Consider the following 72089-nt stretch of genomic DNA (forward strand, 5'->3'; position numbering starts at 1 on the left):
CAAGACAGCGCTGAGGAAGGCAATCCGGGACTCGGCGGGGACGGTTGGAGTTGCCAGTACGGAGCAGATACGCTCGATCGAGTAGGCCCGCGCTATCCGAGGTCGGTGAGGACGGTCGGATGGCCGGAGGCGGTCTTTCCCGTGCGAGGCCCTCAGCGCGCAACGCGGACCATAGGTACCCTTCCCGCATATCACATGAGCGCAAGGATGGACAGATGCCACAGCCCTACTGCTCGTTCTGTACGTGAATTTCCTGCAAGACAGGAAGTGTCAGTGGGTTCTGCCCCATCGCCAGCAAAGAGGCCCCCAAGATCTAATCCCATTGAGCACGTCGTGGGACTATAGTGTGGATTGGAGGTGTGAGGCCTAGGGCCATTCCCCCCAGAATGTCCGGGAACTTGGCGGTGCCTGGGTGAAGAGTGAGGTAACATCTCACAGCAAGAACTGGCAAATCCTGGGTGCAGTCCTATGAGGAGGGGAGATGCAACTGCAGTACTTAATGCAGCTGGTGGCCACACCAGATACTGGACTGTTAACTTTGAGTATTATTGAACCACCTTCGATTGTCAGAGACACCTTATTCGCCATTTCAGTTAGTTCAAATGTCTGTGGAACTTGTTCAGTTTATGTCTCAGTTGTTGAATCTTGTTATGTTCATACAAATATTTACACATGTTAAGTTTGCTGAAAATAAACGCAGTGAGGACGTTTCTTTTTTTGCTGAGTTTATATTGTGTATTTTTTTCTTTTTTTAAATAGACAAACAAACATTATGAAATGTATCTTATTAAATATCAAATGAACAGATCCATATAATCCAAAAACAATCAAACAAATTCCAGGAAGCTTATTTACAGAATTCATAATGTGAAATGATTATTTGTCACGTTACTATGCACAATCCACCTTGAATGCGCCTTGGAGGAGACTAAAATAAAATTCAAAACATGACTCGGTGATAGTGGTTCGTCCTTTTCCTTGTGTTGATAATGTAGTACTGTAGGAGCCTGAGGGGATTTAACTGGGGATGACACCTGTAGCAAACAGGATGATGAGGATGAGAATGATCAGAACTATCACGCCAATGATGATCATCATCTTGACGTTCTTCCACCAGTACTTCCGGGCTACCCGCGTGGATGTCCTCTGAAAGGAGTCTGCCTGAAAATGGTAGGAAATTATGGAAGGTTAACTCAAATATAATTGTGTTTCAAGTAAGCTAAAGGAGAAACAGACAGGAAAGAAAATGTAGTTTGGCTGTTTAAAGCCATTCTCCAGACTACAGGAACCGCACTTCCTTATCACCTTGCCAGGATAAGAAAGAAACAAAAACACAATTGTCTTTTTTATAATACTTACGGTTGCTTGTAGGTCATGTGTCTTGTCAACCAAGTCATCTAACCTCTCTCCCCTCTCCAGCACTTTGTTAATGTTGTCTTTGAGTATAACTTTGACTTCGTTGACTTGGCCCTGCACCGAGTCCAGCTTAGAGGAGGCTGGCTGTTGAGAACTGTAGTCAGCCTACAGAGAGGAGGAGGAAGGGGAGAGAATCTTCTCTGAATAACATCAACATATTAGGTATAGCATACTGTGTAAACATTGTCGTCAGAATAACATGACACGTATCATTACTATAGGAGAACCATTTTTATGACCAATTTCACCACAGATCATCACATAGAAGGGAATGGAAAACCTGCATTTGTTCACAGTGTGGAAATTTGCATCTAACTTAGCAATGATAACAGTAGCAACATTAAGAGGACTCGTCAATATCAATTAACTTAAACAAAATGTGCAAAATATAGGAGCCAATACATGATGGGGCAGAATGCAATTCCATACAATTCCAGGACATATCATATGAACATAGTGTATCTGAAAGCAGGGCCAAGTGAATATTGCTTTTAGCGCTCAGCCTCAACCATTCCTTTATTGACACTCTCCTGACAAGAAAATCCTCCTCACAGCTAGGTCACCGATTTGTTTAGTCCAAAAGCTTCTTGCAATGTTACGAGATCACTGGACTCTCAGACATTTACTTACACATGCAAGTCACATGTAAATAATTGTATTCAGAGTCTGTTGTTCCTAGTCTCTGAGGCTTTAACCACTAATGCGCTGCTCACCCTAGTGCTAACAGTTCAGATCATTAGTGTGCCCTCAAGGCATAGAACTGCCTCACAACCTCCACTTGATAAAAGTCAAAATACTTACCATGTCAGAATAGTACAACAAAATGAATATACATCCACAACCACTTCAGTGGGTAAAGGTTTCACAAAGACGTTTTATCCAGACTGACTACAAGCATAGTAAATAAAGTCGAGACAGGTAAAGTCTGTTTCAAGCAGCTGTAGGTTGAGACACAGGTTTCACACAGCGCCTCCCCTCCCTGTAGTTACACATTAACTACTGCTGCTGCACTGGAGCGCTACCATTGGCCCAACGTTAGTCACTCATCTCTTTACATAGAACTAGGATTAGTAGAAAAGACATTGCTCTTAAACCCACCCCATGAAGATCTTCATAACGTTCTATATTTCTATGGCACACCCAATATTGCACGTAGAGCACTTCAGATAGAAACAGGAAATCTGACAGAGATGATGTGATAATAAGAATGTATGTAATGTTGTTCTGATTAAGAATTCTCATTCTACTAATTCTATGTGTCTTTAGGACATACCATCAGCTGTCCAAGCACCTGATGCAGGTCAGAGCTGAATTCATACGGCTGGGCAAAGGCCGCTTTCTTTATCAGGGGGCTGTTAGCAAAGAAACTGCAGACCTGGAAGGCAATAAGAAGTGAAGTCGCTTACTACATAAGCTACACCTGATTTCCATGGCTGGTCACGTTCAGAGCTTTCTGTTCAAACCATGAGGCCAGGAAGAGCAGGGCATACACTATATTTATGGAAATAAGCTCTGCTCTTGTCATTTTAAAGAGACAGATTTGATCTAATTGTTTTGACATGCTTAAGTGTTACTGTTTAGGTATCACAGGATGGTTTAGAATGAATTGTATAACTTGGTGACTTCTGTAAAGAGGGTATAACTTGAAGAAAATAAAGAAACAATTTATTTTGCCATCAAACAGTACCAGTACCCTATGTCTTGTGGTGGAATCTGCCATTGTAACTCGTTATGTAAGCCACTACAGTATAAGATTGTACATGTAAACAGACCTGGTTAAGGAATTCATGGGCCCTCCTGGACTCATAGCTGAGCTCTGTGACACAGACGTAGGACACTCCATCCTCTGACAGGATGTGGTATCTGAACCTGATTGTTAAAACAAACATATTATGGCCAGCACATGGAATTACATTTGCAATGATGTAGTTTAGTAATAGTTATCTCACCCATCCAATTGTATGGACCTTCGATACAGAGCTCCAAACGGAAGAGGTCTCAGAAAATTCAATGCTGCCTCCTACAACCCAGAAATGCATCTACAGTTGTGTTAGGAATAATCCCCCTCCCTCTTACACACACACACACTGACACACACTAGCCTACCTGAAACCTTCCACCTCTGAGAGCAAGATCAGCAAGGATGATGTTGCTTCTTTCTACACAGCAATACACTATTGGCATGGTCTTTGGTTGGTTACAAAAAGTCAAAATACTCATCTGTGCCGCAGTGTTCTTGTAGGCAAATCTGTCATTTGAGGAGAGTAATTATTGCTTGGTTAATCACCAATGAATTTATGATACGCTAAACTCACAAGTTGCATAGGTTTGCAGCAATTTCACTTTGTTGCTACGGTTATCTTTGTCCATCTGATGACCCTACCTTGTAGCCTGTGTGCTTGTCACTTACTTTGTAACACATTATTTAATATAATCTAGCTAGGTCTATGTTGGATTCAAAAGCATATGTAAAAGCATAACGTTAGCTAGTTTAAAACAGAAATAGTAACAAACATTTTGTTAGCTAGCAAAATGGCTAGACCGTTCCGTTTCCAGGGGACGTTAGAATGTCACGAGACATTTTACTCAAGATTCGAAGACACGTCCATCATCAAGTTGAGCAACAGCTGGATGCATGCACATCATATCATGGCCAGTAGTCGGCGCTATTTTTATTTAGTATATATATAATTGTTTTAATCTTTATTTAGCTAGGCAAGTCAGTTAAGAACAAATTCTTATTTACAATGACGGCCTACAAAAAGGCAAAAGGCCTCCTGCGGGGACGGGGGCCTGGGATGAAAAATAAATAAATAAATATAATATAAATATGGGACAAAACACACATCACAACAAGAGAGACAACACTACATAAAGAGAGACCTAAGACAACAACATAGCAAGGCAGCTACACATGACAACACAGCATGGGAGCAACACAACATAACAACAACATGGTAGCAGCACAAAACATGGTACAAACATTATTGGGCACAGACAACAGCACAAAGGGCAAGAAGGTAGAGACAACAATACATCACATGAAGCAGTAAGAGTGTCCATGATTGAGTCTTTGAATGAAGAGATTGAGATAAAACTGTCCAGTTTGAGTGTTTATTGCAGCTCGTTCCAGTCGCTAGCTGCAGCGAACTGAAAAGAGAAGCGACCCAGTGATGTATGTGGAGGATGAGGGCTGCAGTAGATATCTCAGATATGGGGGAGTGAGGCCTAAGAGGGTTTTATAAATAAGCATCAACCAGTGGGTCTTGCGACGGGTATACAGAGATGATCAGTTTACAGAGTAGGATAGAGTGCAGTGATGTGTCCTATATGCAGTGAACTTGAAACTGTCGCCTACTGTAGATGTATAAATGTAATAATCAATCATCAATAGTATGTATGGCATCTGTTTTCTTTCTAACCTCAAATCCAACTCAAGCTTTTGATTGAAGCACTTCTTTAACCGGACCAACTGAAGATGAATCCCAGCTGCAACAGGTCCAGTGTGAAACCACCTCAACATTACTGAACTCTTTGTGCACTATAAACTGTTATGAAGACAGGTATGGTTATGCTGTGAGGAGAGGTCACCTCCAAGGCTATAGTGGCTCTCGTGGAGGTGGTCAGGAACACCGTTAAGAAGATCGGTTATGTTCATTCCTCCAAAGGTACAGTTATTCACAGAGCAGAGTTAGCCTTAGCCAGGGTACCAGACTGTTTATGCATTTATCAATGGGTCATATTTGCAAGACAACATCGGTCCACAATTTAATTTGAAAATAGAGCAAATTGGTTTCTAGTGATAGCCTACATCACGAGGTCAATGCGTACGTGAAAGTGACAGTAATGTAAGGCGGCTGTGTCTTCCACGGTTGGACTGTAAGAGGTGGAACTGTTTCCTCTGGGGTTTGACTCTATGAGGAAACTGTGTCACTGTCTTTCTCTATTTGACTACTATTTCCTATACTACATGGTTTGACTTATACCATGGTTTGACCTCAGTGGCGATTTTAGCATGTAAATCTTGGTGGGGCAAAAAAATACTAAACTGGGATGCATGCCAGCAAAGCCACTACACAACACAACACTAAACAATACATGAATTACACTATAACGGTGACAAACGGTGCCCACAAACTGTTAGGGCCTACATAAAGCTGTCTGGCAGCGAAACAGATCATTCAGCCTCATGTACTGCCCTTCAAAAATACATAGCTGATATGGCTGACTTGCTTAAACAAATGTGGCTTCTAATGACAATTGAGATGTACAAACTATGGTATAAGGGGACAACAAGTGGATAAGAGGCAATCCATAATTTCGACTAAGACGTTAATGAGCGAGCTAGGACAGACGTAGTCAATATAACTATTTGTTTAGCACTTTTGATGTACAGTGATAGTACAATGTACAGTGATAGAATTCAGAACATGGGCCATTCTTACAGTGTTCCCTGTACACCAAGTCAGAACCATAGGATAAATAAAGGGGGCACATAAGCAGACAATGAAAGCTCTTACAATATTCGATGATTACATTTCTCTAAAACAGGTTATAGGCTACATGTGCACCACCAAGTCAGAACAGTAGGCGAAATTAAGAGGGGTAAGTAGACCAAATTATTAGGGTGAGGCACATGGGCTACTAACATCTTACTACACAACATACACTTAATATTACTTTCTTAGGTACAGTATACATATCTCCCTGGCATATTACATCATTTATGCAGCAGTATACAATACATTTTTGGACACACCATGTTGTACTGTGCTCACTTGAACAGGAAGGTGGCGTGGCGGTCCTTCGTGGGCAAATTTTGTCATCAAAGTCTGGCATTCTCTGGATTGATGGTGCATTCAAAACTACTGGGAACTCGGAAAAAACAAGGTTGAATCATGATGACGTCATTGATCTTCAGGTCGTAGCTCTAGAAAGAGGCCGGATTTACAATTCAGAGTTGGATGACTGTTCAAAACGTATTTTCCCAGTCGGAGCTAATTTATTCCCAACTTCCCAGTTGTCTTGAACTCACTGAAGTCTAGTTTTCGCAGTTCCGAGTTAACAGTTGTTTTGAGCACGGCACAAATCATGCTTCATTGACAGCATGGCCAATGTTGAATCTTTATCATTTTAAACTTGGAAAAGAGACACTTAATCCCAGATTTGGGACCACACAGCCACATAACAGGCTAGTTAGTGCTTTGCAATGCTTGCAGTTAGCCACTGTCACTGATTCCTTCCAAACCACTCATTGTTGAATTTGCGATTTCCAACTTGTTGTGTAATGTTTATGTCCAATGGCCGAAGAGCACCGATACATTTTTATCTACAATTTCTCTTCATTATTTCTCTTCATATGACAAGGATTATAAAGGATTTGCCAGTAGATTGTCGACTTGATTCATGATGATGACTGCTAGCTAGGATTTTGAAAGTATGATGTTGACATGAGTCCAATCAAAGCTACTGTTGATATTTTTTTTTATTTCACCTTTATTTAACCAGGTAGGCCAGTTGAGAACAAGTTCTCATTTACAACTGCGACCTGGCCAAGATAAAGCAAAGCAGTGCAACAAAAACAACAACACAGAGTTACACATAAACAAACGTACAGTCAATAACACAATAGAAAAATCAATGTACAGTGTGTGCAAATGTAGAAGATATAACGTGATTTGACGACATTTTATCTGTGGCCAATGACCTTGAGCCTTCTTGGATGGGCACTTCTAATGTAACTCTATGGCAGCACCCAAGGGGCTAGAATTTTCGAGGTCTACCCTTAGGCTTGGCGGTGACGTAGTTTTATATTTTTATTTGTAATTTCTTTACTAAAAATGTGGGGCTCAAAACAGGTGGGGCTCAGCCCTGAATGACGGGTCGCCACTGTTTGACCTATACTACATGGTTTGACCTAAAAGTCGTGTATTGTCTCTCTTCAGGGTTCGACTACAAGACGTGTAACTACCACCTACAGGGTTGTAACTGTCTGCCTCTATTTGACTACTGTCTTCTACACTACAGAGTCTGTCTGCCTCTCCAGGGGTTGACTATAAGACGTGTTGTGGATTGTCAGTCTCTTACAGGTTTTGACTATAAGATGTCTAACTTACTGTTTCTGACTATGAGACGTGCACTGTCTCCTACAGGGTTTGACTATAAGATGTACACTCTCAGAAAAAAGGGTTCCAGAAAAGGGTTCTACATGGAACCATAAAGGTTTCGCCAAAGGGTTCTCCTATGGGGACAACCGAATAACCCATTTAGGATCTAGATAGCCCCTTTTCTCTCCATGGTTTGGCTGTAAGATGTGTAACTGTGTCATTCCACCCATTAGGTGCCTTTTGAGTAGTGTAATATTTTTATATTCTGTCATAAAGAGCACATGTTCAACTTAATAAAAAAATTGTTTCCCCCATCTCAAGAGGTTAAATAAAAAAAATACTTTAGTAAGTGCCTATTAAGTGCCAATGAAAGTAACAGGTTTAAGGACTTAATCTTGAATCAGCCATAAATCCCTTTGCGACAGGGAGAATGGAAGATTGTTGTGTGTAACAGGGAAGGGCAATTAAATGCAAGCTTCGCTAAAACATTGAAATTGTTAAAAGATTTCTAGCCTGTCTATCGACAGTATGGCTAATAGGATTGACATGCTATGGTCAAGCCACTTAGTTTTCCACCACAACATTTCCAAAAAGAGTAGAACCAGCTCACCTATTTTACACTTTGATTAGACTGTTATATGTTCAATGTTTCTTTTGAAAAAACGATTTTAAAAGGAATAGTTTCACCCAGTGGCAGAGCCCCACCTGTTTTGAGCCCCACCTGTTTTTAATTTAGCTTATTTTTCCTTTTTGTTTTTACATGTTATTTACATATCTGTTTGCAATTTTTTTTTTTTTACATAGAAATTGAGTTAATAAAGCCGCATACAAACAGGGTCTCTTTTTTGCTTTCTTGAGTAAGGCAGCTCCAAAATACATGTGTTTCAGCCTAGCTCAGTGCTTTCTGTGGTGGAGGGCAGCCAGTGGAAAATACGGAGCGTAGGGGTTGGTAATGTTCTCTAGTTGCCCCATGATTGGCTGAGTGTTCTGCCACTCATGGGGATACAATACGTCACCGCAAAATCTACAGGGAGAGCTCGAAAATTCAAGCCCTTTGGGTGCTGCCATAAAGTTATATTAGAAGTGCCAATCCAAGAAGGCTCAAGATCATTGATCACAGATAAAATGAAGTCAAATCTTGTTATGTCTCCCGTAGCTTTGATTGGACTGATCATGTCAGCATCATACAGGCAGTTAGATTCGGGTATAAAAAAGGGGCGGATCCTTAATTAAGCAATATTGTCGATGTTTTTTTAAAAGACAGTAAATGAGGCTGAAGTAACTATTTCGCTGCCAGACAAGGCTCCGCTGATAGCCAGGTGTAGCAATGGTAAGGTTTTGGGACTGCTGTTGGGACAGCTTTATGTAGGCCCTAACAGTTTGTGTGCACCGTTTGTCACCGTTATAGTGCAATTAATGTATTGTTTAGTGTTGTGTTGTGTTGTGTAGTGGCTTTACTGGCATGCATCTAAAAAAATGTTTTTTGCCCCACCAAGATTTGCATGCTAAAATCGCCACTGATAATATTTAATAACCGCGGCTTATGAGTCAACCTGCGCAGTAGCAACCAATGCTTGGGTTATTCATATCACTACACTGTATTTGTTTTATTATTTTGTTGAAGGTTTTTCAGGTTATGAAATGTTTTGAATGCAATGCACTAAATATTGTATCTCTAAATGCCAGTGGTTTATGAAATATAACTAAAGGAAAAGCACTTTTTTATTTTGTAAACAGTAATGCAGATTTCATTCTACTCCAGGAGACTCACTCCTACATTCAGATTCTAGTTTTGTCACACCCTGATCTGTTTCACCTGTCTTTGTGATTGTCTCCACCCACCTCCAGGTGTCTCCTGTTTTCCCCATTAGTCGCCGTTGTATTTTTTTAAATTTATTTTATTTATTTTAAATCTTTATTTTAACAGGGAAAACAGACTGAGACCTGGATCTCTTTTACGGCTGTGCCCTGTGTAAACATGTTGACATGTACAGTTTTAGACATACAGACAAGAACATTTCAAAACATACACAATTCAACAGAAACAGAAACAGAAATTTATACCTGTGTTTCCTGTCTCTCTGTACCAGTTCGTCTTGTATTGCCAAGTCAACCAGTGTTTCTCCCAGCTCCCATCTTTCCCAGTCTCTGTTTTTTCCTAGCCCTCCTGTTTTTAAAAAATGTTATAGTATTTTTATTTTTAGGCCTCCTGGTTTTGACCCTTGCCTGTCCTATCCCCTTGTACTGTTTGGATTCGGACCTGTTCACTAAACCCTTGCCTGTCCTGACCTCGAGCCTGCCTATCGTCTGGTATTGTTTGGACTCTAACCTGGTTTATGAACTCTCGCCTGTCCCCGGCCTGCCTTTTGCCTACCCCTTTTGGTACAATAAATATCGTAGCTCAACCATCTGCTTCCTGTGTCTGCATTTGGGTCTCGCCTTTTGCCCTTATAAGTTTTTGGAAATCACAATGGGGAAATACTGTTTATTATAGTCACAGGGCTAGCCACTCAGCTGGTAATATATTGCTTCATAAGTTAAGAGGTGACATTTCAGAGTCTTGTGTGTCCAAAGATGGGAGATGGGTTATATTGATCTCCAAACTAGATAATGTTTTTTTTTTATACGCAATGTGTATGGGTACAATTCTCACACCTCAAATAATACTTTATTTTTGGATCTTGCTGATAAGCTTACTGAGCTGCAAAACAAGTATACAAATGCATGGCTTATAACAGCCAGGGTGTTTCTTTAATACAAACTTGAACGATTATAGGTCAATGACGGTCAGATCTAGAATGGATTTGTTTCTCATTTCTCATTACAGTATGTACAAGAAGTAAACAAGCTCCTTTGATTGATCATAAAATTATATTTTTGAAGTTGGAATGTTCTGAAAAATCCAGTGGCATTCGAGGATACCGGAAACGTAATAATTCACTCCTAAATGATCCAGTCTTTAACAAGAGCATAAAGAACTTGACCATAGACTCATTTAATTCAGATGATTTAGAACCAAAGCATGGAAGTAACTGGGAAATATTTAAGGTAAGATCTATCGCCATTACACTCAGTAAGGAACTATAGAAGCAAAAATGTTTGAAAGACGATGAGCTTATGAATAAATGGAATGTTCTTTTAGAAAAGGCTACCCTTTCAAATGAGGAAGAAACAGATTTGAATACATCTCGAATAGAACTAGATCAAATGTACATTCATTTAGCTAAAGGGGCCTTTATTAGATCTAGAGCAAAATGGGTTGAGGAGGGTGAGAAACACAAGCTGTTTTTTTGCTCTTGAAAAAAGAAACTATAAGACCAAATCTCTTAGTGCCTTAAATATTGACAACACCTTGTATAAAGACCCTATGGGCATCACTAGCTTTGTGTAATCTTTCTATGACAATCTGAATACATTTAATGGGATTGAATATACATTTAATGGGATTGAATGGGAACATTTTATGAAACATGCCCATGGTCATGTACCAATGATTTCTGATGAGTTCAAGTCCATATGGGAAGATGAGTTTTCTATAGAACAGATTAGAGATGCGCTTCAATCTATGAAGAAGGACAAAGCACCTGGAACAGATGGTCTTTCTGCAGAATGTTATTTACACGTTTGGGAACATTTAGAGGGACCAGTATTCAACATGTTCCAAGAATGCCTAGCTAAGGGTGAAATTATCACTACAAGAGGTTATTTCCTTGATACCGAAACTTGATAAAGATCCCCTTTTCATAGATAATTGGATACCTATTACATTATTAAATACAGATGATAAATTGATTACTTTAGCATATGCCAATAGACTTACAATGGACTTACTAAACCATCTTATTCATGAAAGGTCTCATGAAAGGTTTCATGAAAGGTCGCCACATCAGCTGTAACATTGGGTTCGTTTTAGACTTGATTGATTATGCAGATTCAATTGACTCAGAGGCTATTGTTTTATTCCTCGACTTTTGTAAAGCATTTGATACAACTGAACACAAATTCCTAATACAGTCGTTGTACACTTTTGGTTTCGGGACTAGCTTTGTGTCTGTTATCAATATGCTTTACAATGATATTAATAGTTATATTATGATTAATCTTAACACATCTAAAATATTTAATATTCACCGTAGTGTACGCCAGGGTTGCCCTATTTCAACTTTCTTATTCCTTTTAGTTGTAGAATGACTATATATTAGGATTTTAAACAACCCTGAATTTAAAGGTATTTCAATATTTGGAAAATATATACAAATATCTCAATTAGCAGACGACACAGCTCTGTTTCTGAAAGACAAGGGTCAAGTTGCTATTGCACTTTAAATTATCTAATCATTCTCTTCAGCTTCTGGTCTGTAACTTTACTTAAATAAATGTGAAATATTCACCATACATAACTCAAATTACCAATCTGTTGAGAATATTCTAGTGAAAGATCATGTGAAATATTTAGCGGTGCACATGGTGAAAAACCATATTGTCCATCAACATCTCAATTTCTCTGAGATTAAAGAAAACAAAATCCATCTCTAATAACTGGCTCCAGCCTGACCTCTATTATTGGAAGGGTTGTATTGTCCAAAGCAGAGGGTCTGTCACGTTTTGTCTACCCTGCTCTATCCCTATCTGTAGCTGATCAAACCAGCAAGGAAATCAACAAGACTTCCCTAGACTTTCTATGGAAAAATAAACAACACAAACTTAAGAAGTCTGTAATATCAAACCAAAGAGCTGATGGTGGGCTTGAAGTACTAGACTTCATTGATATCAACAATACCTTTCAAATATGTATGCTTAGCTCTGTATCTATATGGTACTTCATTCCCTGTCATATTTTTATGAGACTGTTCTCCTGCCAAATTACCCATCAAACTGTTCAAAGCAAGCTTTTTTAGCCTGGAAACACTGTTATGTCCGCAACTTCTCCCCACACAAGGCACTTCTGTGGAACAACAAAGATATCGTTGTTAAAAACAAGTATTTGTTCTTCACTAAGTGGTTTGAAAGAAATATTATATTTGTGCTTGATTTATTTGATAAAGAAGGAAATATACTCTCTTATAGAAAGTTCTTAGACACATCTAACTTCCCAATACATGAAAAATGATTTAATTCTATACGCAAAGCAATACCTTCAGGACATACTCAATTAATGAAATCTCATCTGTGTTTTGGAGAACATAGATGCACAAATTACGATAGATGCACAATTTATGTAAGAAGGTTGCCCTCTGCTGGATAAGAAATGTAATAATACATTCTTAAGAGCTTTGTAACTCCAAAAACAAGATCTCTCCTAGAGGGAAATTCTTCTGGAATGCATATATTACTGAAATTGAATGAAAGAAAGCTTGGTTGCTCCCTCACAAATGTTGTATATCAAATAAAGTAAAATAAATTAACTTTAAAATCGTGCACAACATATACCCTTGCAATAACTTGTCTAAATTCATGGACTTAGAGGACATATGCCTTTTCTGTGGTAAAGAAGGGGAAACTATTATACACATTTTTTGTGAGTGTGACTCTGTGAAGTTATTTTGGAGCGAGTTAAGTATCTACATTTTTTATTTCATTAATGAGACCCATGTATTTACAATGAAAGATAATATGTATTATTCATGTAACGGCTGTCGTCGGTGGAAGAAGGTGAGGACCAAGGTGCAGCGTAGTAAGTGTTCATGATATTTAATAATAATCAAAACTGAACACTGAATAACAAAACAACAAAGAAACAACCGAAAACAGTTCTGTCTGGTGCAGACACACAAAGACTGAAAATAACCACCCACAAAACCCAACAGAAAACAGGCTATCTAAATATGGTTCCCAATCAGAGACAATGACTAACACCTGCCTCTGATTGAGAACCATATCAGGCCAAACGACAAAACCAAAAGAGAAACACAAAACATAGATAAACCACCCAACTCACGCCCTGACCACACTAAAACAAAGAAAATACAAAAGAACTATGGTCAGAACGTGACAATTCAAATGAAAACAAAACTACGGAATTTGTCGTTCATTTCTTCATTCTCTCTGGTAAATGTTATATAAACAAATATTAGAAATCTGTCCCCAAATGCAATATATTTTTATTTGAAATCCAATATTTAATTAAAAACAAATAACAAAAAGCCACTGTATTCCCCAGGTGGTAAAGGTAGGCAATAACACGTCTGCAACGCTGATCCTCAACACTGGGGCCCCTCAGGGGTCCGTGCTTAGTCCCCTCCTGTACTCCCTGTTCACCCACGACTGTGTGGCCAACCACGACTCCAACGCCATCATTAAGTTTGCTGACTACACAACAGTGGTAGGCCTCATTATCGACAACGATGAGACAGTCTATAGGGAGGAGGTCAGAGATCTGGCAGTGTGATGCCAGGTAAACAATCTCTCCCTCAATATGAGCAAGACAAAGGAGCTGATCGTGGACAACAGGAAAAGGCGGAAGAGGACCGAACAGGCCCCCATTAACATCGACGGGCTTAGTGGAGCGGGTCGAGAGTTTAAAGTTCCTTGGTGTCCACATCACCACTAAACACCAGTGTCCAAAACACATCAAGACAGTTGTGAAGAGGGCACAACAACACCTTTCCCCCTCAGGAGACTGGAAAAGATTTGGCATGAGTCCCCAGATCCTCAAAAAGTATTACAGCTACACAATAGAGAGCATCCTGACTGCCGCTGCATATCGCCTGGTATGGCAACTGCTCGGCATCTGACCGTAAGGAGATACAGAGGGTAGTGTATACAGCCCAGTACATCACTGGGCCACGCTTCCTGCCATCCAGGACCTATATTTATTTATTTGTATTTAACCTTTATTTAACTAGCAAGTCAGTAAGAACAAATTCTTATTTACAATGACGCCTACCCTGGCCAAACCCGACACGCTGGGCCAGTTGCGTCGCATGCCGTATGGACTCCCATCACGCGGATGTCATACAGCCGACCGTGATGATATATACTAGCAGGTGTAGAGGAAAAAAATTGACGTCTACCGGGGGCGCAGAGTCTAGGATCAGAGAAGCGTCGCTGTAGACAGCGCTTGCGAATCGCCCCAAAGGCCGAAGAACACGGAGTAGCTGAACAGATCCTAATCGAAATGGCCACCGGACAAGTTTACTATTGACCCCCCCATTTTTCACACTGGCTCTAGCACTGTATCTATGCCATCAAGCTGGCACTTTACGACTACCTACATGAACAAGATGTACCGTCTGAACTAACTGCTACCCGCCGCACATTGACTGGGACGGGGTACCTGTACCCCCTGTATATAGCGCTGTTATTGTTATGTTTGGGGTCAAATCAAATCAATTGTATTTATAAAAGCCCTCCTACATCAGCTGATATATCAAAGCTGCTGTACCGAAACCCAGCCTAAAACCCCAAACAGCAAGCAATGCAGGTGTAGAGCACGGGGGCTAGGAAAAACTCCCATGAAAGGCCAAAACTAGGAAAAACCTAGAGAGAACCAGGCAATGGGGGGTGGCCGGTCCTCTTCTGGCTGTGGCCGCGGTGGAGGATATCAACAGAACATGGCCAAGATGTTCAAATGTTCATAAATGACAGCATGGTCAAAGAATAATAATCACAGTAGTTGTCGGAGGGTGCAACAGGTCAGGCACTCAGGAAGAATGCAGTTGGCTTTTCATAGCCGATCATTGAGAGTATCTCTACCGCTCCTGCTGTCCTCTAGAGAGTTGAAAACAGCAGGTCTGGCACTAGGCACGTCCAGTGAACAGTCAGGGTTCCAAAACGCATCAGAACAGTTGAAACTGGAGCAGCAGCACGGCCAGGTGGACTGGGGACAGCAAGGAGTCATCATGCCAGGTAGTCCTGAGGCATGGTTCTAGGGCTCAGGTCCTCCGAGAGAGAGAAAGAAAGAAAGAGAGAATTAGAGAGAGCATACTTAAATTCACACAGGACACCGGATAAGACAGGAGAAATACTCCAGATATAACAGACTGGGGGTGACTTTTAATTATGTTTCACTTTACTTTATTTGGTAAAAATTTTCTTAACTCTTTCTTGAACTGCATTGTTGGTTAAGGGCTTGTAAGTAAGCATTTCACGGTAAGGTCTACTACACCTGTTGTATTCGGCACATGTGACAAATAAAGTTTGATTTGATTTGAACTCTCATAGGTTTGTACATTTGTAACCCCTGACCTTACTTTATTTATTTTATTGTAGGTGCTTTAACTTTTGAAACTCAAATCATGTGTAGTAATTTTATTATTTTACTTTAATGTTATTTTATGTTTCTTCAGAGAAAATATACGTGTAGTGATGTCCTATATATTTTTTTCCGTTATTGTATTATAATTTGAAATGTAATAAAAATAAATAAAAATACAGAGTTTCTAAACCCCTCCAAAATTATAAAAAATGAATGATAATGGCTTGGGTCATTTTTGCTTGTTTTTGCATTACTCAAAATAGCATTTTAGAGTTTTTAAATTGTAGACTATAGAAATGCAGCAGTCGAAATGACCTTAAACGTTAAAAAATATATAGGATGGGAAGACCTAGTCCGGACCTCACTAAAACCCAGACCCTAGCYATGGCCCTGCCAGCAGAGGTTATTGTTACACACTTATTTATGACTTATGCCTCGAGAAAAGTGAAAGTCATAATATTCACCATCACCSCACACTGATTCTGTACTGGTCTCTGTCTCATACGTCGTTGATGTTGTCACTGCTGCTGCAGAATATAATGCTTTTATTAAGAACAATGGCAACGTTAGTGAATTTACACCAATAATTTTCGGTGCGGCACAGCTCTATGCTACAGAGATTTCAATTGGTTGAAACCTCGTGCAAGAAGAAGACCCTTTTAGCGTCTCGGGAACAGACCGGACAATTTTCACATTTGAGGGACTGAAGTGGAGATTTGGTGACTTTGGAGTGGACAAATAGGAGTAGGACCCCCACCAGACCAACGTTTAATCGACCGCAAAACAACAAAGCAGATAGCCAAGGGCGTTTGGACCAGCAGAAAGTACGCGAACTTTTCTGTTCACATTTGGAATGTCGGCTGCTTCATGTGTGTTTTGCGTTTAATGTTCTTCAAGTTACGCGGGTAAACTGTGGAGGAAAACTTAAACTTGATTGATTTTAATTTATTTTGAAAAGTCAAAGTCACCATGTTGGGGGATGAGGGTATCTATGCGGCGAAGAAGAGGAAGAAACCCGTCCAGAAAAGGTAAGCATAATATACTTATAAATGTACAATGTATTCACTGCTTTCTGCTTCTGGTCATGCACGTCTCTTAGATTAGGTTCAAAGTCATTAGTGTCCCATGTCGGTCCCGGACCGTGGTAAAGTTGGTTTGAGTTTCGATATATCTCTAGGAAGAGTATTGGTGGTTCTAAACTTCTTTAAATTAAGAATGATGGAGGCCACTGTGTTCTTGGGGACCTTCAATGCTGCAGAAATGTGCCTCAACATAATCTTGTCTCGGAGCTCTACAGACCATTTATTCGAACTCATGGCCTGGTTTTTGCTCTGACATGTACTGTCAACTGTGGGACCTTATATAGACAGGTGTGTGCCTTTCCAAATCATGTCCAATCAATTGAAYTTACCACAGGTGGACTCCAATTAAGTTGTAGAAACATTTCAAGGATGATCAATGGAAACAGGATGCACCTGAGCTTAATTTAGAGTTTCATAGCAAAGGGCCTGAATAATTATGTAAATAAGGTATTTCTGTTTTTATTTTTAATACATTTGCAAAAATATCTAAAAACATGTTTTTGCTTTGTCATTATGGGGTATTGTGTGTAAATTGATGAGGATAAAGGGTCTGAATACTTTCCAAAATGCACTGTATGTCCCTCTCCTGTGAACATTCCAACTTTGGTTTGAGGTGTCTAGGTCACATGGTCAATTAGCTATTGAATTTTAAGTGACTTTGTATAAATATAGATATAAAAAAACAAGTGGAAAGATTTTGTGCAACATAGCTCTCTATGTAAGGAACGAATGAGAGTTGAAATTAGGTTGCTAAGTCATGTGGTTGAGAGCTATTGAAATGATATACTTTCAAATATTTCTATAAAATCGTGTAAGTGGTATTTGGGAGAACCAAAGGCTGTGCAATGTGTTTCCCTCCCCTTTGAACAATACAAAGTTGCTTTGAAGTGCCTAGGTCATGTGATCAAGGAGCAATTGAAGTTTTAAGTCACACATTTAACTAATAAATTGAAGGGAAAATATATATACATATTTTTTTCAAATAACCAAAGCCTGTGCTATGTATGTCCCAACCCTGTGAACATTGCAACGTTGGTTTGAGGTGTCTAGGTCACATGGTCAATTAGATATTTCATTTTAAGGGACTTTGTATAAATATAGATATTAAAAAAGGCATGCGCTATTTCTTGCTGAAGTGCTAAAATATAATTCACAAGTGATAGACTAATATTGTCACCCATCAGACTATTCTTAATTTAATATTGTCTTTACATTTAATAAATAATATATGTGTGAAATGTGTTATGATTTAGAATGGACCATTATCATGCACCTGTCTCAAACCGGGTAAGGGAAAACAATACATGTCATCTTTGCACTTAAATAGCGAATGGAGAACATTTTTCCCGTGGTTCATTTTCATGCCAGCCAGGTAGACTATACTCCTGTTAAAGAGAAGCAATGTGCTTAATATTAGTAAAGTCGAGAAATAAATATAGTAGGCCTAGCCTATATAAAGCTGATGTGATCCTCCTCTTTTTAATCAAGGCCATCACTCTGTTTTCTCACGCAATTGCATAGCCTTTAGAAATGTTGYGCAACATGAGCTCATGGGCCCTCATGAAGTGTTTGATTAGATTTTGTAGGCCTACCAGAGTGGCCTACCATCAAAAACAATGGAGAAAATGTGTCGCATAACATTTTAACATGCAGGGCTTGACGTTAACCTGTTTATCCACTTGTCATTCAGACAAGGAGGTGACTGAAAATGTTGTTGTTTTGTTTGATGCAAACCACTTTACAAAATATAATGCATTATTATGCTACCCTCTGCCTATTGGCTACTTAGCTTATTCAAGCCTGTATCAAAATACAACACTGCCACTTTAAGACAAAAAAAAGCTCTTTGTCGGACCCGCTTTTCAAAGATGTACACGTTTTGTGCTCTTGTAGGAAGCAATCACTCCACCATTGCTGACTACAAATGATCTATGACTGGCTAATAACTCACTAACTAGCAAATAACTCACTAACTAGCAAAGGATATGAACAAATGTGCACATGTGGCTACAAGCAGCTCTCGCTTTGATCTCAAAACAAGTGCATCTACTCACGACCGCTCATGCTGTAAACACAGTCCAGTTCAAAGTGACTGGCACAGATCCATATATAGCAATGGTCTATTTGCATATAGGCCTACTGCAGCTCTGATTGGTTATGCTGCAGTACGGGCTGAGTGTCAATGCAATATAATCCTACTCTGATGCATTCTGCCTACAACAAAATCACTTGCATAGTTTTACATACTAAGTCTCGCATAGTTCGTTTTGTTTAGGTTTGTTGCATTGAAAGTGGCTAATATTGCGTTGATTCAATCACAATTCCCACAGTAATGGGAAACATAGTTAACACTATCAAAGGGGGAAAACTCTAGAAAGTTGAGTAAAATTCAGTCTCGTGCTTCTCTGCGCGGGCCGATATTTCATCATCCCATTGGGATCCGTCAAGACTGTGCACAGCAGAAATACCACTGAAATATTGTAGTTCCTACACCTCGCCTTCTATATTCAAAGAAAATAGGCCTTTTATAGGCTAAGTCATTTTCTGAGCTAAACTGACCAAGACTCACCTCCGACAACACATAAAACAGGGACGTAAAATATTTATCTTGTCCATTCCCAGCGTGCCTCTCCCAGGTGCTGTTGGAGAAATGCAGCTCTCCACCAGCGTCATGTCCAAAAAATTATCTAACAAATCCTTTAGCAGAAAGAGTATGTGGCCTTTTCTGTAGCCTACAGGCTGGAGATAAAATGTATGACAATGTAATGAGACTGGAACTTTTTACATCATGCAGGTTTCTCCAATCAAATAGCCTAACATAAATGGTGCCCAATCAAATAAAGAATGCGTTGACATGTTAACAAACATCATAGCCTATCCTATCCTAAAAACAAGACAGGTCAAATTAAAATCCTCCAGGCCGGCTCGGTCCTCCCCTCCTGCTCCGTGGCTCGACGACTCATTGCGAGCTCACAGAACAGGGCTCCGGGCAGCCGAGCGGAAATGGAGGAAAACTCGCCTRCCTGCGGACCTGGCATCCTTTCACTCCCTCCTCTCTACATTCTCCTCTTCTGTCTCTGCTGCTAAAGCCACTTTCTACCACTCTAAATTCCAAGCATCTGCCTCTAACCCTAGGAAGCTCTTTGCCACCTTCTCCTCCCTCCTGAATGCCTTCCCCCCCCCCGCCCCCGCCCCCCCCCACCCCCCCCTCCTCCCTCTCTGCGGATGACTTCGTCAACCATTTGAAAAGAAGGTCGACGACATCCGATCCTCGTTTGCTAAGTCAAACGACACCGCTGGTTTCTCTCACACTGCCCTACCCTGTGCTTTGACCTCTTTCTCCCCTCTCTCTCCAGATGAATCTCGCGTCTTGTGACGGCCGGCCGCCCAACAACCTGCCGCTTGACCCTATCCCCTCCTCTCTTCTCCAGACCATTTCCGGAGACCTTCCCTTACCTCACCTCGCTCATCAACTCATCCTTGACCGCTGGCTACGTCCCTTCCGTCTTCAAGAGAGCGAGAGTTGCACCCCTTCTGAAAAAACCTACACTCGATCCCTCCGATGTCAACAACTACAGACAAGTATCCCTTCTTTCTTTTCTCTCCAAAACTCTTGAACGTGCCGTCCTTGGCCAGCTCTCCTGCTATCTCTCTCAGAATGACCTTCTTGATCCAAATCAGTCAGGTTTCAAGACTAGTCATTCAACTGAGACTGCTCTTCTCGTTCACGGAGGCGCTCCGCACTGCTAAGCTAACCTCTCTCCCTCTGCTCTCATCCTTCTAGACCTATCGCGGCCTTTGATACTGTGAACCATCAGATCCTCCTCTCCACCCTCTCCGAGTTGGGCATCTCCGGCGCGGCCCGTGCTCCACCACTGGTGTCCCCCAGGGCTCTTTTCTAGCCCTCTCCATTCTCGCTATACACCAAGTCACTTGGCTCTGTCATATCCTCACATGGTTCTCCTATCATTGCTATGCAGACGACACACAATTAATCTTTCCTTTCCCCCTTCTGATAACCAGGTGGCGAATCGCATCTCTGCATTCTGGCAGACAGTGTGGATGACGGATCACCACCTCAAGCTGAACCTCGGCAAGACGGAGCTGCTCTTCCTCCCGGGGAAGGACTGCCCGTTCCATGATCTTCCATCACGGTTGACAACTCCATTGTGTCCTCCTCCCAGATGCTAAGAACCTTGGCGTGATCCTGGACAACACCCTGTCTTCTCAACTAACATCAAGGCGGTGACCCGTTCCTGTAGGTTCATGCTCTACAACATTCGCAGAGTACGACCCTGCCTCACACAGGAAGCGGCGCAGGTCCTAATCATGGCACTTGTCATCTCCCGCTGGATTACTGCAACTCGCTGTTGGCTGGGCTCCCTGCCTGTGCCATTAAACCCCTACAACTCATCCAGAACGCCGCAGCCCGTCTGGTGTTCAACCTTCCCAAGTTCTCTCACGTCACCCCGCTCCTCCGCTCTCTCCACTGGCTTCCAGTTGAAGCTCGCATCCGCTACAAGACCATGGTGCTTGCCTACGGAGCTGTGAGGGAACGGCACCTCCGTACCTTCAGGCTCTGATCAGGCCCTACACCCAAACAAAGGCACTGCGTTCATCCACCTCTGGCCTGCTCGCCTCCCTACCTCTGAGGAAGTACAGTTCCCGCTCAGCCCAGTCAAAACTGTTCGCTGCTCTGGCACCCCAATGGTGGAACAAACTCCCTCACGACGCCAGGTCAGCGGAGTCAATCACCACCTTCCGGAGACACCTGAAACCCACCTCTTTAAGGAATACCTAGGATAGAGATAAAGTAATCCTTCTAACCCCCCCCCCCCCTAAAAGAGTTAGATGCACTATTGTAAAGTGGTTGTTCCACTTGGATATCATAAGGTGAATGCACCAATTTGTAAGTCGCTCTGGATAAGAGCGTCTGCTAAATGACTTAAATGTAAATGTAAAATGGACAATATGGAATGTACAATCAGGCTACTCCCGTTGGCTCAATTGTCATGATCATTGGTTTCAATTTTTGACGAGCTGATGATAGTGAAAAAGAGAATACTTCTGCATTTCCTGTGTAAACACATAAATAGGCTCAGGATAACTCCTCCTGATAAAGTTGGGTAGCTGATATTCAGAGCTTAAATAGCCAAATTGATTAGTCTGAGGAATCAGGTCTAAAAAAGCCAATGCAATGGCCTGTTTTACAAACAGTGGGCCTACCACATGGATGGCATTCATAAAATTCCATTGGGGGCAGACATGGTAGGCTATACCTCAGTAAGCAGGGGCCGACGCCTTTTGGACATATTGTTTTGGTGCATGCCTTGTTTTCCACGTCCACAGACGTTGGTTTTTGGTCATATCCGAACCATATCTGAACCAATCATAGATGTCTATGTTTGGTTCCGATTTGGTCCGGTCTGGATCAGCCTTGGTTTGGCCCAAACATAGACGTCTATAAATGATGTCTTTCCATCTTTCATTCAGAATTTAAATTGAACCTAACTTCAACATCTGGAAAATAGGCAATTTTTTGGTCTCGCCTAGGGTGGCAGAATGGCCCGGACTGGCCCTGCTTCCTAGTATGACTCTGCAATAATAAGGTTGACTCCAAAAATCCCTCAGTCGTGCAACACTAGTGAGAAGTGTATCAGAAATTCTCTAGGAAGAAAGAAACTGCATATTCTTTTAAACAACACTTTATTATAAGATTTGCAGAAATGGAGAATCAATAATCCACTCAACAGTGCATAGTTGAAAGCTCAACGAAAAGTTCTCAACTTTTATAGAGAAGCACATCCTTTTTGTATACGTGGCAGTCAGCAGATAGTGTGTAAAAGGCAATTAGTTGTCTGTGCAGATTTAAGATAGGACGAGGTTGTTAGCCTGAGGGCTCAACCGTCTAACTGCATTCACAACAGAAAACACTATAATGTGCTCCTTTCTGCAAGTTTCCATACATGTGACTTTCTGTAGATAGTAAACCCACAGGATGTCACATGCTGTGGTCGCTCCCAAATGGACCTTAGCTATACGCCCACTCTTATGACTTAGTCCCACAAAGACTAGTTTGTATCAGGTTAGAAAAACACTAGCATATAAAAATAGACTATTCTTTAAGCAGTAAAACACAGGATAGCATGACTAATTATTTAATTTTCCATAACATTTTGTCCCTTTTGAGACTAAGTCTCAACCTTATAGAAAATAACTTACAAGCATTTTCATTAAACAAGCATTAACATGAGGGAAAAGGAAAGACTTTCTTACACTTAGTACATTACAATTGTAAATGACTTCCGTTGTCATTGAGTTTCAACCCTTCACATAGTGCAATTCACTCTCAGAAGGGGGAAAAAGTATGCAAGAAAAGGCAGTTGATAGCTTCGACTGGATGTTGTGCACAGGTTGCTGGCTCGGACTCAGGTCTCATGGTAGGAGTGTTGAAGGACAAGGCCGTAGTGAACTCCATTTCTTCAGCCGGTTAGGGGTGTTGAGGTTCACACTGTTCTTGACTATCAATCTATCCCTTCCATGCATCTAGACACCATCTGTGGTCACCTTCTCCATAACTTCGAAAGAGGACCGACCAAAACAACAGTTTAAGGCATTTTTGATACATTAAAACGATTTACCGTATGACAAATTATTACCTTCCCAATTTTCTTAATACAACATTCCCAAAACAAATGTCAAAGAGCATAACAACACACTTGTTGAAACCATTTTTCAAATTCGCTTATACTCCCTTATCATACTGACGACCTCCCCGCAGAGTTATCCCTTAGGGAGAAATTCCGACTGTACAGCAGACCCAATCTGGTGAGGTCTGCTGTACAGTCGGAACAAGACAAAACAAACAAACAACACAACAACAGCAATACACTTCTTCATATATACTAGAGGTGGGAAAAACGTATATTTACCAAAGGCCCCAGGGGACCAGTAATTAAAAACAACAACACTGCCTGTTAAATCAAAAATAACCAAATTAGAATAACAAATCAAATTAGAATTACAACTCTTGATAACTTGTCGTGGAAAATTGTAAGATTATGTTATATTGTTTGTATTACATTTATAATAGTTGTTACATTCGACAGAATAGAGTATTGTGTGTGTGTTCCACTGAGGATGGGCCTCTATGAGATAGCACTGACAGAGGAGATTTACGATGTTTTTGGGTAATAAAGCCTAAAGAGCATTCCAGATAACATGAGCTAATGGTTCTGTTCTATGCCTTATCAGGGAGAGACGGTTCCCTTTTGGAGTGAGGGGGCCAGACACTGGTCTTTACAATGAGAACTGTTGACACAGCAGTAACTCTCTGCTATGTTTTATAGATATTTTTCATACAAATCTTAACCTTTGTGAACTGTTCCTAAGATCTGTGATTCGTCATGTAAGTTGAGAGGGGTGTATCTTGGCTATAAAAGATCTTTGTACTTTTCTGTTGGTACTTTTCAATGGATCATTAGAGATAGCGCATCATTGAAAGTCAAAAAAGGCTATTGCAAAGCTCTTATTATTATTAAAGATGTAATTTAAGTATAATTCTGACTGGTGTGTAGTTTGTAACTCTCCTCATTTGGTAAAGCAGAAAAATGCCACCACAAACTCCGTAAAGAAATAATTGTATCCCATAAGGTAATGGTAAAATAGACTAGAGACAGGTGTCCCTCAATCAATGCAGTGCTCTCTCTCTCTCTCATTCTCGTGTTCCGAATCACACACAGGACTATTGCTAAATGTATACTTCTTCCTAATTATTAGTGTTTACATAGCCCATTTTACCTCACTAGTGTATGTGGGACGGTAGCGTCCCACCTCGTCAACAGCCAGTGAAACTGCAGGGCGCCAAATTCAAAACAACAGAAATCCCATAATTAAAATTCCTCAAACATACAAGTATTTTACACCATTTTAAAGATACACTTGTTGTAAATCTAGCCACAGTGTCCGATTTCAAAAAGGCTTTACGACGAAAGCACACCAAACAATTATGTTAGGTCAGAGCCAAGTCACAGAAAAACACAGCCATTTTTCCAGCCAAAGAGAGGAGTCACAAAAAGCAGAAATAGAGATAAAATTAATCACTAACCTTTGATGATCTTCATCAGATGACACTCATAGGACTTCATGTTACACAATACATGTATGTTTTGTTCAGTAAAGTTTATATTTATATCCAAAAATCTGAGTTTACATTGGCGCGTTATGTTCAGTAGTTCCAAAATATCCTGTGATTTTGCAGAGAGCCACATCAATTTACAGAAATACTCATAATAAACATTGCTAAAAGATACAACTGTTATGCATGGAATTTTAGATCCACTTCTCCTTAATGCAACCGCTGTATCAGATTTCAAAAAAACTTTATGGAAAAAGCAAACCATGCAATAATCTGAGTACGGCGCTCAGACGACAAATCAAGCCAAACAGATATACGCCATGTTGGAGTCAACAGAAGTCAGAAATAGCATTATAAATATTCACTTACCTTTGATGATCTTCATCAGAATGCACTCCCAGGAATCCCAGTTCCACAATAAATGTTTGTTTTGTTCGATAATGTCCATCATTTATGTCCAAATACCTCCTTGTTGTTTGCGTGTCCAGTACACAATCCAAACTCTCGACGCGCGTGCAAGTCCAGCGGATAGTACGGACGAAAAGTCAAAAAAGTTATATTACAGTCCGTAGAAACATGTCAAACGAAGTATAGAATCAATCTTTAGGATGTTTTTAACATAAATCTTCAATAATGTTCCAACCGGAGAATTCCTTTGTCTGTAGAATTGCAATGGAACAGAGCTCGCTCTCACGTGAACGCGCGAGACTGAGTTCGTGGCTCTCTGGCAGACCTCTGACTCATTCCCCTCTCATTTGCCTCCACCTCACAGTAGAAGCATCAAACAAGGTTCTAAAGACTGTTGACATCTAGTGGAAGCCTTAGGAAGTACAATATGACCCCATAGACACTGTGTATTCGATAAGCCAAGAGTTGAAAAACTACAAACCTCAGATTTCCCACTTCCTGGTTGGATTTTTTCTCTGGTTTTTGCCTGCCATATGAGTTATTTTATACTCACAGACATCATTCAAACAGTTTTAGAAACTTTAGAGTGTTTTCTATCCAAATCTACTAATTATATGCATATTCTAGCTTTTATGGCTGAGTAGCAGGCAGTTTAATTTGGGCACGCTTTTCATCCAAAATTCCCAATGCTGCCCCCTACCGTAGTGAAGTTAAATCTCACCCAATGTCTTCAGTCTTTCTAGTGAGGGTGATCAGGCCTCACCAGGAAGTCAGAACAGAGGTCATAGGTCAGTCAGCCCTATTAAGTATTTTCTTTCCCTTTTCTTTCCCTGTTCTTCCAAACCCATTTAAAACATTTCAAATCATTCCATAATTCCCCACACAATAAATCAAACATGGTATTAACACCACTTAACAAATATTCATAACAGGTGAGTTGTGTGTGCGTGCTGGTATGTGTGGTAAAACGTAGGGAAAAAACAAAGAAACCAATGGCCAGGCCTTACTTATTTGGGAGCTCCCTTTACGGCCAAATCCGAATACCTTTATACTTATAAAACTGCAGAATTTGTTCTGTTCTCCCAAGGCAACATTTCAAAGAGAGAGATTGGGACACCCATCCTCTCCTAATAGAGAAAATAAACATTTAGTTTGTTTACACTTTGCTAAATCTTAAACCAATTTACATCTTTGTTTCCTTTAACTCAGAAGCCTTCTCAATCATTCTCTCGATTCTGCCTGTGTCCCCACTAAATATAATACTTTTCCTGTTGTAAATGTAGCCAATATTGCCCCTACACTTTTTGAATGACCAACGGCCCCACACACTACGTTCGGGAGTTTTCCGCTACCCCTGCAATATCCATGTTAATAACAGGTTTCAAACCTGCAATCAAAACAGATGTATACATTTTATCAATATACTCATGAACCCAAGCTGTGTTTGAATACCCATACTAATATACTATATACTACATGCTTAGTGAGTATATACCTCATACTATATGCTATTAGTTCGTTTTAGTATACAGTAAACAAATGGTAACCTTTCAGTTGAGCTTCGCATGTCTACCGGAAGTTGATGCTGTTGCTATGCAGCCTCTTGCTAGCTTGTTAGCATAACACATGACTAGTTAGACATTTTACGACTTTGGGTGTTTTGGAAATTCAGACTGTTCAGCGCACACACTGCCCGCTCTGGCCAAGGAGCAGGGTTGATCCAAGCTCTCTGGATCAAAGGCAGTCAAGCACCCAAGCTAACACGCTAAAGTTGGCTAGCTTGCTAGCTACTTCCAGACACAAATAAGAGAACACATCCTCACTCTTACCATTCTACTCACCCTAGCAGAGCTGGTAAGGCTTTTTCCATGTTATCCAAAACGTTCGTGACTAACTGTGCTGCTGGCAAGAATTGAATTACGTTATTTTCCTCCAACATTTACTGACACTGGCCATATTCAACGGGTGTTGAGAGTTTGTAAATTCATCAGTTATTCTGCGCTCTGGTACATTCAGACAAGAGTGTTCTGAAATCCGAGCAGATAGCCAGAGTGAATTTACGAAGCACTCGTTTTAACAATGTCCATTGACATTGCCGTACGCTGAAAATACTGCATCCAAAATACCACAGTCGATTGCAGTTCCTTCACTTTTACTGCAGTTTCAAAACTGCAATCTTTTTTTGTTATGGTGAAAATTCTATATGTTGTTCTTGACCCGTGTCACTGGTTATTTTGACACCGTGATTCTGGAGCTCTTATCCCTGGCCTAAGGTGCAGCGTGAACACGCCTTTTGTTGTTTAGTCAAGGAACTGGTGTAGAGAAATTGCCCTGAAACAGTAGCTCAGCCTTCTGTTGACTACAGAGACAGGATATTTCAGGACAGATTACATAAACATAAGTTTGACTGACCAGGTATCAAATCTATTATACTTCTCCTCCTCTCCTGAACGGCCCCAATAGCTGATGGGCATCACCTCAAGGTATCCAGATCATGTCAATAATGACTGACTGACTAGTTTTGAACCTGGGTCATCTGTACACCACAAGACTGTGTTAGCTCACCGAGCTAAAGCCTCTGACAATCACATGCATTACTCCACAGTCTATGTTCAGTAGATTCCTAACCGCCCCTCATCCTCTCTTATCTGGACTCAGTCTGTTAGCCCTCTGAGCTAAAGCCTCTGAAAATCAGCTGCAGTATTTCAGCTCTGTTCAGTAAATTCCTAAATCCCCCCTACCCTCCCCTCCCCTCTCCTGCCTGTCCTCAGTCTGACGCCTGCTCCAGGGGACGGTGTGGTGATGACCAACACGTCTAAATGTCACCGGGACCGTCTGAACGGGGAGCTGGACCGGCTGACTGGCCTTCTGCCCTTCTCCCAAGAGGTCAGGGGTCGGCTGGACAAACTGGCCGTCCTCCGGCTCAGCGTGGGATACCTCAAGGTCAAGAGCTTCTTCCATGGTGAGTGGATAATGGAAGTACACACACACACACACACACACACACACACACACACACCACAATATATCTATAAACTCACTGTTGGAAAGTAATAAGGCTATGAACATGCTCTACATTCATTACATTAGCAGGTTATTTTTATGTCAGCCAGAAGTGTGAAGTGGAGAGTATAGATTACCATAGACAACTAGGAATGTGTGTGTATCGCTACATTGCCACTGACGGAAGGGTGTCGGAAGGAACTATTTCCCTGTTTGACCACTAGGTGTTATGGGTATTATGACACCTCCTTTGTGGGGCTCTAAGTGGTAACGATGAGTCGAAATCCACTTAGCCTAATTATTGTTTTCTGGCACATTCTTTTTCTTTCGCGTGTTTCCTATAGCCCATAGCCAGCCATGGAGTCATGGTGCATAGGCTATTTACTATGCTTTGACTGACGTTTGAACAGCAAGTGTTGACTAGTTCATAAAAGGTGTCGAACTAACTGAATAAAGTCGATCTCCTACACTACCATTCAAAAGTTTGGGGTCACTTAGAAATATCCTTATTTATGACAGAAAAGCTGATTTTTTTGTCCATAAAAATAACATTAAATTGATCCGAAATACAGTGTAGACATTGTTCATGTTGTAAATGACTATTGTAGCTGGAAATGGCTGTTTTTTAATGGAATATCTACATAGGCGTACAGAGGCCCATTATCAGCAACCATCACTCTGTGTTTCAAGTAACAGACACATCTCAACATCAACTGTTCAGAGGAGACTGTGTGAATCAGGCCATGTTCAAATTGCTGCAAAGAAACCACTACTAAAGGACACTAAGAAACTTGCTTGGGCCAAGAAACACGAGCAATGGACATTAGGCTGGTGGAAATTTGTGCTTTGGTCTGGTGTCCAAATATGAGATTTTTGGTTCCGACTGCCTTGTCTTTGTGAGACACGGTGTGGGTGAACAGATGATCTCTGCATGTGTATTTCCCATCGTAAAGCATAGAGGAGGAGGTGTTATGGTGTGTGGGTGCTTTGCTGGTGACACTGTCTGTGATTTATTTAGAATTCAAGGCACACTTAACCAGCATGGCTACCACAGCATTCTGCAGCGATATGCCATCCCATCTGGTTTGGGCTTAGTGGGACTATCGTTTGTTTTTCAACTGGACAATGACCCAACACACCTCCAGGCTGTGTAATGGCTATTTTACCAAGAAGGAGAGTGATGTAGTGCTGCATCAGATGACCTGGCCTCCACAATCCCCCGACCGCAACCAAATTGAGTTGGTTTGGGATGAGTCGGACCACAGAGTGAAGGAAAAGCAGCCAACAAGTGCTCAACATATGTGGCTACTACTTCAAGACTGTTGGAAAAGCATTCCAGGTGAAGCTGGTTGAGAAAATTCCAAGAGTATTAAAGCTGTTATCAAGGCAAAGGGTGGCTACCTTGAAGAATCTAAAAAATCAAATATATCTTGATGTATTTAACACTTTTTTGGTTACTTCATGATTCCATATGTGTTATTTCATAGTTTTGATGTCTTCACTATTATTCTACAATGTATAAAATAGTTTTTTTTTTTTTAAACCTTTAGGTGTTCTAAAACTTTTGACTGGTAGTGTATATTGCACTAAAACTGTAAATAAGACTTTCATCTCTAGGAAAGACAGGTTTAATGTTAAAAAAGGTTTAATGTTCTCCACTTAGTAAATCGTCCTGTTTATAGGCCTAGATGATATCCAAAATAATTAACAATACACTGAATTCATACATTTTCAGTAATTCAATTGTAGTTTCTACTCAATACCACAACTCATTTTACCAATCTGGGGGGGTAAAGTATTAAATAAGTTCGCTGTGTATTTCGGATGGAATCAAGGCATTGGAATGTTATTCAGTCTCTCGGTCCCAGCTTTGATGCCCCTGTACTGACCTCACCTTCTGGATGATAGCGGGGTGAACAGGCAGTGGCTCGGGTGGTTATTGTCCTTGATTATCTTTTTGGCCTTCCTGTAGGTGTTCTGGTGGGCAGGTAGTTTGCCCCCAATGATGCGTTTGGCAGACCGCACCACCCTCTGGAGAGCCCTGCGGTTTGACATGCACCCAAATTAATATAGTTGGTTCACGGTTGGTTTTGATATTTTTACCGGCATGTTATGGTCGGGTCTGGTGTAGATGGACAAAATCAATATGCACGCGTTGGCGCTCACGCCTGGCGGGTGTAGTCAGTATGCAACTCTGTTTACATCATGTACCTATGTAAAGCCTGCTAAATTCCCAATCTGGCCCTCAACCATCACGGTCACCTAATAATCCCCAGTTTACAATTGGCTCATTCATCCCCCTCCTCTCCCCTGTAACTATTCCCCAGGTCGTTGCTGCAAATGAGAACGTGTTCTCAGTCAACTTACCTGGTAAAATAACGGTAAAATAAATAAATAATAAAAATAAAAGCCTGGCCGGTATAGTCAGTATGCAACTCTGTTTACATCTGTACCTATGTAAAGCCTGGCCGGTGTAGTCAGCATGCAACTCTGTTTACATCTGTACATATGTAAAGCCTGCCGGTATAGTCAGCATGCAACTCTGTTTACATCTGTACATATGTAAAGCCTGGCCGGTATAGTCAGTATGCAACTCTGTTTACATCTGTACCTATGTAAAGCCTGGCCGGTATAGTCAGTATGCAACTCTGTTTACATCTGTACATATGTAAAGCCTGGCCGGTATAGTCAGTATGCAACTCTGTTTACATCTGTACCTATGTAAAGCCTGGCCGGTGTAGTCAGTATGCAACTCTGTTTACATCTGTACATATGTAAAGCCTGGCCGTGTAGTCAGTATGCAACTCTGTTTGTAAAGCCTGGCCGGTGTAGTCAGTATGCAACTCTGTTTACATCTGTACCTATGTAAAGCCTGGCCGGTGTAGTCAGTATGCAACTCTGTTTACATCTGTACCTATGTAAAGCCTGGCCGTGTAGCAGTATGCAACTCTGTTTGTAAAGCCTGGCCGGTGTAGTCAGCATGCAACTCTGTTTACATCTGTACCTATGAAAGCCTGGCAGGTGTAGCAGCTTGCAACTCTGTTTACATCTGTACCTATGTAAACGCAATGTGGACATCCCTCTACCCACACCACGTCAGCAAGAATGTACATACTCTACAAATGGAGGCTGTTGTGTGTGGTGTGTGTGTGTGCGTGCGTGCGTGCGAGTGAGTTGATAGGGTTTCCATTAGGAAAATGTGGCACAGGACATTTGACCGGCAGCATTTTCATTATTGGACATTTGAGAAATGTACCGGATCCATATGCATTGGTTGCGTAACCTGATTAGGGCATCCACAACGGTGCTCAGAATGACAGGAAGCACGTTTAGATGATGGTAATTCACATGAACAGAACATGTAAATAGAGGAAGCAACGATGTGCTGTCCTTCTTATCGAATTCTGAGGTGTACTCTGAAGATGTTAGAATAACTGTCCACATTTACTTTCCCCTCGGCCAATAAGATGAGTAACGAACAGCAACATTATGTCAATCTACTATCCCCATAGTAGAAAAGTTGACCTATTCTATTGGTCAGCTTGTTGAGAAGGAAATAGCCTATTCTTAACTTCTTTGGATAGGGGGCGCTATTTTCACTTTGGGAAAAATCGTGCCCAATTTAAACGGCCTCGTATTCTATTCTAGATCGTACAATATGCATATTATTATTACTATTGGATAGAAAACACTCAAGTTTCTAAAACCGTTTGAATTATATCTGTGAGTAAAACATAACTCATTTTGCAGCAAACTTCCTGTCAGGAAGTGAAAAATCTGAAATCGAGGCTCTGTTCCAGGGCCTTCCTATTCATTTGCTTGAAATCTATGGATATACATGCACATCATACGCCTTCCACTAGATGTCAACAGGCAGTGGGAGGTGGAATGGGTGTCTAGCTTGATCTGAGGTCGACAAGAGCTCTTGGAATGACGTGACCCCAAATTTCCTTTGTTCAGCAAGGCGCGGGAAGGAACCCTGGATTGCCTTCTGAAAAGCTTTCGGTATAGACGGCTAATATCTCCGGCTTTGATTTTATTTGATACATGTGATAATATCATCGTAAAGTATGTTTTTTCAATATAGTTTTATCAGATTATTGAACGTTTATCGGGAGTTTTGGCGTTTTCCGTTCTCTGCGTTTGGTGAAGATGGACAACTTCGCGCCACTTGGCTAGCTTTGGTTGCTAATTCGACAGGAGAAGAGGACATTCTAACACCAAACAACGATTATTCTGGACAAAGGACTCCTTGTACAACATTCTGATGGAAGCTCAGCAAAAGTAGTAACCATTTATGATTATTTTCGTATTTCTGTGGAAAATGTTTAGTACTATTTTCCCCCTCAGCAGGCGCTGTCTCGCTATAACGTAAGCTGTATGTCGTACTAAAGTTATTTTTAGAATTATAACACAGGCGATTGCATTAAGAACTAGTGTATCTTTCATTTGCTGACAACATGTATTTTGTAGTAAAGTTTATGATGAGGTCTTTGATTAGATTAGGTGAGTGTCAGAAAATATATCCGGATAATTTTGTGCAGTTGGCTACGTATTCACATTGTAAAACCACGATTTGTACCGCTAAATATGCACATTTTCGAACAAAACATATATGTATTGTGTAACATGATGTTATAGGACTGTCATCTGATGAAGTTTGTCAAGGTTAGTGATAATTTTTATATCTTTTGCTGTTTTTTTGCGATCGCTACCTTTGGTGAATGAATGCGGTTGTGTGGTTGGCTATTGTGGTACGCTAATATAATGCTATATTGTGTTTGCTGTAAAACACTTCAAAAATCAGAAATATTGGCTGGATTCACAAGATGTTTATCTTTCATTTGCTGTACACCATGTATTTTTCATAAATGTTTATGATGAGTATTTAGGTATTTCACGTTGCTCTCTGTAGTTATTCTTGCTGCTCGGTGCTATTTGTGATTGTAGCTGCAATGTAAAACTATGATTATACCTGAAATATGCAGATTTTTCGAACAAAACATAGATTTATTGTATAACATGTTATAAGACTGTCATCTGAAGAAGTTGTTTCTTGGTTAGTGACTAATTCTATCTCTATTTGGGGGTTTTGTGCAAGCTACCTGTGCTGTGAAAGAAATGTCTGTGCTTTTTTGTATTTGGTGGTGAGCTAACATAAATATACGTGGTGTTTTCGCTGTAAAACATTTTAAAAATCGGACATGTTGGCTGGATTCACAAGATGTTTATCTTTCATTTGCTGTATTGGACTTGTTAATGTGTGAAAGTTAAATATTTCTAAAAAATATGTTTTGAATTTCGCACGCTGCCTTTTCAGTGGAATGTGGGGGGGYTAGACAGGTTAACAGACTCTGGGACAGTTACGGGATGATAGATCCCAAATTCATATATATATAGGACTAGGCTACGATAAAAAAAAGTTAAAAAGCAACGAGTCTGATCCAACAGATCAGATTGTTTAACTTAAAATGTTGATAATAAGCGCAGCAATGCGCACAAGGCAGTAGGCTACGCACAACTGTTTTTCCATAATGCAATTAGCCCGGAAAACACYGTTGTCAAAAGCGCACCGCACATGCGAGGGACAGAAATTAAAATATCCGTTYGACATTTAGAAAGAAGGGAGATCTAATATGCAACAACTGACAGTCAGATTTTACGCTGAAAGGCTCTGTATCTGTACGTGTGATAAATAAGATACATAACAAATATAATGTATACGCGCCAATTTAATTCCACTAAATTATGCAAATGAACCTTYAGACCGATAAGCATGACCAGTCAAATGAAGTTCCATAGACTGGTATTTCCATCAAGGAATAGGCTAAAAAGCATTATTTCACAATGGGATTTTTTCTTCTTCTCCAGGGAAATTGACTGGTGCTACTTTTATTTATCAGCTTTTCCATTTTTTTATAGGCCAAAAGCCAGCTATTCCTGGCTTAAGGTGTGTATGTGTGTGTGTGTGTGTGTTTGTGTGTTTGTGTGCGCACGTGCAATAGTGGTGTAATAGAGATATCTGTGCCAGTTTATAGTTAATCAAGCTATTCATTATCAAAATGGCTCGAGGGGTTCTGGAACACACTCACAGTGACGCACTGTTAGAATGTCTGACAGGACAAGCTATTGTCGGTCACCTCATTTTGTCTTCTCTGACCGCTGAATCCTAACCTCAGAGCTGTCTCTGTAACTCAAACCTTTTTCACTCAAATCTTCCATTGCATGATCAATGAGTGATTTAAATGAATGTCTTGAGTTAAAGCACATGCACAAATCTCAAGTCAAGATTCAGCCCTCCATGTTGAGTGTTTGTTCCTCAGAGTTTAGGTGCAGCTCTTGATGTTCTGTATGGTTAATGGTTGTGTAGTTCCCATGTCTTTGTCCTGTTGTCTGTCTGTCAGAGGTGGCTGAAGCCTGGCCGTCTGTTGTCTGTCTGACAGGATGATTCCCTTCCAGGGAGAGGAGAACAAAGAGACTTAATAGAGAGGTGAATTTATCTGACCCAGATTTGGTCGTGTGTGTGTGTGTGTGTGTCTGGGCCTCTTTATCGCCCCTGTATGTGTGTGTGTTGTTCTGTAGTAATTGCCCATGGTACACTGCCAGGGTACAGTACCATCTCAGTCTGTGTTTGGCAGAACTCCACCTAGTGCTGGACCATATGGCCTATAAATGATATCTACATTTTTTCAAACTTATGGGCGATTCACGATATATACAGTATCTTGATTAAAAAATATATATTTTCTCTAAATAAGCGTTGTTGTACAATTTAAAGGTCAAATACTTTTTTATTTTTGTATTTAACCTTTATTTAACTAGGCAAGTCAGTTAAGAACAAATTCTTGTTTACAAAGACGGCCTACCAAAAGGCAAAAGGCCTCCTGCAGGGACGGGGGCTGGGATAAAATGTGTTTTAATATAGGACAAAACACACATCACGACAAGAAAGACACCACAATACGACATACAGAGAGACCTAAGACAACAACCTAGCATGGCAGCAACACATGACAACACAGCATGGTAGAAAACACAACATGGTAGCAGCACAACGTTTTTCTTTATTTTTTATTTCACCTTTATTTAAGGTGAAAGTACTCATTTACAACTGCAACCTGGCCAAGATAAAGCAAAGCAGTGCGACACAAACAGCAACACAGAGTTACACATGGAATAAACAAACGTACAGTCAATAACACAATAGAAAAGTCTATATACAGTGTGTGCAACATGGTAGCGGCACAAAACAAACACACTGCATTTCAAACAGTCAGAAATGAAGTTATACCTAGGMTAAATATAAGCCTTCCACAACCATAAGACCCACTAATAATTCAATTATTTTATCAAAATAGTTTAGCCTGCTATTTTTTTKGCAATAATCACTGATCTGGTTTTCAAGTCTGTCTATGAAAATKACCTTTTTTGTTTCAATTTKAACTRGAATCTGCATAATGCACATTCACTAATAATGACTAACTTCTTGTAGCAGGCATTAGGCTATAGAAAATGAACACAGGTCTCATCAACAATCTCTCAAGCCCACATGCTGGTGATTAGCCAGCTAGTCTTTATATTTCAAGTTTAGCCAACTTGGATCTATCTGTTAGCTAACAAGGTTGAACAGTTGAATTGTYATGAACACACCCTTTTGTCCRTCTCCAACTGTTYGAAAAGCATGTTAGCGTGTCCACTTTGCTCAGATGTTGAAATCAAGTGGCCTACCTTATTTCTCAGAATGAGAACGAGTTGCCAATTCCTAATATAATTGTGTTTTCTGCTTATTGCACATTTCTAAAACATTGACTACACAGCTAGTATAACAGTCTTAGGCTAAAATGCTGCTAGCAGTATGTGTTACTGCTAAGACGCACGCGACAAACTGGCAGTGGTGGGAAAAGTACCCAATTGTCATACTTGAGTAAAAGTTTAGATACCTTAATAAAAAGTTACTCAAGTAAAAATGAAAGTCAGCCAGTGAAATTCTACTTGAGTAAAAGTCTAAAAGTATTTTGGTTTTTACATGTATTCAAGTATCAAAAGTAAAAGTATAAATCCTTTAAAAATCTGTATATTAATCAAATCAAAATGTATTTGTCACATGCACCGACTACAACAGGTGTAGACCTTACCGTGAAATGATTACTTACAAACCCTTAACCAACAATGCAGTTTTAAGAAAAATAGAGTTAAGAAAATATTTATTTACTAAATAAACTAAAGTAACACAATATACTAACAATAACAAGGCTACAGTATATACAGGGGATACAGGTACCGAGTCAATGTGCTGAGGAACAGCTTAGTTGAGCTAATTGAGATAATATGTACATGTAGGTAGGGGTAAAGGGGCAAAGCAGATGGCACTATTTTCTTGTTTTTAAAATGTATGGATAGCCAGGGGCACACTCCAACACTCAGACATTATTTACAAAAGATGCTTTTGTGTTTAGTGAGTCTGCCAGATCAGAGACAGTAGGGATGACCACGTGTTCTCTTGATAAGTGCATGAATTTGACCATTTTCCTGTCCTGCTAAGCATTCAAAATGTAAGAGTGCGTTTGGTTCTCAGGGAAAATGTATGGAGTAAGAAGTACAATATTTTCTTTAGGAATGTAGTGAAGTAAATGTAAAAGTTGTCCAAAATAGTAAAGTAAAGTACAGATACCCCCCAAAATGACTTAAGTAGTACTTTAAAGTATTTTTACTTTAAAGTACTGCAAACTGGGCTCTGCAAACTGGGCATTCATTTTCCAGAATCAATCTTCATTGATACTCTCATTTTAGTAGTGTCTTCTCTGTGTGCAATTTGAGTAGTTGAGACATAAAAAGGGTATCGTTAGAAAAGGTAGCTTCTCCTCTATTACAGTAAAATAGTGTCTCAATGTGTTTTGGTGTCCAAACACACACATTTATTTGATGAGGATGGGTAACAAACAGACAGGCCTTTCTGTGTACCAGTGGAGGTTCCTCAGTGAATTTCATAAAAATAGTGACACATTTTAAAAGTTATCCTCTTTAGATAAAACTATACTAAATATATTCACTCGACAGTAGCCTCAACAAAACTCTGTAGGGTAGCACCATGGTGTAGCTGGAGGACAGCTAGCTTCCGTCCTCCTCTGGGTACATTGACTTCAATACAAAACCTAGGAGGCTCATGGTTCTCACCCCCTTCCATAGACTCACATAGTAATTATGACAACTTCTGGAGGACGTCCTCGAACCTATCAGAGCTCTTGCAGCATGAAACAACATATTGTCCACCTGATCAAAGGATCAGAGAATCAATCTAGTACTGAAAGCATACGCTACAGCTAGCTAGCACTGCAGTGCATAAAATGTGGTGAGTAGTTGACTCAGAGAGAGAGAAAAACAATAGTTGAACAGTTTTGAACAAATTAATTTCTTCAAAAATGGAGGAGAAGTGAGAGAGAGAGAGAGAGAGGGAGAACTGCAGCTATCTAGTTTAGCGTACTCAAACACCTGGCTCAAACAGAGGGATAATATGTTAGCTAGTGGGCTATGACTATCCAACACTGGAACTCTTCCAAGTGAAGGTAAGCTTTTTGTTTAATTAATTTATTGCCACTGGGGCCCACCGGTGTAACTGCTAAACTGCTTACTGACTGTACACTGTACTGCATGATTGGAGCGGATTTACTAACTTGTTAGTTCTAGTAGCTATGTTGACTATGATGTTACTTTAGCTAATTTAGCTGTGTGTAGCGGTTAGTGGTTATGATATGGTTTGGCTTGGAAAGGTTTTTTCGCCTGGTCACAGACAACTGATGTGTTGTGCACTGAAGTCCACAAGCGAAGGGAGAAGGTGAGAGGAGGAGAGCATGTAGATGCAAGAAGGAATACAACGTGGCTGCTATGAAAGTGAACTGTGTTTACTTGTGATCAGGGGTATATTCATTTAGCGGATTCTGTTGAAAAACGTTTCTTAATCGGAAGCAAGCGGAACGAAACGGGGATAAACATACATGAATTTGTCCAATAGAATTGCACCCTAGATCAGCTAGATGCAGGCAAGAGTGTGCAAGGTGGTATTGAATGTGCCACTGTCTGCCCATGTGTCACTGTCTGTCACCTCAAATATTTCTCTTGACCTGTGTGCACCTACGTTGTAAACTTTATTTCATAGGCTAGGTTGTAGCAACCTCATGATGGGTATAGGGAAAATTTGAGTATCATGTAGTAGCCTAAACCTATCGATGTGACATTGAACTGGATGAATGGAATATGAATGACAGTCACCCAATATGCTGTATTAGAAATAAGGCCATGTTCATAAAAAACAATTATCGTCCTTCCTCATCTTAAATGGCACTGACTGCCACTGATGTATACTTAGTGGACTAAAGGTCTGTGCTTTAAGGTAAGCCAATGTATAGATCAGAAACATTGCAGATAGAAATATACAGTATAGAGCTGATAGGATTTGTTATTCTTAGTACCATGTCTGTTCTAGATAACACATTTCCATCTCAGCACTCTATAAACATGGCACCCTTGTGAATAAGCCCCAGGTGAGGCTATCCACATCGCCTAGTGTTGGTTACCATGGTTACTCCCTCTCCCCATAGCAACAGGGAGCCTTAGCTTATACTTATCCAGAGAACCTTTATTATGATGTTGTTGTTGTTGCCCACTGGCTACATTCACTTTTGTTATTTGAGGTGTCATCAACCCCCAGGGGCTGTCATTTGGGCTGTCATCAACCCCCAGGGCCAATCAGATGTGTGTATCTGAGCGTTGGTGCAGCTGTGTGTGTTATGGCCTGGCTGTAAGGATGTAAGGAATCCCCACAGGTTCAAATGTTTAAGATGAGTGCATCGGTCGGTGGGACCCCAAACCGATACAAATTTAGCGTTCATTGGTCAGAAAATCGATTCAAACGTTACGAATCGTCGGTTCACTGACAATTTTTGCTCATATTATTTTCTTTCTACCTTCCAAAAAATACATCTCATATTTTGTGACCACTGTCCTCTCCTTCAGTGTATGAACTAAACATGTAAGTACGTTGACAGTCATTGATCTACAAGTCATTTTGCATGCCAATCAACCCCGAGTCAAACTGTGCACTGTTGTAATTTGAATCAATGTAATTTGAAAATTGTGTTTTTGCTTTAAACAATCAGTGTATATGGTCATTTTTAGATATACAGGGTAAAGTTGATCATTTCAAAACGAGGACAGCAATCACTTTTGCAAGCGGCACTACATGGTCCAAGCAGGAGGAGAAGCGCTCCAGAAAAACTTCCAAACAGTCAAAACCATTCAATTTTGAGACGGGGGTGAAATTCAAAGCTATATATTCATTGGCTATGTCATAGATCATTTTTAAAGATAAATATTTACACATTACTAGCTCAAACTATTTTAATCTGGAAAAATGACAAGTAAGTGATGGTGAAAAACAGGCTGCATTGCCCCCCCTCCCCCAATCTGATAGTGGGGTGGTAGATGCCCACTAGTCTCCCTTATGGCTCAGCTCAGGTGACTGCAAACACCATAGACATATACACTGAGCGTACAAAACATTTCCATTACATGAATCCAGGTGAAAGCTATGATATCTTATTGATGTCACTTGTTAAATCCACTTCAATCAGCATAGATGAAGGGGAGGAGACATGTTAAAGAAGGATTTTTAAACCTTGAGACAATTGAGACATGGATTGTGTATGTGTACCATTTAGAGGGTCTATGGGCAAGACATAATATTGAAGTGCCTTTGAAAGGGGTATGGTAGTAAGGTGCCAGACGCACCGGTTTGATTGTGTCAAGAACTGCAATGCTGCTGGGTTTTTCACGCTCAACAGTTTCCCTTGTGTACCAAGAATGGTCCACCACCAAAAGGCATCCAGCCAACTTGGAGCAGCATCCCTGTGGAGCATTTTCGGTGCCTTGTAGTCCCAATGATTTGAGGCTGTTCTGAGGCAAAATGGAGTGCAACTCAATATTAGGAAGGTGTTCCTAATGTTTTTATGTTTTGTAAACTCTGTACATAATTTACACACACACACACACACACACACACACACACACACACACACACACACACACACACACACACACACACACACACACACACACACACACACACACACACACACAGGGTGAGAGTAAGCTCAGACAGATCCAGCTCAGAGAGGCCCAGCTCATGAGCTCCATCAGCAGCAGATTTTAATTTAGAATGAAAAATGTATGTGTTTATGCAACAACTGTTAATGCATCGAATCTTATCGCATCAAACCGAATCGCATCGATTCGTTCCTCTAATCAAACCGAATCGCATCGATTCGTTCCTCTAATCAAACCGAATCGCATTGAATCGTTTCAAACCAAAACGTAGCATTCCTGTATCGTATCAGAGCACATGTATCTAGATACATATCGAATCGTCTTGAAAGGGAAAGATGCACATCCCTACGTGCCTGGCTAATCATCAGGCCTGTTTCCTGTGTTTGTTGATAAGAAAAGGTGAGGGGGTGAGGGGGTAAGGGGGGAGGAGTGAGCAGGGTTGAGGCCCAGTTAGTTCAGTCATTAACCTAACCCTGGCCTACCACACCACAGTTTCCACTGTCATTTTTGTTTATTTATTTCACTTGCTTTGGCAACGCCCACATAGGTTTCCCACGCCAAAAAGCCCCTTGGAATTGAGTTGTTGTTCACAATCCTCTAATGGATTGGATATTGTTAAGATGAACAGTCAACTCCTGATAAGTGTGCAAACTCTGTTTAAGTGTAATACAGATTTCAACTACTTCTATTTGAATAGCTCCTGATAACTACATGCTCTAGTTTAGTGCACACTGTCTGTCACAACTGCCTCAGCTGCCAGGAGTTGACTGTACTACCTCTGTTACACCAAGTGATTAAAGTGTCTTTAACATACTTAGCCTACCAATGTTTAGCACCAACTGGTTGCAGACAGGCACAAGCCAATATTTCAAATCAGGATTTTTGTGTGTACAGTATGTATATAGTATGTGTACAGTGTGTGTACAGCAGTGGAGGCTTCTGAGGGGAGGACAGCTCATAATAATGGCTAGAATGGAGTCAATGGAATCAAACACGTGGTTTCCATGTGGTTGATACCATTCCATTCCACCCATTAATATGAGCCAGCCTCCACTGGTGTACAGTATGTGTACAGTATGTGTACAGTATGTGTATGCCCTTTGTGTGGTGTGAGAGAGCCTCATGTAGTGTGCATATAGTGCAGTGTGAATAGGAGTTTGACTGCCGTGTGTGTGTGTGTGTGTGTGTGTGTGTGTGTGTGTGTGTGTGTGTGTGTGTGGGCGGCTGGTACACGGGGTGTGTATGTGCGGTAATACTCCCTGACTCCCCGGCCCCTCAATAACTTTTAAAATTAAAATTAAAAAGACAGGATAGTATAGGACAGGACAGGACAGTATAGGAGGATGGGACAGTATATGACATGACAGTTAAGGAGGACAGGACAGTATAGGAGGACAGGATGGTATAGGAGGACAGGACAGTAAAAGACAAGACAGGACAGTATAGGAGGACAGGACAGTATAGGAGGACAGGACAGAACGGTATAGGAGAACAGGACAGGACAGTATGTGACAGGACAGTATATGACAGGACAGTAGAGGACAACAGGACAGGGCAGTATATGACAGGACAGCATGTGACAGGACAGTATAGGAAAACAGGACTGGACAGTATATGACAGGACAGTATAGTATAGGAGAACAGGACAGTATAGGACCACAGGGCAGTATGTGACAGGACAGTATAGGACAACAGGACAGGACAGTATAGGACCACAGGGCAGGGCAGGGCAGGATATGACAGGACAGTATATGACAGGACAGGGCAGTATATGACAGGACAGTATATGACAGGACAGGGCAGTATATGACAGGGCAGGGCAGTATATGACAGGACAGTATATGACAGGACAGGGCAGTATATGACAGGGCAGTATATGACAGGACAGGGCAGTATATACAGGCAGTATAATGAAGGGCAGTATATGACAGGACAGGGCAGTATATGACAGGGCAGTATATGACAGGACAGGGCAGTATATGACAGGGCAGTATATGACAGGACAGGGCAGTATATGACAGGGCAGTGTAGGAGAACAGGACAGGACATGCTGATGTGTTGTGTTGTTTTTCATAATGTGGCTTTCATAGTAATGCTTTTTGTATCCTGTCACATCCTTCTGCCTGTACTTCCTCTCCAACTGGGGCAGTATCAGAACACACACATACACACGCACCTGCCATCCCTTTCATGTGGTCCAGCCAGGTGTGTGTGTGTGTGTAGATGAACTGGCTCTGACTGGACTACTATAGTTTCCCTTCGAGTGTGCGCCCCTCATCTCCCATCTAACCGGACCGGAACTGAAACCTAAACTTAACCTAAACTAACTCTCTGAATGTACAGTACTGTAGTGTAGTCTCCCCCGCCTCTGTCTCTAGGATACCTGAAACCGGACCTGAAACCAGATCTAAACCAAATTGAATATCAAGTAAAGCTGCATATCCTGTATTGTAGTGTAGTGTAGAGAGCCAGTCTATCCCCCCCCCCGTCTCACAGACCCCATCTCTCTGGCGTGGCGTGCAGCGTGTTCGTGTGAACTCTTCACCTCGCCAGCACACAGAGCCCAGTAAAGGATTGAGAGAGACTAGAGGAAGAGGAAGGGAGGCAGGAAGGGATGCTAGTGAAGGGGGACAAAACAAAGCGAGGGAGGTTAGACAGAGGGTATAGGGTAACTGTGTAGAGCGACAAGTTATGAAAGTGGAAAGTTCCCTTTACTAAATCTTTCCAATTTGTTATGTTTTATTGAATGAAGTTAAATATTTCACACATTTTGTACAGGTCTGTGTGCTCACTACTTTTGCAGTGCTGGATGTATTCAGTGGCATTATGATGCTTTGAGTCTGCAGTGAAAGAAATGTGTACAATGTACATAGTCCTGACTCTTTTAGCTTTTAGGTTGTGGAGAGATGCTAGTTCATCAAAGAGTTCTTGATTTTGTAAGGAGGGGAAGGGGGCTTGGAGATAAAGAGTCAAGACGGGGGAGTTTGTTGCTGTGCCGTTGAGTCATTGGGAGAAGGAAAGGAGGATCGCAGTGCTGAATGAACGCCAGCCAGAGAACATAGATTAGATTACAACTGGCCTAGAGAACACAGACCTTCAACTACTGCCTTTAGAACCAGAAGCCTGACTAATACAGACTTCAAGCTAAGGACTACAGCCATAAAACTGCTGCCGCTGACAAGCCAAACGACCGCCATGAGTTATCTGGTGACCCTCCACACACACGGCTCATATGAAGCGATAATCATTTCCTCTGCTTTCTGCCATGTCCTGTTGTCATACTCACACAGGGGAGGGCTGCTAGTGTGTGTGTGTGTGTGTGTGTTGTGTATTGTGTGTTGTGTGTGTAAGGCCTGTAGGAAGTCACTGATACTCTTGTCTGTTCCAGAAATAGCCCAGTGAAACATGATCAGGGACGTATTGCAGCGGACTAGAATCTGAAGTCAAATGTCTACTGTTTGCTGATGATCTGGTGCTTCTGTCCCCAACCAAGGAGGGCCTACAGCAGCACCTACAGTTGAAGTCGGACGTTTACATACACCTTAGCCAGATACATTTAAACTCAGTTTTTCACAATTCCTGACATTTAATCCTAGTAAAAAATTCCCTGTCTTAGGTCAGTTAGGATCACCACTTTATTTTAAGAATGTGAAATGTCAGAATAATAGTAGAGAGAATGATTTATTTCAGCATTTCTTTCTTTCATCACATTCCCAGTGGGTCAGAAGTTTACATACACTCAATTAGTATTTGGTAGCATTACCTTTAAATTGTTTAACTTGGGTCCAACATTTCGGGGAGCCGAACATTTCGGGGAGCTTCCCCCAATAAGTTGGGTGAGTTTTGGCCCATTCCTCCTGACAGAGCTGGTGTCACTGAATCAGGTTTGTAGGCCTCCTTGCTCGCACACGCTTTTTCAGTTCTGCCCACAAATTTACTCTAGAATTGAGGTCAGGGCTTTGTGATGGCCACTCCAATACCTTGACTTTGTTGTCCTTAAGCCATTTTGCCACAACTTTGGAAGTATGCTTGGGGTCATTGTCCATTTGGAAGACCCATTTGCGACCAAGCTTTAACTTCCTGACTGATGTCTTGAGATGTTGCTTCAATATATCCATATAATTTTGCTTCCTCATGAAGCCATCTATTTTGTGAAGTGCACCAGTCCCTCCTGCAGCAAGCACCCCCACAACATGATGCTGCCACCCCCGTGCTTCACGGTTGGGATGGTGTTCTTCGGCTTGCAAGCCTCCCTCTTTGTCCTCCAAACATAGCGATGGTCATTATGGCCAAACAGTTCTATTTTTGGTTCATCAGGCATTACTTGTGTCATGCACAAAGTAGATGTCCTAACCGACTTGCCAAAACTATAGTTTGTTAACAAGAAATTTGTGGAGTGGTTGAAAAATGAGTTTTAATGACTCCAACATATGTGTATGTAAACTTCTGACTTCAACTGTAGATCTTCTGCACAGATTCTGTCAGACCTGGGCCCTGACAGTAAATCTCAGTAAAACAAAAATAATGGTGTTCCAAAAAAGGTCCAGTTGCCAGGACCACAAATACAAAATCCATCTAGACACCGTTGCACTAGAGTACACAAAAAACTATACATACCTCGGCCTAAACATCAGCGCCACAGGTAACTTCCACCAAGCTGTGAACGATCTGAGAGACAAAGCAAGAAGGGCCTTCTAAGCCATCAAAATGAACATAAAATTTGACATATCTGGCTAAACATACTTGAATCAGTTATAGAACCCATTGCCGTTTATGGTTGTGAGGTCTGGGGTCCGCTCACCAACCAAGAATTCACAAAAGGGGACAAAAACCAAATTGAGACTCTGCTAAAATATCCTCCACGTACAACGTAAAACACCAAATAATGCATGCAGAGCAGAATTAGGCCGATACCCGCTAACTATCAAAATCCAGATAAGAGCCCTTAAATTCTACAACCACCTAAAAGGAAGCGATTCCCGAACCTTCCATATCAAAGCCATCACCTACAGACAGATGCACCTGGAGAAGATTCCCCTAAGCAAGCTGGTCCTGGGGCTCTGTTCACAAACACAAACACACCCCACAGAGCCTCAGGACAGCAACACAATTAGACCCAACCAAATCATGAGAAAACAAAAAGATAATTGCTTGACACATTGGAAAGACTTAACAAAAAAACAGAGCAAACTAGAATGCTATTTGGCCCTAAACAGAGACTACACAGTGGCAGAATACCTGACCACTGTGACAGACCCAAACTTAAGCTTTGACTATGACAGACTCAGTGAGCATAGTCTTGCTATTGAGAAAGGCCGCCCGCCGTAGGCAGACCTGGCTCTCAAGAGAAGACTGTGCACACTGCCCACAAAATGAGGTGGAAACTGAGCTGCACAGCCTTACAGCCCATCTCCTCATTTAAAAAAATCAGACCTGGATGAACCTCTGTCGGATGATTCCTATCAAACGGCCAAACAGTTATTCTGTCTAAAGACAGCGATTTGTAGTTTGTTAGAATCTTATGCGTATTAACCCATCATTTATTAGCTTAATAGGGGCTTTAAATATTTACCTGTCAATATAAAATGTCAGTGTGCATTCCCCCAGGGTCTCGAAGGCTTCAGACTGTCTCCATCTCAGGTGTACTATATAGCTATACGCTATAAATACATTTAAGGACTAACGAACGAAGTCGTGTTTCATCTCCTCTCCTGTGTTGCAGCGACCCTCCAGAAGAAGAGTGAGTGGCCGGCCGCCCTCGTCAATGGGAACGGGAGGACCGGATGGACATCCACTTCTATAGACGGAGTCAGCCTCTCAGAGGGAATCCTACTGCTGCAGGTATAGCTGTGTGTGTGTGCGTCTGTGTGTGTGTGTCTCATGTATCCTCTCTCTCTGCGTAGGCCCTGAATGGTTTTGTCCTGGTGGTGACCACTGATGGCTCCATCTTCTACGCCTCTCCAACCATCCAGGACTACCTGCGCTTCCACCAGGTACAGCGCCTTCGGGAAAATATTCAGACCCCTTGACTCTTTCCACATTTTGTTACGTTACAGCCTTATTCTAAAATGGATACAACAAATAAAAATGCTCAGCAATCTGCACACCATACCCCATAATGACAAAGCAGAAACATGTTTTTTTATTTCAAAATAAAAACTGAAATATCACATTAACAAGTATTCAGATCTTTTGACATGAGACTCGAAATTGGGCTCAGGTGCATCCTGTTTCCATTGATCATCTTTGAGATGGGTATACAACTTAATTGGAGTCCAATTAAGGTAAATTCCATTGATTGGACATAATTTGGAAAGGCACACACCTGTCTATATAAGGTCCCACAGTTGACAGAACATGTCAAAGCAAAAACCAAGCCATGAGGTTGAATAAATGGTCCGTAGAGCTCTGAGACAGGATTGTGTTGAGGCACTGATATGGGGAAGGATACCAAAACATTTCAGCTGCTCTGAAGGTCCCCAGGAACACAATGGCCTCCATCATTCTTAAATGAAAGAAGTTTGGAACCACCAAGATACTTCCTAGAGCTGGCCGCCTGGCCAAACTGAGCAATCGGGGGAGAAGGGCTTTGGTCACGGAGGTGGCCAAGAACCTGATGGTCACTCTCAGAGCTCCTCAGTGGAGGTGGGAGAACCTTCCAGAAGGACAATCATCTCTGCAGCACACTACCAATCAGGTCTTTATGGTAGAATATCCAGACGGAAGACACTCCTCAGTAAAAGGCACATGACAGCCAGCTTGGAGTTTGCCAAAAGGCACCTAAAGGACTCAGACCATGAGAAACAAGATTCGCTGGTCTGATGAAAACAAGATTGAACTTTTTGGCCTGAATGTCAAGCGTCACGTCTGGAGGAAACCTGGCACCATCCCTACGGTAATGCATGGGGGTGGTAGCATCATGCTGTGGGGACTGGGAGCAGGGACTGGGAGACTAGTCAGGATCAAGGCAAAGATGAACGGAGCAAAGTGCAGAGAGATCCTTGATGAAAATCTGCTCCAGAGCTCTCAGTACCTCAGAATGGGGCAAAGGTTCACTGTGTGCTTAGGACAACGACCCTAAGCACACAGCCAAGACAACAAGAGTGGACAAGTCTCTTTGGGACAACTCTTTGAATGTCCTTATGTGGTCCAGCCAGACTTGAACCCGATCAAACATCTCTGGAGAGACCTGAAAATAGCTGTGCAGCGACACTCCCCATCCAACCTGACAGAGCTTGAGAGGATCTGCAGAGAAGAATGGGAGAAACTCCCCAAATACAGGTGTGCCAAGCTTGTAGCGTCATACCCAAGAGGACTGTAATCGCTGCCAAAGGTGCTTCAACAAAGTACTGAGTAAAGGGTCTGAATACATATGTACAGTAAATGTAATATTTCAGTTTTTGCTTTATCATTATGGGGTATTGTTTGTAGATTGGAGGGAATTATTATTTTTTAATCCATTTTAGAATAAGGCTGTAACGTCACTGTGGAATAAGTCAAGGGGTCTGAATACTTTCCAAATGCACTGAATATAATATTTTAAATAGAAAAGAACGGATTGATGCGTCAAATGTGGTTTTGTATATCAGTTCATAAACTTGATCCCATGGTACTGAGACATCAAAAATCTGTTCTCAACTATCTTGACTTTTATGCCTTATAGTTATCAAACCTCTCAACCTTTTATACTAGTCATTTTAAGTCGCACAAGGTTTTGATTGGAGTCAAACTAATTCATTCCTTTCTCTTTTGAATAATTGCCTCTTCGATTTTTGTGGCAGAGCTGCAATGAGTTGGTTATACTTTTGTATTGAGCATGCATCGCCATACACCTTTTTTAATTGATTGTGTGACGAAATGTTATGTAAGTCAAACATACCTTCCTTATACATCTAAGAAAATGTGGCTTTCCTCTATCAGTACGTTGGAGTTGAGCCATATTATTATCTGTAATATTTGTTCTGCTTCTTTTGGAGGATGAAATTATAATTATAACCATCTCTGTATGGCTTCATTTAGAAAGGAGGATACTTCAAACAGGATTCCATTGTCAATCCACCGGTAATGGTTGGTTTTAAGGCAAAGAGACCCCTTTTGGACATTGGATGTGCCTCTGTTAGTAACCTGCTGGAAAAGCAGTTTGGATTTCGATATATTTTCGGTTTAAGTGAGAGATTTAATGCCTTAATATTTAACTTTGTCTGGTTTTCCATTTCAGATCAAATGTAGGATTTTTTTTCACATGATCCTCCTGGAGTCAGTAGAGCCATGAATACATACAGTGCCTTCAGAAAGTATTCACACCCCTTGACTTTTTCATTTTTTTTGTGTTACAGCTTGAATTTTAAATAGACTAAATTGAGATTTTGGGACACTGGCCTACACACAATACCCAATAATGTCAAAATGGAACTATGTTTTTGAAAATGTGTACATATTAATTAAAAAGGATAAGCTGAATTTTCTTTAGTCAATAAGTATTCAACCCATTTGTTATGGCAAGTTCAGGAGTAAAAAATAGCTTAAGTCACATAGTAAGTTGCGTGGACTCACTCTGTGTGCTATACTAGTGTTCTACATGCATTTTTAATGACTACCTCATCTCTGTACCCTACAGTCGTGGCCAAAAGTTTTGAGAATGACACAAATATTAATTTTCACAAAGTCTGCTGCCTCAGTTTGTATGATGGCAATTTGCATATACTCCAGAATGTTATGAAGAGTGATCAGATGAATTGCAATTAATTGCAAAGACCCTCTTTGCCATGCAAATTAACTGAATCCCCCAAAAACATTTCCACTGCATTTCAGCCTTGCCACAAAAGGACCAGCTGACATCATGTCAGTGATTCTCTCGTTAACACAGGTGTGAGTGTTGACGAGGACAAGGCTGGAGATCACTCTGTCTTGCTGATTGAGTTCGAATAACAGACTGGAAGCTTCAAAATGAGAGTGGTGCTTGGAATCCTTCTTCTTACTCTGTCAAACATGGTTACCTGCAAGGAAACACGTGCCGTCATCATTGCACAAAAGGGTTCACAGGCAAGGACATTGCTGCCAGTAAGATTGCACCTAAATCAACCATTTATCGGATCATCAAGAACTTCAAGGAGAGCGGTTCAATTGTTGTGAAGAAGGCTTCATGGCGCCCAAGAAAGTCCAGCAAGCGCCAGGACCATCTCCTAAAGTTGATTCAGCTGCGGGATTGTGGCACCACCAGTACAGAGCTTGCTCAGGAATGGCATCAGGCAGGTGTGAGTGCATCTGCACGCACAGTGAGGCGAAGACTTTTGGAGGATGGCCTGGTGTCAAGAAGGGCAGCAAAGAAGCCACTTCTCTCCAGGAAAAACATCAGGGACAGACTGATATTCTGCAAAAGGTACATGGATTGGAATGCTGAGGACTGGGGTAAAATCAGTTTCTCTGATGAATCCCCTTTCCGATTGTTTGGGGCATCTGGAAAAAAGCTTGTCCGGAGAAGACAAGGTGAGCGCTACCATCAGTCCTGTGTCATGCCAACAGTAAAGCATCCTGAGACCATTCATGTGTGGGGTTGCTTCTCAGCCAAGGGAGTGGGCTCACTCACAATTTTGCCTAAGAACACATCCATGAATAAAGAATGGTACCAACACATCCTCCGAGAGCAACTTCTCCCAACCATCCAGGAACAGTTTGGTGACGAACAATACCTTTTCCAGCATGATGGAGCACCTTGCCCTAAGGCAAAAGTGATAACTAAGTGGCTCGGGGAACAAAACATCGATATTTGGGTACATGGCCAGGAAACTCCCCAGACCTTTAATCCCATTGAGAACTTGTGGTCAATCCTCAAGAGGCAGGTGGACAAACAGAAACCCACAAATTCTGACAAACTCCAAACATTGATTATGCAAGAATGGGCTGCCATCAGTCAGGATGTGGCCCAGAAGTTAATTGACAGCATGCCAGGGCGGATTGCAGAGGTCTTGAAAAAGAAGGGTCAACACTGCAAATATTGACTCTGCATCAACTTCATGTAATTGTCAATAAAAGCCTTTGACACTCATGAAATGCTTGTAATTATACTTCAGTATTCCATAGTAACATCTGACAAAAATATCTAAAGACACTGAAGCAGCAAACTTTGTGGAAATTAATATTTGTGTCATTCTCAAAACTTTTGGCCACGACTGTACACATACAATTATCTGTAAGGTCCCTCAGTCAAGCTGTCACGACTTCCGCCAAAGTCGGTCCCTCTCCTTGTTCGGGCGGTGTTCGGCGGTCGACGTCACCGACCTTCTTGCCATCACTGATCCATTTTTCATTTTCCATTGGTTTTGTCTTGTCTTCCTTCACACCTGGTTCCTATCCCATCAATTACATGTTGTGTATTTAACCCCGTTTCTCCTCATGTCCTTGTCGGAGATTGTTTTGTTTGTATGTGATGTGTTATTTAGTGTTGGTATGCGACGGGTTTTGTACCCACTTTGTTATTTTGTACATTTTGGTTGTTTTGGAGTTCTATCAGCATTTATTAAACTACTTAGTTTATACCAAGTTCGTTGTCCTGCGCCTGACTTCCCTGCCACCAACACGCACCCTTACACGAGCAGTGAATTTCAAACACAAATTCAACCACAAAGACCAGGGACGTTTTCCAATGCCTTGCAAAGAAGGGCACCTATTGGTAGATGGGTTAAAAAAACAACAGAAATTGAATATCCCTTTGAGCATGGTGAAGTTATTAATTACACTTTGGATAGTGTATCAATACACCCAGTCACTAAAAGATACAGGTGTTCTTCCTAACTCAATTGCCGGAGAGAAAGGAAACCGCTCAGGGATTCAATATGAGGCCTATGGTGACATTAAAACAGTTATAGAGTTTAACGGCTGTAATAGGAGAAAACTGAAGATGGATCAACAACATTGTAGTTACTCCACAATACTAACCTAATGAACAGAGTGAAAAGAAGGAAGCTTGTACAAAATAAAAAATATTGCAAAACATGCATTCTGTTTGCAACAAGGCACTAAAGTAATACTGAAAAAAATGTGGTAAAGCAATTCACTTTTTGTCCTGAATACAATACGAAGTGTTATGTTTGTGGCAAATCCAATACAACACATTACTGAGTACTCCATATTTTCAAGCATAGTGGTGGCTGCATCATGTTATGGGTATGTTTGTAATAGTTAAGGATTAAGAAGTTTTTCAGGAAAAAAAATGTACAGAATAGAGCTAAGCACGGACAAAATCCTAGAGGAAAACCTGGTTCAGTCTGCATTCCACCAGACAGTGGGAGATGAATTCACCTTTCAGCAGGACAATAACCTAAAACACATGGCCAAATCGACACTGGAGTGGCTTACCAAGAAGACAGTGAATGTTCATGAGTGGCCAAGTTACTGTTTTGACTTAAATCTACTTCTGATAAATCTATGGCAAGACCTGAAAATGATTGTCTAGCAATGATCAACAACCAATTTCACAGAGCTTGAAGAATAAAATAAAAAAATGAGCAAATGTTGCACAATATAGGTGTGGAAAGCTCTTAGAGACTTACCCAGAAAGACACATAGCTGTAATTGCTGTCAAAGGTGCTTCTACAAAGTATTAACTCAAGGGTGTCATATATTTCTGTAATTCATTTTCAAGACATTTGCTAAAATTTCAAAAAATATGTATTCACTTTGTCATTATGGGGTATTGTGTGTAGATGGGTGATAAAAAAAATTACATTTCAAATTCATGCTGTAACACAACTAAATGTGGAATAAGTCAAGGAGTATTACTACTCTCTGAAGGCCCTGTATGTAAAGTGCAATATCAGGGTAATTTACCCGTAGATGGACAGGTGTTTCCCTCTCAACGGTTTCAAGATCCTATCTATTTTACTAAGTTTTCTATCAAAGTTAATAGTTGCAAGATCGTTAGACTTTTCCGGGATATGTACACCAAGCAAATCATTTTCACCATACGCCTATACACCCACTGGTGAAAGCTCCAGGTACTCAATTAGCCCCTTAATGTAATCGTTGGATCTGAATTTTATCCCTAACACTTCAATGGCCATAATAAATAGGTATGATGATAGAGGGCAACCTTGTTTTACACCTCTTGACAGTTCAACATTTTCAGAGAAGTAACCATTACTTATTATTTTATATATAGTGTTGTTGTACATTACTTTTACCCATCTTATGAGATATTCTCCAAAGTTGAACAAATCCAGGCACTTATAAACAGATTCTAGACGTACTGTAGCAAAGGCTTTCTCTATAAAGATGATACATTTTTTCCCTGTATTCTCATAGTTTTCAATTATTTCAAATTTTGGCTCCAATATACATGTTATATACAGAAGTATGTGGACACCCCTGCAAATTAGTGCAAATTAGCTATTTCACACCCGTTGCTGACAGGTATATAAAATCGAGCACACAGCCATGCACTCTCCATAGGAAAACATTGGCAGTAGAATTGCCTTACTGAAGATTTCAGTGACTTTCAACGTGGCACAGTCATAGGGTGCCACCTTTCCAACAAGTCATTACGTCAAATGTTTGTCCTGCTAGAGCTGCCCCAGTCAACTGTAAGTGCTGTTATTTTGAAATGGAAATGTCTAGGAGCAACAACGGCTCTGCCGTGAAGTGGTAGGACCCGCAAGCTCACAGAACGGGACCATAGAGCGCGGAAGCGCGTAACAATAATCTGTCCTCGGTTGCAACACTCACTATGAGTTCCAAACTGCTTCTGGAAGCAACGTCAGCACAATAACTGTTTGTCGGGAGCTTAATGAAATGGGTTTCCATGGCCGAGCAGCCGCACACAAGCCTAAGATCACCATGCGCAATGCCAAGCATTGGCTGGAGTTGTGTAAAGCTCTCAGAATTTGGACTCTGGAGCAGTGGAAATGCATTCTCTGGAGTGATGAATCACGCTTCACCATCTGGCAGTCCAACGGACAAATCAGGGTTTGGCGGATGCCAGGAGAATGCTACCTGCCCCAATGCATAGTGCCAACTGTAAAGTTTGGTGGAGGAGGAATAATGTTTGGGGCTGTTTTTCATGGTTTGGGCTTGGCACCTTAGTTCCAGTGAAGGGGATTCTTAACGCTACAGCATACAATGACATTCTAGACATTTCTGTGCTTCCAACTTTGTGGCAACAGTTTGGGGAAGGCCCTTTCTTGTTTCAGCATGACAATGCCCCGTGCACAAAGCGAGGTCCATACAGAATTGGTTTGTCGAGATCAGCCTCACTAATGCTCTTGTGGCTGAATGGAAGCAAATCCCTGTAGCGTCTAGTGGAAAGCCTTCACAGAAGAGTGGAGGCTGTTATTAGCAGCAAAGAGGGGACCAACTCCATATTAATGCCGATGATTTTGGAATGAGATGTTCGACAAGCAGGTGTCCACATACTTTTGGTCATGTAGTGTATATCCCTTTTAAGAATCCCGTCTGACCGAGAAGAATAATGTCCGGTAGGACCTTTTTAATTCTATGAGCAATACACTTTGCCAATGCTTTTGCGTTCCAACGTTGAAGGGTGATATGCCTAAAAAATATATATATACTGGGTCTTTTGTATTGCTCCCTGGCTCCTGCTTCAGTAGGAGAGCGATCAATCCTTATTTTTTGTGTGTCTGATAGTAGTGGATCTATCAGTAGTTCATTAAAAGTTTGATATATTGAAGCCAGGGGTTTTCCCTGTCTAAAAGGAATCAATTGCCAAATGTAGTTCGTCCTGTGTAATAATGCTATCACAATATTTTTGGGGTGTCACAGAGAGTTTAACATTAATTTTGGTGAGAAGGATATCACAAAACTCATCGTTAAGTGAGTTTGTTTACATTTTTTCATTCAAAATGAGAATAAGGATTTCTCCATCGTTTGTAACTATTTTCTGTAGGTTATTTCTGGTCGTGTTTCTATGTTTAGGAAAAACGTTATACATTTTTTGTCGTTCTCCATCTAATGCTTGTTTTTTTTGGATAAATGAAACCCGATCCTTCCTGAATAAGTTCCTCAAACTCCTTCTGTTTTGCGCCTAGATTATTCAGTTCTTCTGTAGTACATTCATCAACATCATTGATATGTACTGAAACATTTTTCTATTTCTGTTGTAAGTCGTTTCTCCACTGACCGAAACCATTTTTGTTTTTGGGATGAAAACTAAATTGAGTGGCCGATAAAAAATCTGTTATGAATTCCTTCATTTCTGTTAAGAAAGTACTGTCTGTCAATTAACCCTGGTTACATTTCCAATATCCCATCCTCGTGTAAAGTCTGTTACCTGGAGGGATATAAGTTGATGGTCTGATTGCATTTGATCCTCAATCAATATTCTTTTCAATTTTAGCACCATAGAAAAAGATACCAGAAAAGAATCAATCCGGCTAAATTGATTAAGCTTCCTCCAAGTATATCTTACAAGGTCCAGGTATTTAAGCCTCCAAAGATCAGTGAATTGGAACGCGTCCATAATGGCGATCACCATTGGCATATTATTATTCTGCAACTTGATGATTATCCAAGCTTCTATGTTAAACAATATAACTTTATTGTATTCCTTATGTACCAAATGTTACCCTTGGTATACTGTATATATTCAACTCTTTTGGCTTTTGCCTTATTAAGTATTTGATCTAGGACAGATAAGTAACATTGACCTACACTGTCCAACTTTCAACTACTTTTAACACCCACCAACTTCCTACTTCTCTTCCTTTTCCCTCATCACTCTCTCAGGAGACACTGTGTTCCCACAACCCCTTTATGTAACCGCCTGCATCCCTTTATCTCATTCCGTCAGTCTCTGTCTCTCCCTTCGTCAGTCTCTCTCTCTCCCCTATCACCCTATCCTTCCACTATAAGCTCTGTGTCCTGAAACCTTGTTCACATTGGCAGTTTGAAGTGACTCAAATCCTATTTCTTTGCATATCCTATTCAAATCTGTTCTTTTTCCTCCAGTCTGAACAGCCAAAAGCCACATGGAATCTGATATTTCAAGCTACCTATGAAGGTGGTTTGAAGTCTGATACAAATCTGATTCCTGGCCATGCAACTTGTCTGAACTGTCAAATCTGATTTATTTGACCTCAAGTGGTTTTTAGACTGTTATTTGACATATCTTGTTGCTAGCTAGCTAATCTGTTGACAGTTTAACCAGAACATGACGTGGTACTAGCTAACTAGCTTGTTAATTGTTTACAAACAAATTAGTGAATGTGCTAGAAAGTTGACTGCTGTGGCTAGCCAAAAAGGGCTCATTTTGAAAGTTGTATCATCTTATCCTTTGAGGCTTTAAAATTGTTCTTACACTATGATGTTGAACATTCAAAGCAACTGGGAAAAGTCCCAGGCAGGCATTGTCACCTTCTGAGTGACAGAAAGCATGAGCACCACCACCAATCAGCCTACACCACTGCGCACACACTGTCATAACTGTAACGACCCATGGTTTATAAGCGCGGAAATCGACTCTGCCGCTTGAGCATGCTTTTGCGGCACAGTCGATAGCGTGCCGGACCTCGGGCTAGAAGGTCGAGGGTTCGAGACCTGCTCCCTGCTGTTTCATTACATAACTATGACAACTAGGGTAGCCATGACTGCTGTCTGAACACACACAAATCCGATTTGGTCACTTGTAACTTGATGTTTGCGCAGTCATTATTCCAAAACGGATTTGAGCGTTAAGGCCGCAGTGTGAGCTGTCACATGGATTGACGAAGCAGGTACGGGGAGTAACATTTAATAAATAACGGACATAAAACGAGACAGGAACAGCGTCAGCAAACAGAAAACAAAGACAAAAAACAATCAATGCAGCAGCGGGGAACAGAGCTGGGGAACTGACAAATATAGGGGAGGAAATAAACAGGTGATAAGTGAGTCCAGGTGAGTCCAATAACGCTGATGCGCGTGACGAGGGAAGGCAGGTGTGCGTGATTGCAAGGCAATCTGGCGCCCTCAAGCGCCAGGGGGAGGGAAGAGCGGGAGCAGACGTGACAGTGAACAAGGAATTAGAGAGCACTCCGGTCCTTGTCTCTGGACGGCTCTGACAGAGTAAAGATGGCTGCCGTCAGAGTCCTTAAAGACATGGAGGAAGAAGGAGGAAGGGGAGATATGGAACTCAGGAGATGGCTATGCTAGAAAGGACAACAACATCAGATATATAACAAGACCTGTTGAGATAATGCATGAGCTATCTGTTCTGAATCTACGGTTAGAGTTAGGAGTAAGATTAGGATATAGGTTAATGGTTAGGGTAAGAGGTTGTATTTTCTTACTCCAGTCAACCCTCTCGGTCTGGAGAGCCACGCGAATCAGTCTGGTCTTACTTTCTTTCTTTTGATGTCTTTCTGTCTTTCTTTCTCTCTTTCTTACATTAATTCAAGCCTTCATTCATTATGATTTCTAGTAGCTTACGTTCATCAGAAGTACAGTACAGTAATGTGTGTCATGTTGAGAAGTTTCCTCTTGGTTAAAACCACCGAGGAGTGGACAGTTACCTGATGATATAGTAAACCAGGAACCTTCTGTGGTGGAAAATATGCCAAAAGAGCTGCATGTTTTGAAGAGTGAGTGTGGATCCAGCAGTGTAAACCTAGCCGTCCTCACAAAGCAGCCCCGTTGTTCTGGCTGAATGAGGGATTAAAGAAAAGAAATATGGAGAAATCCAATATCACAATCAACTGGGCCTAATGCGACGCTCTCACGCAAGGAATCCAATTCTCTGTCAGGCAGACAGAGAGCGGCAAAGAGAGAGATGCAGATGATCTGGTGCTTCTGTCCCCAACCTAGGAGGCCTACAGCAGCACCTAGATCTTCTGCTCAGATTCTGTGAGACTTGGGCCCTGGCAGTGAATCTCAGTAAGACAAAAAATAATGCTGTTCCAAAAAATGTCCAGTAGCCAAGACAATAAATACAAATTCTATCTAGACACTGTTGCCCTAGAGCACACAAAGAATCACACCTACCTCGGCCTAAACATCAACACCACAGGTAACTTCCACAAGGCTATGAACGATCTCAGCGACAAGGCAAGAAAGGCCTTCTATGCCGTCAGAAGGAACATACAACTTAACGTTCCAATTAGGATCTGGCTAAAAATACTTCAACCAGTTACTGAACCCATTGCCGTCTATGATTGTGAGGCCTGGGTTCCACTCCCCAAACAAGAAATTACAAAATGGGACAAACACCCAATTGAGACTCTGCAGGCAGAATTCTGCAAAAAAATACTTGGTGTACAACGCAAAACCCCAAACAATGCACGCAGAGCAGAATTAAGACTATACCTCAGTTTTAAGGTCTCAGCTTAGAGAGAAGCCTCGTAAGGTATACACTGTGGCAGAATACCTGACCATCGTGACTGACCCTAAATTAAGAAAATCCTTGACTATGTACAGACCCAGTAAGCATAGCCTTGCTATTGAGAAAGGCCGCCGTAGGCAGATCTGGCTCTGAAGAGAAGACAGGCTATGTGCACATTGCCCACAAAATGAGGTGGAAACTGAGCTGCACTTCCTAACCTCCTGCCAAATGTATGACCATATTAGAGACACATATTTCCCTCAGATTACACAGACCCACAAAGAATTCGAAAACAAACCCAATTTTGATTAACATCACAGCAGCCAGATCTGTGACCTGTTGCCACAAGAAAAGGGCAACCAGTGAAGAACAAACACCATTGTAAATACAACCCATATTTAAGTTTAATTATTTTCCTTTATGTACTTTAACTATTTGCACATAATATGACATTTGAAATGTCTTTATTCTTTTGGAACTTTTGTGAGTGTAATGTTTACTGTTCATTTTTATTGTTTATTTCACTTGTGTTTATTATCTACTTCACTTGCTTTGGCAATGTTAACATATGTTTCCCATGCCAATTAAGCCCTTGAATTGAGAGAGAGAGAGAGAGAGAAGAGGAGAGTTTGGCCAGCGGTGAGTAAGGGGGAGGAGGAAGGGGGTTGAAGATACTATCTTGATTCTCAAACTTTTTGAAGAAGGAAATGACCGATTTGTGTTTGACAAACATATAGGCCTATGATTCATGAAAGTCTTACATGAACATCTTAAAGGTCTAACATACGTTAACTCCTCATGAGTCCTTATGACCGCGTATTAAGCTCGTATGATAACTAACTGCATGTCACTGTTTCACTCATGATGAGCATGTAACTCTTCAACTCTCCTCTCAAACCAGGTCTGTTTTCCTTGTGTTATTAACGCCCCCTGTGGTTAGGTGATATCATTTTTCTCCGGAGAGTTCCGCCCTCTCTCTCTTGCCACAATGATCCCATTGTCCTCTAAGCTCAGTGTTTCTCAACCAGGGGGTACTAGGACCCCTGGGGGTACTTGGCCTATTCACAGGGGGTACTTGAGAAGACGCATGAGATCATAGGCTGACTGGTAAAATGCATATGAGCGGGTAGTTCAAGGGTACTCCGGGCAGAGCAAAATGTACAGTAACCGCAAAAAGGTTGGGATCCAGTCCTCCAATATCCACAACCTGAAAAACACAGATCCTTGACGAAGGTGTTACGTTGTTAATGGTTAACTTCGCTGTTTGTCCTGATCACAACAAGAATTTGCCCAGGCCATTTGATGTATTGTCAAAGTGTCTTTCATTGGTGTAACGTTTACTTACTATAGAGGCTCCATGCAAAAACAACACAAACCCACGGTGCACCCTCCCCTCAGCAGTCAGTCTCTATCTCCTGATTCAGTGAGAAGAAGGGATCTCTATCTCTAGTACACTGACCTACCATGCCCTCTGGTGGCCCGGGGTACAATCCTATTCCACTGGCTGTGCATGTAAAACTTGAGCTACCCCTACCCCCCCCCCCCCAATGTGCTACGTTGGTGTTAGAAGCTGAATGGGGCTACCTTTAAACCATTGAACCATTGAAGACATAGCCGTGTGTGAGGGACTTGAAGTATGTGGGAGCATTTTCTGAAGGAAGTGGGGTAATGTTATTTCAGCAGGACTGTCTGTCTGCATACAGTCCCCAAACAACCCAGACACAGACACACTGGGGGTCACGACCTGTATGGTCACACACTCAGTAAATCTCTGACCTTTGACCTCCAGGATGGAGAGGCACATATTTCTCTCGGATTACACAGACCCACAAAGAATTTGGAAACACATTCAATTTTGATAAACTCCCATATCTATTGGGTGAAATACCACAGTGTGCCATCATAGCGGCAGGATTTGTGACCTGTTGTCACAAGAAAAGGGCAACCAGTGAAGAACGAACACCATTGTAAATACAACCTGGATTTATGTGTATTTATTTTCCCTTTTGTACTTGAACTATTTGCACATCGTTACAACACTGTATATAGACATATGACATTTGAAATGTATTTAATCTTTTGGAACTTTTGTGAGTGTAATGTTTACTGTTAATATTTGTTAATTTTCACTTTTGTTTATTATCTATTTCAATGTTTCCCATGCCAGTAAATACCTTTAAATTGAAATGGGGGGGCTAATAAACTAGCTAGAGAGAGAATGTGACATGGGAGGAAGAGAGCAGAATGACTGCCCAGTTGTTGTTGGCAAGGCAACAGTGTAACATGGGTGAAAGCTGAACAGGAACAGCCACTCAGGGTTTTTCTACATTTTGTGCAGATGCAACCTAGACCTCTTCGGGGCAGTGTTCACCATTGTCCTGGTGTGTAGCCACACCGTATGCTGTAATACAGCGGTCACCAACCGGTCGATCGCGATCTTCAAGACATTCCTAGTTGATTACCAAACATTTCTGTAGAAAAGCCAACAATAAAGGCTTGCGTTACTTTTTTTGTGCAGTAGCCGGTAGGTGTGTTTGATTTATAAGCCCTGTGCACCGGATAGGCAACGTGTTCCCATTTTGAATCTTTTCATTTGTCTGAAAAGACAAATATCGGCAGACCAGAATATCTGTGGCTAAATCGAGTGTTTTTAACTGTGCTGGCGAGTTGGATAGCTCAAATCACCGTGCCTACAACTTCCATCAAAGTTTGATACTAACCTACATGAGTTTTCGTAACTTTTTAAAAACCATGACCAGAGAGACTGTTAAAGAACACAGCAAATAGCTGTTGTTTTTATGAGTGACTTCATGTTTAAGTTTTTATTCAGCACTGTCAACACTGTTTTTATTCAACACTATTACAAAATAGTAGCCAAGTGTATCGATAGCCCTGTGTTTTTATTATTATCAGCAGCTCGTCGTCTCTATTTTAATATTGAGGAGTATTTCACCTTCTCTGGTCATAGGAACAACATGAATTTGTGCCTGAGGCGGATGCGGTGCGACTTGAGATTCGCCATCAGGTGGAAGACGGTGTCCCCTCTAGCCAGTCTCACCGTAGGAAAGGAGGAGAGAGCAGGGACCATGAGAGGCGGACCCTCTGCTGCTCTCTCCCTCCGTCCACTGAGACTAATGCCATGTTCAAAACAACTGGGAACTCGGACATCTCCGAGTTCCGACTTCAGTGGGTTCAGGACAACTGGGAACTCAGAAGAAAAAAAAACGAGTTCCGGCTGGGGGAAATCGTTTTGAACGGTCATCCAACTCGGAATTCCAAGTCTGAAACTCAGGCAACTTTCTAGAGTTCCGACTTTCCAACCTGAAGATCACCAGACATCATAATTGTACTTTTTCTTCTTCTTCCGAGTTCCCAGTTGTCTTGAAAGCACCATACCCATCAGATGCAGGTACCATCAGTCCAGTAAAATAAAAAAGCAATTTATTTCAATTTATGCTCAGCTGTGCCTCGCAAGTGCTACACCAACTGGTCTGTTTTGCTATCAAAGCTTGAGTTTTGAAATAGAATATGGTCTGAGAAGAACAATATTGTCAGGCCAGGCATATAGCCAATATGCTGTTTTAATGTATTAGGCCTCTTCACAAACCTCATTCCTACAGAACTGTTTTTAATTAAGTTAATGTTACATTTTTTAAAGTCATGTTTAAAACAACTCTGAGCGGTAGATCTCGGCTTGCTTTTTGACTGTGAAAGTCGTCTTGACTCTTGAGAAAAGGTCGGTGACCACTGCTGTAGTAGAATATGGGTTGCACATTTTTAATGTATGAAAACCAAATATTATCTGTTGTTATGCTATGCTCAAAAATAAGATAACAGCTATGGATACAGAGATATGTATATATTTTTTATAATGGATATGAGCCGGTTTGACAGAATATTTTTTCCTGATTTTAATTGTTACCTCAGTTCTCAGTCTTCTGCCCGATAATAGTACTGACGGTTTGTTTTCCACATAACATCAGATGACTGACTGTCACCAAACACACACACACACACACAACACACACACACACACACACAACACACACACACACACAGCTCCTCGCTCCTCTGCCCCTGGTCATGTCTGAGAGTCTCTCAGGAGAGTTCTTGTCCCTGGGGGGGTCGTTCTGGGTCTCTGAGACCTGAACCCATCATAACCTGCTGGAACAATAGGGATCTGCCTCTCCCCCTGTGACCTTCTCCTCTCCCTCTCCCCCTGTGACCTTCCTCTCCTCTCCCTCTCCCCCTGTGATCTCCCTCTGCCTCTACTCTCCCTGTGACCTTCCTCTCCCCCTTTGACCTCCCTCTGCCTCTACTCTCCCTGTGACCTTCCTCTCCCCCTTTGACCTCCCTCTGCCTCTCCCCTCCTCCCCCTGTGACCTTCCTCTCCTCTCCCTCTCCCCCTGTKACCTCCTCCTGCCMCTCCCTCTGTGWCCTCCCTCTGCCTCTCCCTGTGACCTTCCTCTCCCCCTTTGACCTCCCCTGCCTCTCCTCCCCCTATGACCTTCCTCTCCTCTCTCCCCCCCTTTGACCTCCCTCTTCCTCTCCCCCTCTCCCTCTCCCCCTGTGACTTCCCTCTTCCTCTAACTCCCCCCTTTTGACATCCCTCTTCCTCGCCCTCTTCACCTGTGATCTCCTACTACCTCTCTCCCTCTCCCTGTGACCTCCCTCTTCCTTTCCCCCTTCGACCTCCTTCTACCTTTCCCTCTCCCTTTGTGACCTCCCTCTTTCTCCCCATGTAACCTCCCTCTTCCTCCCCCGTAACATGTGCATTCCTGTCCTCTCCTCCTGTGACCTACCTCTCTCCCTCCCCTTGTGACCTCCTACCTCTTCCTCTCCCCCTGTGACCCCCCTCTTCCTCTCCCTCCCCCTTTTGACGTCCCTCTCCCACTCCTCTCCCCCTGTGACCTCCCTCTTTTTCTCCCCTCCCTCTGTGACCTCCCTTTTCCTCTCCCTCCCCAGTGATCTCCCTCTTCCCCTGTGATCTCCCTCTTTCTCTCCCTCTGGTGTATCTTCCCCATACTACTCCACTGTCATCACTTCAGTGTGACAGCTGAGAGAATACGGAGTTATTCCACAGGTGAAGGCCACTGATAAAGAGAATGACGTTATTATAGTTTACCTCGGTAATCATCAGACCTGGGTTCAAATATGTGTTTTTGATGATGTTTTATTTAAATACTTATTTTCTGTGTATTTAAGTATTTTCAAATAATGTGGCCCAAATCAATTACTTCTATTGGAACTATTTGAAAGTATTTTTTCCAATAATATCCTATAAATAGCCTACTAAATACTACAAAAGAAATGTGCAAACAGACCTGGGTTAGAATGCGTGGTAGTGTCACGTTCACTGGAATAAATATCGGACCAAGGCGCAGCGGATGTTGAGTTCCACATAATTTTAATGATAAAGTGAAACTCAGCAAAGACAAATAAACAATAAACTAACCGTGACTACAGAGATGCTACGTGCACTAACTCAAAACACATTCCCATAAACACAGGTGGGAAAAACAGCTACTTAAATATGATCCCCAATTAGAGACAACGATTACCAGCTGCCTCTAATTGGGAATCATACAAATCACCAACATAGAAAATAAACTAGAACACCACATAGAAATAACTCAACTAGATCACCCACAGTCACGCCCTGACCCACTTCACCATAGAGAAACAATGGCTCTCTATGGTCAGGGCGTGATAGGTAGTATTTTAACATGATCTGTGTATTTGAGTATTATTGGAGGGGATTTCTCTATTTTCCAAATACATTCCAAAACTCAACTACTTCTGCTTTCAAATAAAAATATACAAATACTTACTTCTAAACGTCTTCATTCTTCTGCACCTGAAATCATGAGACTATTAGGTGAAAATGCATATAAAAGCAATAATTAGAATGTACTCATTTGTAATTATGTCTTTCTGCTTTCTTATTTCTTCCTAGAAATGCAGACCGGTGAGTACACTGGGTAGTAGGGAGGTTAGTAGGGAGGGTAGTAGGGAGGTTAGTAGGGAGGGTAGTAGGAAGGTTGGTTCCTTTACAGAAAATAAAGATTTGGAACATTAATTGGGTACTTTCATCTAAATGTTTGAAAAGTCTTTCTTTTGTTAATTGTCTGTGTCTGCCACTCAGTCCCACTTAAGAGCTGCATTTTAATTTCTCTCAGAGACATTGTCAATGTAATGATTCACCTATTTTCAATCAGCGTTTAACGGTAATTGCATTTTGATTTAGGGCAATTAATCCCCATTTAAGGCTATTTGCATTAATTTGAAATATTAATGGGTTCTTTTGGAAGAGTGGAGAGATGAGGATTTGGCCACCGAGCCCCCTCTGCTCCCCTCCAGGCATATCCAGTCCCATTACCAAGGGTGCCCTGCAATGAAGGAAGGGCGTAAATTAAAAAAAGGAGTTCTCTCTGTTGGATTCTCTATTGAATATAGAAATTGAATCATAGAAAATGAGGTAGTGATAATAGAATTGTATTGGGCAGACACAGCGGTCTGTCTGAACAGGACCTACCAACGTGGCTACAAAATAGAGGGGCGAGAGGGGATAAAGGGATGAGGGGTGTGTAGGGATGAGGATATGAGGGTGGTAAGGGGATGAGGGGGTGTCCGATAAGCATGAGAGAGGGGCAATACATACGAGTGAGGTGGAAAGGGTTTCAGGCCTTGGCCGGTTCTCGTTGTACTCTGATTCAGTGCCTGCCACGGTGTGTCAGACGTCACAGAAGAGATTGTTTTGACACCCCGTTCAGAAATTCAGTAGTATGACGTCTGGTTCATAAATTTTGCAGCCCCTGATTGAATTGATCATATTTTCATAAGGGCCATCAACTCTGTCTGCCTGCCAGGCTAGAGTGGCTGACAGAGACGAGCGAGGGGGGACGGGGGAGGGGTGGAGACGGGAGAGGGGTACAAGGGGGGAGGGGGCATCTTTCTCCACTTCCCTCCATCCCTCCCAAATCTGTTCCCTCCTCTACTTCTCAGCCCTATGAGTCTGATTCCTCTGGAGGTATTTTGCTTGCCACTGTGCTGCTGCTTCTGCTACTACAAGTTGTGTTTTCTATCTTTCTGCCGGTTTGAACTTAAAACAGAGTGAAGTGTAATTTCTGATGCGTGTGTCTGCAGGACTCTCTATCCCTCCCTCTCTCTTCCTTTCCATCCCTCCTTCTCTCCACCCTACTCTCTGTCTCACCTCCGCCCCTACCTCTCGCCCCAGAGAGCCTTTGTCTATGAATCCTAATGGGCGCTCTCTATGTAAATAATATATTATATAATACATTTCTAATGTCCCTCTCAGACCTGCCTCTCTCCCTACCCTACCATCTTATATTAGTTCGCCAGCTAGGGCTTCGCCTCGCCGCCTCAAACACTCTGACGTAAATATTTAACCAGCGGAAAAACTCATATCACGTCCCTTTTTTTGGGGTGCAAACAGCATAATTCACACCGTGAAACTTAGGGACGAACAGGAGGAGGAGGAGGAAGGGGAGGAAATGAAATATTTAGAGATGCACAATCCTTTCAATTATGTTCCTGATGCTTTAATGAAAAAAAACAGAACAACAATGAAATGAGCAGCAGCATTTTGAAGTAGCGTAGCTGAGGAGTTTCTAACAGCAATACAATATAACGCTGTCAATTATTCACACTACACCCCAGTTTCCCCTAGTCAGATGCATTATACATTTATGTTTCAATATATTCTGGGAATTTAAATACAATCTTTTTGCGTGTCATTTGTTTTCCCCTTGCAATTAAAGAGTTCAAACAAGTTTACAGAAACATTTCAAAAGGAGGAAAAAAGTTAAAATAGGATTGTGCGGATCAGTTATTGCCCATTTTGGAGCAGTGCCCAGTGCAAGAGGAGTTTTCACACACACACACAAACACACCACACCACACACACACCAAGCCTCCAGTTACTGTACCCTGGCTGACTCTTGGGTGGTGAAACAGTGAGCCAGGTCTTTGTAGCTCCCCCTCACAAGTGCACATCGTCTGCTTCCCCAGTAGATTGGTTATCATCAATGTTTAACAGACACTTAAAAGATGTTTCCTTACTCATCTGTAATTTAAGCAGCTTTCTGAAGCGCTGTATCCTATCCCTGTATCAGCCACCAACACAATCACTTTTTGTTGCTGCCTTTCGTCATGCTCTATTATTTAGTGAGAGAACAAATAGAGAGCCCTCTCTCTCTTCTTCTCTTTCTCTTTCTTCTCTTATTCTGTTCTTCTTGTTCTCTTTTATCTCTGGCTCCTTGGGTCTGTCGATGTAACCAACAAAAGGGCTCAGTTTCACCACGGTAAATCCACCACGTCAGGTGAGGTGGATGTCTCTAGCTCTCTCTCTCTCTGCCTTTATCTCTCTCTCTCTCTGTCTTTATCTCTCTGTCTTTATCTCTCTCTCTCTGCCTTTATCTCTCTCTCTCTGTCTTTATCTCTCTCTCTGCCTTTATCTCTCTCTCTCTGTCTTTATCTCTCTCTCTGTCTTTATCTCTCTGTCTTTATCTCTCTCTCTCTGCCTTTATCTCTCTCTCTCTGTCTTTATCTCTCTCTCTATCTCTGTCTCTATCGCTCTCTTTTTTTTGTCTTTCTCTCTCTGTCACTATCTTCTCTGGTGTCCAGTTGTCCCCCATGCTGAAGTTGTATGGACAGTGTGTGTCAGTGAATTTTTTGGTTTGGTGTGTGTCCATGGTGGGACTGGTTTTCCACCAACCTGTTATCAATCTAAAGATGGGGCCAGCAGGCAGGTCAGGTCACCATAGCAACCAACTCCTCTATCACTTATCACAGAGGGAAAGTGGGAAGAGAGTGAAAGAAGAGAGATAGCATAAGCTGGGGACAGCAAGAGAGAAATGAGAGAAGTTAAGAGAAAGACAAGAGAGAATGTGTAGGAATGGCTGCATGTGTTCATATTGTGTGTACTGTCTATGTTTCTGTCTGTGGGAGTGCAGGGGGTAAGGGGCAGGGGTAGAGGCAGGGGGAGGGACATGGGTAGAGGGGGAGTCAGAGGCAGGGAGGGGTGAAGGGATGGAAGGAAGAGGGGCTAGAAAAAATATGTTTAAAACATAAACTGCATGCAGAATTGATGATGACGCGTGGCTGTTGTGACAATGGCTTATGAGGCCATAACAGGTCCAAACACACACACACACACGCACACACGCACACTAGGCCTGGGGCCTTGCTCTTGGGCCCCTTTGCTGGAAAGGACAAATCTGCCCTCTGATTTATGGAAATGCAGATGTGGCTTTTATTATGCCCCAACCCCTCCCTTCACACACACACACACACACACACACACACACACACACACACACACACACACACACACACACACACACACACACACACACACACACACACACACACACGAACGCACACACACGCAATCACACACACTTCGATGCATTGGCAGATCTGCAGTGAGGAGAGAGAAGGACAAAGGAGGGTCAAATACTGTATAAAATGTGTCGACTCTGCAGGGGAAATGGTAATTAAGTTATGAAGTGTGTGTGTGTGTGTCTGGGTGTGTGTCTGGGTGTCGAGGCCTATTGCGGAGAGAGAGAAAAAAGAGAGTTGGTAATGCTTCTGTCTTGACGGACACATGCTGGAATTGTATAATGAGGCGTTAGCAACACACACATCATGAAGACAATGGTAACAAAGGGATTCCTTGTGTGTGTGTGTGTGTGTGTGTGTGTGTGTACAATGAGTAAGTGTGTTTTTATGCATTGCTGGCTGCACTGCATATTTTGGCACAAATCTCAAAATGCAAATGTGTGAACGCATCCAGCAAGACCAGAGTGGAAAATGAAAGATTCAGCCAAGTGAGCTCCTCCACGCAGATAAGAGCGGTGTGTGCGTGCGTGCGTGTGTGTGTGTGTGTGTGACGTGTGAGAATGATGAAATGTGTTCAGTATTAATACATATTTACATATTATGGTAAATCCTCAAGGTAGGAAAACGAATTCTCCTCAGAAGTCACAGGGGAACAGCTCATATCTGAACTGAAGTAAATCCTCTTTGCCAAGAAGACCCCTCGCCTCTGTTTGTAAGTACAGAATGCCCATTCATGAAAAAGTGTTTTCACAACACTCAAACACCAATATTCAGATTGTTTATAACCAATGTTTTTTTCACCAACACAAATATTCAGATCGTTTTTCGGATTGATTTCACAACACTCAAGCACCAAGTCAGATTGAGGAACCATTTAGGATGTTTCAGAGTACGTCATAACACGGTCGGTGGAACTGCGTTAGAGCTGTTAAATCCACAAGCGGCTCCTTGCGTTAACTTATCGCGGACACTGCCACTGGATGCAACGAAACCCCCAGACTCTACGCTGACAAAACCCATGCAGCTTTACAAGTTCAAACTATGCGTGATGTTCTGTTGTCTACACCTGACTTAGACTGATATAGGCTAGAAATCCCACCGTCCAAATGAACAGGAAGACACGCGTTAGCCTCCACTTTCCAACTTCTGACACCGTAGGGATAATGAGGAAGGAGGTGGTTTATCACGCACAAGAGCAGCCGCTCACAGATATGTCAGTTTATAGCGCGTTCACACCTACAACAGGCCAACGCGTCCGCTGTGCAGATGTCTGCCAATGCCGGATCAAAGCTCGATCTGATTGAATCAAGGCCTAACCTTGGGCTTACGTTCAAACCCCCCTCCAAACACCAGATCACAGCTTTTCATGGTTTCATTAGGAAATGGTGGTGTTTTCGAGTCTCTATTTTAGCTTGAGGGAGAGAGAGGAGGAGAGCATGATAGAAGCATCCTGAGAGATTCACATCGTGTTCCGTAATCGAGGAAAAGAGAGGAGGGGGAGAAGAGGAGAGAGTATGCTGTATAAGCTATGCTTGAATGGAGTCTTTCTCTCAACTCGGCTGACTGGTCTCTGCTTCGGAGGCGCAAACGCACACACACACACACAGCCAGCTGTTCCCGTGGCGACCACGCTGTCAGCCCCTAAACACACTTTGCTGCTTAACTGTAACTCTCAGCTCCCTCCTTTAATCTTCCTCCCCTTCTCCTCCTCCTCCTCCTCCTCCATAGCACTGGCCTGTCTTTATTCTTCTATTAATCTCTCTCTTACCAAACTTCTTCTCCCTCCCTCCCTTCTTCCCATCTTCCCTCCCTCCTTCCCATCTTCCCTCCCTTCTTTCCATATCTCTTTTCCTCTCCTTCCCTCTCCTCTCCAGAGAGCGTTCTATCCCCTATCCTCAGTATCCTCCCTTGCCTCCATCCTTCAATCTCTTTACCGCTCTCCTATCTCCCTCTCTCCCGCCCTCTACTGCTCCTCTGCTATCCCCCTCCCTCCCTCTCTCTCTCGCCCTTCTTCCTTGAGAGTAGCGTTTAGTGATTAATGTGAGTTTTAATTGTCATGCTCACTTTCATACTCATTAGAGTGTATTATGCAGCAGTTAGGGTATTAAAGTTCAGCCCGAGATTTCATGCATACTGATGAGAATGCAAATGAGCCCGACATGAAAGGAAGGATCTCTGGATGTGTGTGTGTGTGTGTGTGTGTGTGTGTGTGTGAGAGAGAGAGAGAGAAAAGTGTGTGTGTGCGTGTATGTGTGTGTGTGTGATCCCCTGGAGCCAGCAGCAGTGTCGTCCGTTATTTCCCTCAGTAGCCGTCTCAGCCGCTGCGTAAGAGAGGTCTGGCTATAGAACTCATGTAATAGTTTTTTTCAATCGCTTTGGTGCAATTTTCACAAGCACTGCATGTGGTACATTTTCACAACTCTTAGTACAAAACTCAAAACCGATCATCAAATAGGCAGTTGCAGCAAAACAACACACAACATCATACAGTCACTTCATCTAGAAATAGATATTTTACATTGTATTACATATTAAGCCAGCAGCATACCACCCTGCATACCACTGCTGGCTTGCTTCTGAAGCTAAGCAGGGTTGGTCCTGGTCAGTCCCTGGATGGGAGACCAGGTGCTGCTGGAAGTGGTGTTGGAGGGCCAGTAGGAGGCACTCTTTCCTCTGGTCTAAACAAAGATCCCAATGCCCCAGGGCAGTGATTGGGGACACTGCTCTGTGTAGGGTGCCGTCTTTCGGATGGGACGTTAAACGGGTGTCCTGACTCTCTGAGGTCATTAAAGATCCCATGGCACTTATCGTAAGAGTAGGGGTGTTAACCCCGGTGTCCTGGCTAAATTCCCAATCTGGCCCTCAACCATCACGGTCACCTAATAATCCCCAGTTTACAATTGGCTCATTCATCCCCCTCCTCTCCCCTCTAACTATTCCCCAGGTTGTTGCTGCAAATGAGAACGTGTTCTCAGTCAACTTACCTGGTAAAATAACGGTAAATAAATAAATATTCAAATGAAGTCATTGCCTTTCACAATGCAATGTTCACATTACTTTTGATATGATTTTCTTGCCATTTGTTAAAAATACATTTTACCATTACTTAATCTGACTCCTCTTAATTGATCATCACTAAATCATTTGGTAAACCTATAGATTTTAATCTGGGTTGTCTAATAAAGATTTTGAGACCTACATAATGAAAATTTACATTTGAAGTCGGAAGTTTAGATACACTTAGGTTGGAGTCATTAAAACTCATTTTTCAACCACTCCACACATTTCTTGTACACAAACTATAGTTTTGGCAAGTCGGTTAGGACATCTACTTTGTGCATGACACAAGTAATTTTTCCAACAATTGTTTACAGACAGATTATGTCACTCACTGTATCACAATTCCAGTGTGTCAAAAGTTTACTAACACTAAGTTGACTGTGCCTTGAAACAGCTTGGAAAATTCCAGAAAATGATGTCATGGCTTTAGAGGGTTAGGGTTAGGGTTAGGGTTACCTTCAGGCGCTTGGAAATTGCTTCCAAGGATGAATCAGACTTGTGGAGGTCTACAATTTTTTTTCCTTGTTCTTGGCTCATTTCTTTTGATTTTCCCATGATGTCAAGCAAAGAGGCACTGAGTTTGAAGGTTGGCCTTGAAATACATCCACAGGTACACCTCCAATTGACTCAAATTATGTAAATTAGCCTATCAGAAGCTTCTAAAGCCGTGACATCATTTTCCTATTTTCCAAGCTGTTTAAAGGCACAGTCAACTTAGTGTATGTAAACATTTGACCCACTGGAATTGTGATATAGTGAATTATAAGTGAAATAATCTGTCTGTAAACAATTGTTGGAAAAATGACTTGTGTCATGCACAAAGTAGATGTCCTAACCGACTTGCCAAAACTATATTTTGTTAACAAGAAATTTGTGGAGTAGTTGAAAAACGAGTTTTAATGACTCCAACCTAAGTGTATATAAAATAGAATCATATAAAGCATGACATATACTGTAATATACTATTAGGATGATGATTATTATGATGTTACTTTACAGTTAGTTTAAACAAATTTGATATTGACAAGGTGCAACAAAGCATCCCCTGTACAGTAAACATGTGTCCAAAATGAAGTTGCTGGGGTGGGGTTCACACTACTTTACTAAAATGTCATTGGCCAATAAGGTACTGCATTGGCCAATACAGTACAATACCAGTACTGTAATATCATAATATATGCCATTTATGTAGCAGACACTTTTTATCCAACGTGACAACAGTGAGTCCATACATTTTCGTATGAGACCCCAGTGAGAATCAAACCCACAACTCCTTGCTACTGCCATACAAATTGAGTCACATATAGGACCACTACAATACGTAAGTACAATACAATACAGTAAAATACAATACATGATGATTACAATACAGGTGGAAGGTTTTACGATTGCCATCCCCATGAGCATACCACCCTCCTTCAGGCCATGGATGAGGCATGCAATTACATCAGTCTAGACCTGCAGTATGTCAGGCTTGGATGCGCCATGCACAAAGGTTTTTCCTCAGGTGCATGAACGATGAGGACATTTACTGTGATGTTGATGAGAACCTATGGCCAAATTCTCAAGACAGGCTTGATGCAAATTACTGTCTGCTGAACGTTGTTTCTTTCATTAATTTCATTTGATTACAGTTGTAATCATGTTGTAATTTTGTAATTATATCTGAACAATACATTTCTTTTTTGCATCAATTATCAAACCTTTGATCACAATGCCATAGAAATGATGGACATTTGATGTTCAGTCAATTTGAATGGGTAGTGCAAGTGTATTGCCTAATGTCAAAACAGTATAATGTACTGTAATTTACAATACCGTAGCATATTACATTCAAAGGGCAATTTTCAATCATCGAGCGCTCGGGACTATTAGGTTCTATCTGAAAAAAGATGATTCTGAAATAATTGGC

At 41.6% G+C, this 72089-nt stretch overlaps 2 protein-coding genes across 6 annotated transcripts; one reads left to right on the forward strand and one right to left on the reverse strand.

Moving 5' to 3' along the window:
* Positions 1-719: 719 nt before the first annotated feature.
* LOC111961345 (vesicle-associated membrane protein 8) lies at positions 720-9664 on the reverse strand. 5 transcript variants are annotated; one of them, XM_070440920.1, is made up of 7 exons: positions 9588-9664; positions 3523-3664; positions 3366-3436; positions 3189-3285; positions 2690-2791; positions 1360-1521; positions 720-1161 (listed from the first exon to the last, which is right to left on the reverse strand). In XM_070440920.1, exons 2-7 carry the CDS (start codon positions 3634-3636, stop codon positions 1018-1020), a joined length of 690 nt encoding a protein of 229 aa, XP_070297021.1. In that variant the 5' UTR covers positions 3637-3664; positions 9588-9664; the 3' UTR covers positions 720-1017. The 5 variants fall into 5 exon arrangements, with proteins under 5 accessions (XP_070297021.1, XP_023839303.1, XP_023839304.1 ...); XM_023983535.2 differs by lacking the exon at positions 9588-9664 and adding an exon at positions 3931-4061; XM_023983536.2 differs by lacking the exon at positions 9588-9664 and adding an exon at positions 3800-3887.
* Positions 9665-16213: 6549 nt separating this feature from the next.
* Positions 16214-50988, forward strand: LOC111961346 (aryl hydrocarbon receptor-like). The gene is made up of 5 exons (XM_023983538.2): positions 16214-16748; positions 28119-28309; positions 46172-46290; positions 46353-46442; positions 48668-50988. Exons 1-5 carry the CDS (start codon positions 16690-16692, stop codon positions 48719-48721), a joined length of 513 nt encoding a protein of 170 aa, XP_023839306.1. The 5' UTR covers positions 16214-16689; the 3' UTR covers positions 48722-50988.
* Positions 50989-72089: the final 21101 nt, after the last annotated feature.

The sequence above is a fragment of the Salvelinus sp. IW2-2015 genome, linkage group LG4q.1:29 (assembly GCF_002910315.2).
Source record: "Salvelinus sp. IW2-2015 linkage group LG4q.1:29, ASM291031v2, whole genome shotgun sequence".
Lineage (NCBI taxonomy): Eukaryota > Metazoa > Chordata > Actinopteri > Salmoniformes > Salmonidae > Salvelinus > Salvelinus sp. IW2-2015.

Excerpts from the sequence above, each read along its gene's own strand:
- LOC111961345 (XM_070440920.1), bottom strand. The coding sequence starts at position 3,636 with ATGAGTATTTTGACTTTTTGTAACCAACCAAAGACCATGCCAATAGTG. Across the intron at positions 2,792-3,188 it reads CCCATGAATTCCTTAACCAG|GTCTGCAGTTTCTTTGCTAA; the intron begins GTCTGTTTACAT and ends ATTGCCTTCCAG. Across the intron at positions 1,162-1,359 it reads CACATGACCTACAAGCAACC|GCAGACTCCTTTCAGAGGAC; the intron begins GTAAGTATTATA and ends TACCATTTTCAG.
- LOC111961346 (XM_023983538.2), top strand. The coding sequence starts at position 16,690 with ATGTTGGGGGATGAGGGTATCTATGCGGCGAAGAAGAGGAAGAAACCC. Across the intron at positions 28,310-46,171 it reads GGTCAAGAGCTTCTTCCATG|CGACCCTCCAGAAGAAGAGT; the intron begins GTGAGTGGATAA and ends CCTGTGTTGCAG. Across the intron at positions 46,443-48,667 it reads ACTACCTGCGCTTCCACCAG|ATCAAATGTAGGATTTTTTT; the intron begins GTACAGCGCCTT and ends TTTCCATTTCAG.